Source organism: Prenolepis imparis, unplaced genomic scaffold, assembly GCF_030444845.1.
Source record: "Prenolepis imparis isolate NDT839.2.m4 unplaced genomic scaffold, iyPreImpa1.0 SCAF_4, whole genome shotgun sequence".
In the NCBI taxonomy this organism is placed as follows: Eukaryota; Metazoa; Arthropoda; class Insecta; order Hymenoptera; family Formicidae; genus Prenolepis; species Prenolepis imparis.
The window spans coordinates 9,313,546-9,385,634 of record NW_028141162.1 but is presented as its reverse complement, the minus strand read 5'-3'; the positions used below and the strand labels follow the sequence as shown (position 1 = coordinate 9,385,634).

The 72,089-nt window shown below is 32.1% G+C and overlaps 3 protein-coding genes across 8 annotated transcripts in view; 2 read left to right on the top strand and 1 right to left on the bottom strand.

Moving 5' to 3' along the window:
- LOC145934691 (uncharacterized) overlaps window positions 1-20,672 on the top strand; it is a 26,904-nt gene extending 6,232 nt beyond the window's left edge. For all 4 annotated transcript variants that reach the window (XM_083035334.1, XM_083035336.1, XM_083035335.1 and 1 more), the window contains 3 exons: window positions 12,018-12,251; window positions 17,965-18,030; window positions 20,252-20,672. In XM_083035334.1, the coding sequence (XP_082891460.1) occupies window positions 12,018-12,251; window positions 17,965-18,030; window positions 20,252-20,425 (474 nt within the window). In that variant the 3' untranslated portion in view covers window positions 20,426-20,672. The remainder of the gene's footprint in view (window positions 1-12,017; window positions 12,252-17,964; window positions 18,031-20,251) is intronic.
- Window positions 20,673-24,702: 4,030 nt separating this feature from the next.
- On the top strand, window positions 24,703-57,172 carry LOC145934947 (synaptotagmin-10). 3 transcript variants are annotated; one of them, XM_083035868.1, is made up of 11 exons: window positions 24,703-24,812; window positions 25,513-26,397; window positions 51,166-51,428; window positions 51,535-51,681; window positions 51,907-52,038; window positions 52,896-53,050; window positions 53,177-53,345; window positions 53,428-53,548; window positions 53,959-54,130; window positions 54,224-54,421; window positions 54,576-57,172. In XM_083035868.1, exons 2-11 carry the CDS (start codon window positions 26,307-26,309, stop codon window positions 54,577-54,579), a joined length of 1,452 nt encoding a protein of 483 aa, XP_082891994.1. In that variant the 5' UTR covers window positions 24,703-24,812; window positions 25,513-26,306; the 3' UTR covers window positions 54,580-57,172. The 3 variants fall into 3 exon arrangements, with proteins under 3 accessions (XP_082891994.1, XP_082891992.1, XP_082891993.1); XM_083035866.1 differs by having other exon boundaries at window positions 25,444-26,397; XM_083035867.1 differs by lacking the exon at window positions 24,703-24,812 and having other exon boundaries at window positions 25,436-26,397.
- Window positions 29,291-46,942, bottom strand: LOC145935135 (adenylate kinase 7). Its single transcript, XM_083036243.1, has 13 exons — window positions 46,748-46,942; window positions 45,264-45,443; window positions 44,807-45,042; window positions 43,580-44,077; window positions 43,146-43,236; window positions 42,639-42,701; window positions 41,933-42,284; window positions 41,613-41,802; window positions 40,427-40,741; window positions 39,701-39,852; window positions 38,850-38,989; window positions 35,799-35,957; window positions 29,291-30,637 (listed from the first exon to the last, which is right to left on the bottom strand). Exons 1-13 carry the CDS (start codon window positions 46,940-46,942, stop codon window positions 30,308-30,310), a joined length of 2,901 nt encoding a protein of 966 aa, XP_082892369.1. The 3' UTR covers window positions 29,291-30,307.
- Window positions 57,173-72,089: the final 14,917 nt, after the last annotated feature.

Below are 72,089 nucleotides of genomic sequence, written 5' to 3'. Positions count from 1 at the left end.
AGAAAGAAAAAGATGCACAAACATGTTTTATTTTCCGTTACAATTTTGACTCTCACATGTAGACATTTTAATTAAAATAACGGAAAAAATAATTACAATATCGCGATTAATAGAGAGAAAATAATTCAATAGAGATCATTAAAGATAATTGATGATTTTAATAATTGTATCTCTAATTATACAATATTAGATTGTTTAATTATTATTTATATCATATTGGTACAGACATTGCAATATTACTTAAAACTGACTTTTGTGTGGCTTCATTATTTCCATAAGACATGTCGCACAAAAATATTTTATGTGACGCAATTATCGCTCTCGCAGAGATATTGTGCAAATTTGACTTGCAAGAGACATGTTTATAGTAGATTCACTCTTTGTGCGACAGTTTTCTCCTATTGCTTAACATTCTGTACATAATAACAGTTCTTGCGGTTTGGGCAAATATTTGAAATTGCAATTGTCAGAATGTAATGCAAAATTATTTCCCAGTCTGAGAATAATTTCATCGTTGTTTGAACTTTAATGATCTTGACATCTCGTGAATATTATAGTTTCTATATCCTGATCATATTTCCACGATAAATACGAAATTATTATTATGAGATTTAGCTAGTTTCAAAGCGAAACGTGCAATAGGATATGACGCATCTACTTCCGTATAATTAATACGTAGCGAGGTACAGCTTTTATCTGCCTCTCTCTCTCTCTCTCCCTCTCTCTGAAAAAAGTATACCAAAGTGACTGACATAACGAAACTCGTGCCTGAAACCGCCGTGGTAACTTCTGAGAACGAAACTTTTATAGAGAGAGAGTAGCTATATCTTATAGCATGTTGGTTGAATCTCGTATGCTGAATTAAATTTAAGAAAAAAAAAATATGTTGCTACACATTTTACATAATAATGCATATATTTACATAGCGATAAATATTTTATTTAAGCCAAATAAATAAAAATCGTTGAATATATTCTGATTAATAATAAAAACTTATATATTTATATACTAAAATTAGATATTTTTACGCTAATTCTTGCAATGCAACGTTAAATATCTTTTTCTTATTAAATGACATTTTATTTTATCACGACAATGTAAATAATTAATATCTAATATATCAAAAATAAACTTTGCATGCCAAATTGTGTACATATAATTTATATATAGAAACTTGCGCAGAAGCGCTCATATTTCTCACATATCGTTTCGACGAGTGATTATATACTTATACTATATGCGAAGTAGCATACGCAATTAAAATGTTACACATTTAATGGCCAGATAATTTGTTTAGTAGAGGTGTATACTCCGAATAGGGTTCCGTAATACGGCGAGCAGCTGGTTTTAATGCCGCTGTATTTCATTAAAGTATTTTCATAGAGAAAGAGCCTTAAGAGAGAGATTTGTTGCTTACGGCGCTGTGCAATAATTATGTTCAAATCTGAGGATATTATTTATTTTCGCAGAAAACGCAAGAAAATCGTGATGATAACTCTAATTGGCAATTTCTCAAGTGCGAGAGTAAAAACGGATTAAAGTTAAGATTTCGACAAGCGTGACTGCGTGTATCGAAATCAGTTGAATTATTCATACCGCGATCAACTAACGTTAATAAGAAAAAAATAAAACTTTCTTTCTTTTATGAGAAACCTAGTCATTATTCTTTTCTATTTTGCTCGTGTCTATTTTATTAATAGATTACGTAATTGTATACGTTTTGTTACGCATAAAGAAAGGCGCACATTGGACGCATTCAACCACAATATAATATAGAAGGCTCGATTTTCTCAAAAATATATACTTTCTCATCAATGAAAGTGGAACAGTAGATGTAATATAAATTAACGGTGATTCGTAAGAGATAAAAAGAATAATTACGAAACGTTCTAATCTACTGATTTATTTCTTTTTCTACGATCCAGCTCGTATCAAACTCTGTGTTGGCCGAGATGTTACACATCGTCATATATTCAACTTATCGACTATATCTTGTTCCGGCCGACCACGTAATTTCATCGTGCTACGTGTTTCATGCGCGAGGTGCCCAAGTCCACGGATGCAAATTACAAATTAAGTACCATTACTCTTGTTCGTAGTATAAATTTTCATGAAGCTGATTCACACGTGCATACGCGCAACCCAGTTTGTGTATTCCGGCGACCGATTGAATGAAGAAGGTGAAATGACCGATTATAAACGTGTCGCGTACACAGATATACGACCTACTTTATATCGTCTCTCCTTTTTTCGCGAGCCAACTTTCTTTCTTTACGAAAATTATGTAGAGAATGTCATATCGCCGATTTGGGGCGCTTCAGCTATATATTTCTCGGTATACAACTAATATCGATCCAATTACTCGATATATAACGTTATTCGAACTGTGTTGCACAGGAGTTGAGAGATTTCTACGGCACGATTCGTCGATTAAATTGATAGATCTCACGACATTACATTGATAGATTTCATTTCACATGCCGTATAGAGATTGAAATGCCGTAGGTCGCATCTTGCCGATAATAGCCTTTCGACATCCGTCATATCTGTAATCATTTTCCTTTATGTAAATATACTTTCGCAGCATTCTCTGCCATTCGAAAAATTTCCAATGGACGCGTAAATGACTTATGTAAGTACGCCTGAATTACTAATATCTCGCATTAGCTTTGCTAACGAAGCGACACCGATGACATCGACGTATCAACGGCCTACTTGGTCTGCCGACTTCCGTTTTTACGGATGCGTTCGTCTGCTATTCCGCGTATTCTAGAGAGAGATTCGTCGAGGAGGTATCTAACCGCCGTGGCAGGTAGCGAGAGGTCGGCTTCATGAATTTCCCGGTTGAAGAAAACGCGGTAGGCATGTCCACGAGACAAATCGGGTGGGAAAAGAGAAAGCGGGTCAAAGAGGCCACCACGGCGACAGCAGCAACGGCAATGAGAAGTTTTAGCTTCCTCTTGGATTCGATGAAGCATCTTTTTTTGTTTTTTTCTCCTCTCTCGCTCTTTTCCCGCTCGAGTTTTGTAAGTTTCCTCCTTTATGTCTGTCATACTCTCGTGTATTCGTTTTCTCGTACATAATTTAAGATATTCATCAAAGTTGTCCTCGATCAATACCTTTACCGAAAAACTTGAAATCGTAAGACAGCGTGTCTCGTTCTTTTCTAATCTTGTTTTTCAATTAACTAATGATAGGACATGTGATATTGGCGTATAATAAAACATTTCGTGTCAACGAAGCAATGCGGATATTGAATTTACGAATGAGTAATTAAGTAAAGTACATATTTCACACGTAATAATTTTATTTTGACGTATTATGTAACATAATATTTGCTAAAATTATTAATCGTTATTTGAAGATTTTATATTTCACGAGACAGATATTATTGATATAATTGGCTATCATATTATTAAATATGAAAAATACTTCATAAATACGTATATTACAGTTAATGAACTGTTTCAGAAAGCTGAAAGATTAAATGACTTTACTGTAAGGAAAAAAATATGTGATATAAATGTCTATTATTAATATAACTATGTTTGTGTAGTACTTGAGTTCTGATTCTGAAGTGAAATGATGAAGACACATAGGTATACGCTTACAAATCTCGTTCAGCCTATCGACAGTAACAATAACCGTAATCATATCCGGCAATAACGACTAACAGTTTCTATCATAGTCTCTATAAAAATAACAACAATTTCTATCCCCCGAGAGTAATTCAGAACAGAGGGATTCTAATCTCATCAACCATCTGACTTAAACTACTTTGGCTAATTTACTTCGTGCAGTTTGTCTGAGAAACAGTAACGATAACGTTTTTTAGCCGCAGATCAATGCATCGAAATTTGAAATTGATGCACCGTTATTAAATGATGGAAAAATACAGGTGTGCATTTAAATACATATAGTGTGGCCATACTCGTGACACGAGTAACCCAAAATTTGGGGAATTTCCATCCGTACACAAAACCGGTTCATCAGATTTATATATAACGGAAACATTCGTATTATTCCAAAAGCTGTAACGGGAAAGCATATTATCATTATATGTTATTTCAATTTAGGTGAACGTCATACATCTTATTTTCTTGCAATGTAAAACGTCATCACAACAATGTATATTAATTAATTTATATTATATGCAAATTATATTTAATGTGCGTATACACATATGTACACACACGCATACATATACATGTGTGAGTAAATGGTGTATAAATATTACCACGCGAAAGAATGCATCCTTTTTCTCTGGCTTTAAGGAAATTTCTAAAGTCGCACAAAACGCGCGATCTATTTCCCATTTGCCTCCCGTGATACCACAACTTTCGAATACCACGCGAATACAGATTCCACGTTTAATTAATTAAAAGTCTCTCTCGCGAGCGCAATCCGTGCGTAACTTTTGCTGGCAACATCTACATATACTATATAATTAGTTGGGCTCTTATAAAGAAGAAGACCGGTAAAGTATGTTTAACCATTCCTGTACCAGGATCGTCATAACTTAGTATAGGGAAAAATTCTACGGGAATTTTGTCTTTGATTACTTTAATTAACACTTATTTTTGCAATGTTGACACTGTTTTGCGGTATTCATGGTGAGAACGTCGACGCGATAATGATGCTCCTTTCTAGCCATGAGATCATTGACATTTCTGCGGCAAACGCGCGGTCGCAATCAGACATAAATAATGAAATGTATATTTATGAAAGTGCACTTTCTTCTCTTCAGATTCGCACTTCGTTCCAACGGACATGCGGTACCCAATGTTTGCGAAATGATTATTGCCTTTCGATACGTGTGTTTTATTATCGGAGATGAGCAAGAGCTGGTTTTCTCATCGTTGATTTCATAATGACGCGCGTTGTTTAATGTTGCATAATTAAGCTTTGCTATATGTATTCTGAAATAAAAGCGTAGTAACTGAGAAATCCCGTTTCCATAATGGGTAGCTGGAAAACAGGAAGTGTACATCATATGTATGAGATGTAGAATTTCTGATTACAAATATTATTATAAATATATTGTCATTGTATACTGTACTTTAAAAGATTGTAGTTTCTGCATAATAAAAAAAACTGGTTTTACGATAACATGTTATTTTGTCGTACCACATGTTTTTAATTTTATCGATTCAAAAATTATTAAAGAGAGCGTTGATTACTATAAAACTCGTTCCACAATTGATCAGACTTAATTTCTCTGAGATATATATAATCAATTGAGAAATAATGAATAAACATTATATTACACATACATTAAATTAAACGTTATCACATTCGATAAAGTTGATAATAAGATTTATAATAATATAAAATTAAGTAAGGAGTAAATGGAAGTCGAGTTGGAAATCGATCCGGAAATTAATGCGGAGATTTCTATATTGAACACATAATGATCAGAGAGTGAAAGCTTTCAGTTTCAATTTCAACAAAATTAAATTGATGTCAGGTTGATACAATCATCGTGTTCAGATTCGTAAACGTGAATGTCGATTAAGGGGAACGGAAAAGGAATCATATAGATAATTCTATTCTCTCTCTATATGTAGTTTGATGAATTAAAACAAGAATGATGAACGTGGAATAAAAATCAATGTGAACCAATTTTTAATCATAAAATAACTGCTAATTGTATGAATTTAAATTTAATCTTTGTAAATCATAACTTCCTTTGGAGAAAGATGCAGCAAGTTAAACGTAAATTAAAATTGTCAAGAGAGAAAACATTCGTTGTGCGAAAGGATACGGCGATAACAAATATATGTATAGCGCATTTAAGAGGAAAGAAATTCTTTTCAAGGCACAGGAAAAGTAGATTCTCACAATATTTCGTATTCAGATAAAAGAGAGATAAAGCGCGCGTTCGCTCTGAATAAAATTCTTACGCGATTGTCTACCAGCGTGTTTACTTTCTGTTTGTATAATTGCTCAACTTTTTAATTATAAATGAGACGAGAAATGTACGAGTATATAGCGATGAATCATACTTCGGGCCGATATACCAAAATGTGACATTTCGCATATAATTTCGCAATAGTTCGGGGATTTGAAGATGCATTTCGTACCTCCGTTTGGTCAATCCGTGACCACAGTCGATTTAATGATCGATAGGAACATGTGACGGTACTCCCATGCAAACCGCACGTAACCTTGCATATAGATTCGCGGTCGACATTTCGCCCAATGACGTAGATCCGAACCCCGAAGAGCGCAAGACGAGACAAATTGCGTGCCGACGATACCGAATCTGCGTTTGCGGCTTCGAAAGAGCTTGACCGGATGTGATTCTCGAGCGAAAGACTCATCGATCACGTGTTGCGACTTCGTGGTGGGAAATGCACGTGAAATTACGCCACGCTCGCGCGCTCGTAGACCTTAAAGAAGGGAATCCAGCGGAGAATGCATTCATCGGACGGCGACGCATTTGCATCGATTATCCCGACAAAGGTCAGATCTCGCCTGACATCATGCGCGATGCCATCATGGCAACGTAAATACACATGTGTTTATGCGGCGAGGAAATCGTTCTTTCTTCGGCGCTTGTGTCATGCATCGCGAAGCGGGAAACGCGCTGAATCGCGGGTGGTGACGTCTTATATCTCCCGGTCGCAAGGAGAACGACGGATTTCTTTCTTCATCTACACCGGTCACATGCGCCATACGTTCTGCCGTCCCGTGCTGCGTGACTTTTATTATTATATATCCATGCCATCCGCTCGCGAAACTCACCATTACGTAATCGAAGGCGCTCTTATACGTACGTGAGATAAAAACGAAATGGGAAAGATAGAAGGCTGTCTAAAGTTATATGGGTACGTTTAAACTCGGATCTTTAGATGCGTGTGCCAATCCATGCGTAAAAGTGTTTATCCTTTGCCGACGAAATCGCCGGCTCTAGGAGACCCCCGCGGCGATTCGCTTAGGCCTAGGCGAATAGTTGCAGGTGTATATACGCTTTCACCTTTTCACACATTTGCCTCGATTGTCTGGTCAATATGCTACGCGCCGTCAATATGTCTCCGCGTCTTGCTGATGCCAATTGTCTTGTGCAATCGCGATACCGTACGTGAGAACCTGAAGAGATCTGCCGCAATCGCACCGTCGTCGATTTACATCGCGTTTACTTTATTCCTTACATCCCTTTCCCTTCTTTTTCTTATATCCTTTTCTCTTCGATTCTAATTATGCGCAAGTTTGAACCTCGTCAGGAACTCACTGTGAAAGTATGGTACATGACATTGTCATTACCGAAATAACGAAATAATGTACTGCGACTTCCATTACGCCTCCCACTCTTTAGAAACTGAATCGTACTAACCGGCTACCGTCGATTGTGCCGCAATCGTTTGCCATTCACTCGTCATTATGCCATTAAGTGCTAGGTCGCCAAGACTGATATGCCAACATGTAGATTAGAATGATCGACGATTCAATTTACCGATACGAGAGATTTCTGAAAATTATCTGATACTTGATTGAAGTTGAGAATAAATAGACGAGGAGAAAATAAACATTCTACACATCATGGATTTGACGTTGCTGGAAACTTAGTTAACTTAATTTTACGCTTCTTCAATCACCCTTCATAGTGGATATTTCTTGCCCTCATGATGCAAGTTGCTATGCGTCAACGAGCGAAGTTCATTCTTCGAGTAAATGTGCATCTATAATATTGTCGGGAATCTTAACGCACTAAATTCCGGTCAGTGGGCGACCTGACTATCTCTCGTAACATTATCCCAGTTACGGAGAAATCGTCTTTGGCGTTTCGATTTGTCTGTATTACCAGTTAGAGCTCATTCACAATTAATCTCCGATTCAAAGCATGCCGTCGTTTCGTATGTAACACGTACGGTTAGGTGCAGCTTTCATTAAGCGCTCGTAAAATGATCATGTCTTTGAGAACGTATACCACTATAGCTGTGTTGTGTATCATAGTGCTGTGAAATTGAAACTCATTAAACTGTCTGAGTTGTGTACAATATTATGAACATTTGCATTTAATTAGTCGCATGATAAGCATATGTATATAATTTCGAAATTTAATCATTCTCTAAGAACTAAATTACAAATGAAGATTATTCCTTTCTACATATAGACATTAAAACTTTACAAAGTAAAACGATAAATTACGAAAAGAAAAGTATATAGAATTTTTTATAAGAAAACTAAAAAAAAATAGTTTCTTACATAAGAATTTGAATTTGAATTTTTATTATGAATTAATATAATTTTGAAGAAATACAAAAGAGCGACACGTTTAAATATATAGGTACTATCTAAGGTAAATATCTATTTAATTATATACGTGCTTTGTTACACGATCTTTCACTATCTCTATAACATTTAAATATGGTCTTTTAAGACTTCTTAGATCTAGTATTAATAATTTTTTAGAATATAAATTTCTTTTCTTTTATACTTTTTTCGCGTTCTAATATATCTATACAATGCGGTTTCGTACAAGCTCTTATACTTTTTATCATAGCTCTATTGTTTGAAGAGATTTCTATTGGATCGTATAAGATCTACGGAGCATAGATATAATGTTGTCGGTGTAGAATCGCGTCGCGACGCACAAAAAATTATTCATCTCGAATGACCCGCATCGGTTTCACACACATCCCATTAAGAGAAGACTACATAGGTGTATATGATGGCTAAATTACTTTCTTGCAAGTTTCCCTCCTTCTCATCGATCATACTAAAAAAACCATGCTTTTTTGATTATCATGTTTAAGATGAAAAATGTTAAATTGTTCTTGTTATAAATGGCGACTAAGCATTTATAACAAGATTATAATTTTTGATGTAGATAAGTAATTAACAATCATTTTATATTAATCAGCATTTTGTGTATATTTTACGTATAAAGGCAAGAAAAAAAAATAATACAGACTCGATCTTGGAATCGGTATTAATATCAACGTAATGTGGCTCGCGAAGTCATAAAGAAAAGAATTTTTTAACATTAATGTAACAATATATAAAAACAGTAGTTAGTTAAATTTTTATTAGGCAGCGATAAATGCTAATTAGAGTTTTAATTTATAACATTCAGGAAACATGGGACGCAAAAAGTTCGTTCTTCATCAGCTTTATATCTTATATCTCATGATGCGAAGCTCTCTGTTAGGCCATCTGGTTCGCGTGTACGTGGTTCTGTCGTATTGGCTTTGCCTTCCTCAAGACGGCGCCGTAATTATGATCGAAGGCAATTACTATACGTGTCATTTGCGTAGGGTAACGGGTAGGAGCAAGTAGGTTAGCAAAAAGTTAGTAATAGCTAGCCGAGATCTTACCACGCATACCTTCACAATGATAGCATGCTTTTATAGTGCAGATCATGCACCTGGTACAACAAGTCTGGTTTCCCCGTTAAAGTGCCCACGTTCATTAGCAGTCGAACGAGTACGTGGTGATCCATAATGCTAATCGGACGTGCGATTATTGTGCGAAATGACCATATCGAGGGAGCAGAAATTTCATCCAACTCAGCGAATGTAACGAATATTAGAACGTTATTGAATTTCGCGATTACGTTTTAATATTTTTCATGCAAGATAGAATTTCATCCCGTCAACGTGGAAAATTCAATTCTAATGAAACTTTTCTCGCATATATCTACGAAGAATATTCTGTAAGTAAATGTAAAAAAAGTTTCAATTGCGTACCAAAGGACGTTTTTAATGAATATTCTTCACAAAACATGTGACATTTATCACACGTTATCCATTAAGCTCAATAAATGGCAGTCTGGAGTTTTTACGAGAGCGCTGACACTAATAAAGAGACGGTTTTTATACAATAGAGTGTTTTTCCCCGTTTGATATATTCACACGAATTACGGAAAATAAAAGCATAAATAGCTTACATTGAAATTTTTCAAATTTATGCGCAGTATTCACGCGATTTTTACTCACATATTTTTTATACACATAATATAAATTCGTAGAATAATAATTATGTAAAGTTCTTTATAGATTAAAAATGGTATTGAAATTATGCGAATTTTTTTTATCTTGCGCGTGGTGAAAGCTAATTTAACATAATCAGTTCCCCTTCCTTTTTCTGACTCGTCTGCCACTTATCGCCGTCTTCTCTTTATTTTTCTCCGTCTTTCTTGAGAGAACTGCCTAAACGACATTACGTAATTCAGCTGGAAAGTATATTAGGCATTACGAGAAGTAGGCAATTTAGAAGGCAGCTAGATTACTATGGAGATATCTGAGAGAAAGAAATATGTCTTTCACAAATTTACAGATTGCATCCATTTCTAGTATGCGATCTATTAAAACTTATGACGCTGTATTATAATAAATTGTGACGTTTTCAAGACTTACGATTCAATTTTACGAAATTTAAAAAATTGCAGCTTTTGTGAATAAAAAGCCATTCTCTCTCTCTCTGTATTACAATGTATTACAATGATAGTACAAATATTTAATTTCAAAAAGGTATAATTAATATAATAAATATTATACTTTGCTGTTAAAAATAATAGACAACAATGTAAAATAATTGCTTTTTTCATAAGCTATCAGATATGTGTAATATCTTGATGCATATAGTGCAATAGTTATACACACGTGCCAATGAAATCGATTGTATTAAAGGAACAAGTGCCCAATGCACGCATTGTTAAGCGAAAACCGAAGTTCAAACGGCGATTGCGATGGAATCGTCGAACCATAAAGAGCTATTCTCTTCCGTGAGAATTGTTGTCCATGTCTATCCAAGAATCGATCGCCAATAAAGGAGAGAGAATACACATCGTGTTTTTAGTTTTTAGAGTTAGTTTCAGAATTTTATAAATTTATCAATACATTATTATTTTCTCGCTTATGATATTTTGCCGTATTAGTCATTAATTTATATTAATAACCATATTAATCTATAAAAAACTATTAATCTATTATATATATTCTATCATATTTTGTGCCTAGTATATAGCAAGCTTCGAAAAAGAGAAAAAGAGAAAGTATATATTGTATATATATAAAACTTTCACTCTTTTTTTTCTAAACTTGTTATTAGCCACAAAATATGATAGTATTATAGAAATGTTATTTTTTAAGAAAAAGCAATTATAGACAAGTAAATTTAAAATTCCGTGCAATTTTCTCTTTAAAATTGTCAATATCGGGATTTCAATAGCACTTCTTGTATGCAAAATATAATGTGATATCAAGAGTGTCGAGGCACATTCGGTCGGCCTCTTCGATTCTACATATCGCGCATTATGACTGTTGATTATCCGGCAATGCTGTCTCAAAATTACAGGGAATGTTCAATATTTAATAGTGTGACATATGTCAAAAGGAGTGGTCACAAATGATACATCAAATTAAATGATATATCAAAGTGTGTGTAATTAATGTGGAACTGATCGATATATTAATTAAATGATATACTTTTATATACATATTTGATTAGCAATATTTATAATAATTAAAATGATTCTTATTTCTTTATTTTGACATATCATATGATATGTCAATGTATAACTATTTTTGACATACGTCAAACTATTCATAATCAATAGTCATGATGTGCGAATATGTAAAGTCGGAGCACGTGAGCCGAATGTGTGTGTTTCGACACTTTATGAGAGTTCATGCGTTAAGGCATTTCTATTGTCGAAATATGTATACAAAAAATATCAACATAACAAAGATTCTGCGATACAGTTAGAGCAAGCAATACTATGTATTTATAACAGACTATCAGTTGCCTCTAAGGAACCGATTGGATAACATCAGTGCTCGGTTGTCTCGCAACATACAATTAATAACTGCGTTGTGTATCAATAAAATATATTATATATTGATAATATATATAATGAAATACGTACGTATGCCACTGTGCAAGATCGTGAGAATAAATGATCATTTCAATATTTAACTATCTCAATGCAATTTGTATTCTGTTAAAACTTGAAATTTACACAGGGTGTTTTGTTCCTTGATCCTCAGTGACATATTATATTCTGTTTTCAGGCTTATGTAGAAAGAGAAAAAGGCAGAGTGGTGCTCTACATGACATCGTTAGGCATAGTTAGAGAAACCTTTACCAATTGTATGAAGATGAAACAAATTTTATGGACGAACATGGTCAAGTATGACGAAGCAGATTTATTCCGCGACACGGAATTACAGACCGAACTCAGGGAACGGATCGATTCGGAAGTCTTAACATTGCCACAACTTTTCGTCGATGGTCAGCATATCGGGGTATGTATGCATTTTTATTATAATATGTTAAGATTGCGAAAAATAGGAAGAGGAAAAATATATCAATGAAATAAATTTCAAAGAAATAGCAAATAAAATAGTACATTTTAGTAAAAATATTTGTTTTAAAATAATTAACGGCGCTACTTTTTTAATCACAATACTAGAAAACTGGAACTTACCTATATAGTTTTCAGTTATATTTACTAGTTAAATATGTTAACGCGTTGTGTGTAAAGTAGGAATTAAATATTAGAAAATATTATGCCAAGACCTTACTAAATAACATAATAAAGCTAATAAAACTCTGCATAAAGTTAAAAGTATGCAGATTTGTATCCTTGGAGAAACATATTTTCTACAGCTCTCTTAAAAATATTTTTCTTAAAAATATTTCTATTTTTATAAGCCCTCCCATTATTGTAGTATATTAATGCGTAATAGTGTACATATATTTAATTTATTATTCCTAAAAGATATAATTTAGATATAAAAAATTATATATATGTGATGTATTTTAGGTTTGTCACTTTAAAATATCTATTCTTGATATTAACGCTTTATATAACGGAGATTAGATAATAAAACGTGAATAGCTGGCGTTGAACGTTCTGTCTTCTGCGTTTGACGTTTGTCAACTTAGTTATTTAGTTCCAAGTGGCGGTATCAATTTTTCTCTCTCTTTTCTCTCTCTCCCCTTCACAGATAGAATAACTTCTAATAAGAAAACTTAGAGGATGTGCGTACTAGCATTCGAGTACTTCATGATCCTTTCGAATTCATCCTCTTACGCCTTGCGAAGAATTTATACATACAAGGCCGATGACGCATTATGCAATCGGCGATACTCGACATCGAGAAAGTCGAGAGATGGATAACGTGAAATGTCAAATATAACTGTCGACTGATGAGCGAAAATTGAATGAACTTACGAATGAAAATTTGAGATTGGAGTGTGTTTGATTTATATAGACAATATGAACAGATATGAGTCACAATAAAAGAAAAATATATTATTAAATATTTTAAATAATAGAATTTTTGCACTTAATTAAATCAAATGCACCAATTAACTATCATACGAATAATATACAATAAATAAAAATAAATAATTGTGGAATTTTTAATTTAAAGAAACTATCGTATCTTTGAGACATGTACGTTACAATATGTTTGTACATGGTAACAGAATATCATGGCAAAGATGGCAAAGTATTGTGTTTCAGCATGCAATGCTCAGGTGTGAAGAGTCGTCTTTCACAGATTTTCTTACGTTGTATCTGCCGTGAGATTGAAAGATTATATTAAATCAGAAATAACAATAAGAAAAAATTATTTAACATCTAAAGTAATTTAGAAAATACATTGTTGAAAATTAAATTCTTGATGATGTTTATATATTAGTTATTTATATATTATAAATTGATGAAGAAATATCTTCTTAATTTCAAGTCATTTTAAAGAAAAACTCGTATAATCAGATCACGATTTGCGCGCTGTCAATTTGTCCAATTAAGTACTGAGTCGTAATAAAGATTACTTAATCGATAGAATGAGATAGTAGAAATTAGTGGTAAGGAACGATTATTATCGCAGTGAGATCACTTAAACGTTACGGTACTTGGGAATGACCGTAATAAACCTACGTATGTTCTCATTGTGTATAGTTCGTAATTGCTCTCATTCACGACGGAAGTAATACAAGTTCGTATCATCATATACGACGAGATATCTTATGAGATATATGTCTTCGTAAAATAGCGTGTCGCTTTTATTGCAATGTAATAAAGATCTTCGTAATCATAAGCTTCAGTTATGTTTACGCACTTTTTCCAAGTGATGAAGTGAGCGATATACTTCGATCATATTTGAGAATTATATAGCATACGTATACATGTGATTAAGTTATTAATTACACATATTTCCAATAATATCAGGATATTTTGTATAATCCCTTTCTAAAAAAGACTCGTTAAGTCCATTCTCGCAAGTATTGTTGCATCTTTTCCGCGATGCTTATTGAGTGTCTCGATTTGCATTGATCGTTATATTTGTAGCATCGAGATACTGTCATCGCGAGGGTTAGCAGTTTGACAGTTTGTTCAAAATAAAATTAAATAAAATAATAATGTTTTAAATAATATGTTATAATACTTTAAACTCGATTAATATTTTTGACAGTTATCAGCTGATTTCTGTCAAAAAATATTAATCGCGGATAAGGTATTATGATATATTATTTACAAACATATTACTATTTTAATATTTTTTATTTTTAATATTATTATTTTAAAATTTAATTAACAAACTAACGCTTTAATCAGTTGATGTAGCTTTTGTAAAAAATATTAACAAAGTGTTATTTTCTTAATTAAATTTTAAAATAATAATACGTTTTAAAAATATTAAAATAGTATAATAATAAGTTGTAAATAATGTTATAATACTTTAAATTCGATTAATATACTTGCTGACAGAAATCAGCTGATAACTGTCAAAAATATTAATCAAGTTTAAAGTATTATAACATATTATTTAAAACATTATTATTTTATTTTATTTTATTTTGAACAAACTGTCAAACTGCTAACCCTCGCGATGACAGCCTTTCGATGCTACAAATATAATGCACAATGCAAATCGAGACAGTCAATAAGCATCGCGGAAAAGATGCAATAATACTTGTAAAAATTGACTTAACATGCCTTTTTTAAAAAGGAATGTTATAATATTTTCAATTCGATCAAAATAAACAATTTTTCACTCACCGATACGTGCAATAGCGAAGTTGTAGTACACAGCACATTGATCTGAAAACAAAATATTCAAATTATGTATGTATACATGTGTGTGTACGTGTGGGGGGGGGGGGGTGTATGTGTGCGTACAGGGTGTTTTGAAAGTCTGGAAACGGTCGAATATCTCAATGCAGAGAAGAAAAACATTTAGAAAAAAATGTTTTTAGGTATTTTACATACCTCACAGTTGCCCAGCTGTCGCCCGATGCCTCCCCGGGCCTCCTCCTCCTCTCTTGGTCCATGGTAGCATTCACGACACTCGCGAAAACACGAATAATTACGATCGCCCGACACTTTACACGACACTCCCGACACGCGAAACTTTACACGGCATTCCTGACACGAAGCGTGAATCGCAGTGTGTATCGCAATGCTATCTGTAACAAATAAAAAAAAATATATATATATATATATATATATATAGATACTTAAACAAAAATTATATTTCTTTAGAAAAATATTATTATATAATTATTTTGCTTACCTCACAGTTGCCCCAGTGTCGCTCGATGCCACCCCGGGCCTCCTCCTCGTAGAAGCTTCGAAACACTTGCACTCGCGTTACTTTTTTTCGTTCGCGACGAGAACGGCGACGCCCGGATTTTAGATATCACATTTTCGACGCGTTTCGGTAAAACGCGAGAATCGCGAGAGCTTATTCGCGCGCGAATAGAACCGATGCTCTGTTTTCGCGTCGCCGCTTTTTTCGAGGCCCACTTGTCGGAGGTGGACCTAACCTCATCGAACGACGATGATGCGGCGACTCCCCCGCGACGCACTGAGGTTAGGTCAGAAGTCAGAAGTCGCCGATATTCCAAGAAATAGATTTACATTTCACTATGTTTTATATTTCACGATTCAACGACGTAGAAATCGCGGATCGACAACGCCGAAAAACTCGAGAAATTCGCGTCGAAAGCGCAACGGCAATTCGATCCGCCCGTGCGATCGCGATCACGATGTCGGTTGTCGGTTTTGCGACGCGATCGGATTTATATGATAATTAAGCACGTAAAAACATTAAACTCACGCTCGTACTTTCGTGGACCGGCGATGAGCGCACAAACATCGATCACGAACAACCGAAAATGCACCTAACAATAACAGTACTGCTGCCAGCGCTGCCGGACTTGCACTGCCAGTTCCGGGAGGCGCAACACGTCACGTGACGTCTGACGTCACACGTTGCGACAAGATGGCCAGATGGCCAAGTCGTAGTGGTGGGGGTTGCAGCGTATGTACTAGAGAGCCTCATAGGAAGAGAGTGGCAAACTCGATCACGTGACCTTTCTTCTGATTGGATAGAGGCGTTAGAACAGAGGTGTTCTCTATCCAATCAGAAGAAAGGTCACATGATCGAGTTTACCACTCTCTTCCTACTTGCACTGCCAGTTCTGGGAGGCGCAACACGTCACGTGACGTCTGACGTCACACGTTGCGACAAGATGGCCAGATGGCCAAGTCGTAGTGGTGGGGGTCGCAGCGTATGTACATATGTACTAGAGAGCCTCATAGGAACTTTAGACAATTTTTTTTTATCCCTTAATTATTTTGCGGAGTGTATATAGCATATATGATTTTTTAAGTTTAATTATGATATTATTATCATCTTTTCTAAAATTTTTTACATTAATCAGAGATATATTTATATATATTTTTTAAGTACATATACATATATATAAATTCTTAATAAATTCACAATATAACTTTTCTCAGAAATTTTTCTCGGAATAGCAATGAGATATCTTTCTAATAAAAGAAATGCAATGGATAAACAACATTTAGCTTTAACTCTAAGAGTCAATCATTGCAATTTGATTTTTTCGTCTACGTCGCAGTGTCCGTTTCTCAAGACTTACTTCCAGCAAACCGATAGTTGGATAGAACAGATATATGCGTGAGTGAAATGTCAAGCTGATTTGATCCAAGGCCGTTGGAGAGAACGCGAGGTGAGATTGCCTGCGTTACACCGCCTTAAGGTGGCTGATGTCTAACATACAAGTGTACACATAAAGCTAGCCCAACTGCATTCCAATCTGCCAGCGTCATGCAATTATCTTGTACGAAATAGTCGAGATCCATACCGAAACTCATCGAAAAATGTCTCCGTTACTATTTTTTTTTTTTTAATTGATTTGTACAATTTTATTGCTTTTGCTCTTACTCATCTTCGCACATTTGACAGCTCACGTCGTCTTTGGTGAAAGGAATACACCGTCGTAACTATGTACGATCGCAATAAAGTCTGTATTACGTTACATCAGATACGAGATTACAAGACGTGCTCGGACGAACCTTCGGAATGTCGCATTATTATTTTACTCGTTTGCGTTCGCGAACGCGTAACGTTTACCACAATCTTGAAAATTTTGCAACAGATATTACGGTATAGTACGTAAATTATTTCTAGGCAATTATCTATTATAATTTGAAAGATTTTTTGGAATATAAATTGGAGCGAAATTTTTCTCCTTGAATAAATCAGAGGCGCGTTAAACCTGCAAAATATACATATCGCGTGCCTTATTAAGAGGCATCTCATTAACATTAGCATGAAAATGCATGATACAACCATTATGATGGATATGCATAGCTGTGCTATGTACGGTATACGCGAAGAAAAAAGCGGAAAATATATGATAAAATTCTTTCATGCAGCCGTACTTTCCTCGTCAAGAATATTACGTCGTCGTCTTGCGAGACGCGTTTTGCGATTTTTTTTATGCAACAGAACCTTTTTTTAACGCGTGCGACATATCGGGAAAGTTCTGTTTACAGCATAATCGCATATACACAGCAACAGATGACATGAACTACTAGGCGGAAAGAAAAAGCGTTTGAATAACTCGAACGATTTAAATACCATGCTATTAAATGTCTGCGTTTCACAAATTTTTATTTTTTGCTTGTTACAGGGTGTCGACACCGTCGAGCGGCTTAACGAGTCGGGAGAGCTACGCCGCATACTGGAACCTTACCAGGTGAATTGATTTTACTAGGCGTTGTAGAGCCTCGATATATGTATATCCTTTTCGCTCCGGGCTGTATCTGAACACGGATGCGCCATTCACCAGAGCGTGGAATTAATAATTTATCACTGGAATTTTTCGATTAATGTTATATTTAATATATTAAACTCATTATTATATTAAACAATACGCGAATGCGCGAGATACGAATAACACGGCCGGACAACTAATTTTAATAATTATTAGTCGTGACATATTAATTAATAAACTCATGTAAGATTACGTAAGTTGGCATAACCGATTAAACCTTTCGACGTTGAAAAGCTACACGTAATTTCCGCCTCTATTTTAAATTCAAATCATGTTTAACTTTTAATTTTAAACACTAAGACAGACGATATTATCGCAATTTTTAATTATATACATTCGTAACAATTTTATCCAGATACAAATTAATTGTCATCAGTTTTGCGATAAAAATATATAACATTTTACAATTTTCTATAAAAGAATTTATGTAACAAAAAGCTTCGATGTCTACGCTTATTGTTATCGTTCTTTCATAAACTTCTTACGAGTGAATAATAAACGTGTAGCTGGTATTTAGAACAGGAATAAAAGAAATCGATATTTTATCTAAATTTACGCGCGTTGTCATTAAGAATATCGTTACGATTCAAATAATTCGCATAATTACGCATTGTACGGTCGCATTTATTATACACAGAATCAGCCTATCTCTAAAGTAGACAGAACAGTAGACCGTGATGAAACGTCTACACACAACACAAGCAATTGTGAACGCAAGGTTGCACGGTCCTTTCACTTTTATCTGTAACCCTCTCTCTTCAACTACCGTCTCCTTTTCCATCGAGATCATAAATTTCGATGTCGTGCAATTCAGGTTTACCTTGCTGCAACTAAAGGTCGTTTACATATATACTGCCATTGTTATTTTTGTCGCATGCCAACGGTGTTGTTATACATATGAATTCTTCCAACTGATCTCCACGAGATATATGTGGCGATTCTATTCCATTTTCCACATAAATTAACTAGTTTCTTCGTAAATATAATGATAAAATCATTTATAATTAATATACATAGATATATACAGAAGATTAAAGTGATGTTAATATATCTAACTAATGCACAAAGTATTAACAATCTAATATAGTTTTCTAATTTCTACTGAAATCACCGAACAAGTGAAAGGGTTTATGATACATTTGATTAACTTATAGAGCTTATTTATACTTTTCTTTTTATTTATTTCCATATATGACAGTTGTGATATATGTGGTATTATTTAAATTTAAACAAAATCCACGATATTCATTTGATATTCTTCGAATACTCAGAGAGTAATCGTTATTACACTCAAACTTGTTATATACTCTGCAAAATCGATTTACATTTTCAGTACATTAAACTCACGATCAGTAGCAAGTCAAAGTGAAAGTAAAAACTACAGTTTCGTAACGTCAAATAAGACTTGATAGAAGGTTGTTGGAACATCGTTGTCACGCAAAATTTATCTAGTCATTCATTTTTAAGAACCATTCTGCACGTTAAGCATGTTATTGTATGTACATATATTAACAAGTTATCAATAAATTTGAAAATTTTAAAGGAAAAGATGACACACAAATCAATATAGTATCGAATGGAGAAAAATAATCTTTTACATTTGCTTTATTCATTTATATCATTTATTATAATTATGTGTCTAAAGTTACAATTTAAGACAAAAGTAATTAAAAACATTTAAAAACAATTATTATGATTATTCTCGATGGCCTTGAAAGTTAGATCTTTTTAATGCAGCCATGAACAAAATTCAGATTAATTGAGAGCAGTTTTAATTAAGCCATTTTGCACACAATCTAACAATAAGTAACTTTCAATTTATGTGGCAGATCATTAAAAGTCAATGCAATTTGCAATTATGAGAAAATATGATTAAATTTATTTTTAATTGAATCAGATTACGGTCGCCATTTGCATGGATATATTTTATAGGAGATAGACAGATATAAATATGCAGATAATAATTCTCTCTCTATTATGCTTACTTTGCAGCATATGAAAAATTTTCTGCAAATGAGAGAGACCACTATGCGTTGATTTAGTGGAAATTACTACGTTGGTTTAATTGTCACAAGAAACGATTAATTATTGTTAATTTTGTGATGCACTTAATTAAACAGTACAAAACATTTATGCGTTTCAGTGTAAGGATGCATGCGCTGTTTGTACCTATTGTGGCGGATTCCAGAGACTACTATGTCCCATCTGTCACGGTAGCAAGAGATCAGTACATCGCAACGAATTCACGGTGGAATTCGTCGCCCTAAAGTGCGCCAAATGCGACGTCTTTGGTATGATACGGTGCCCGCATTGTTGAGGAAATTCCACGATGGAGTCCACATACACCTGCTCAAATCACACATTTCTCTCTTTCTCTTAATCTATGATCATCTATTAACTTACATCTCTGTTATTTAAGGTGCTACGAGAGTATATTTTATTGCTATGCCTTAAGCTTAAGCAAAGACATTCACGAAATGCCTACAGACACTAACTAATTGCGTAGCTACGCTGTCGCATGTTGTAAAATATCGGTTAATAAAACTTTGTGTAAAGTTTTGTAATTTTGTGCATCCCATTTAGACTTTCCTCCTAAAACCCAAAAGCTACCTTTAAATTTTTGGTCATTCAACGGTCATCCAAGTTTATTGTTCTTTCGCCGACAAACGTGGAAATATGGAATATAGAATATCAAATAAAGATAACTTAAACCAAAAAATATTAAAAATAGCGTTTATAAAAAATTAAGATGCCATTTGAAAGAATTATGATTGATAACAAGCTTAAAAATGAAATCTATTAGGAGATTTTTACACAAAAATTTGATGAAGTAGTAGAAAAAAATGAGAAATGGTTTTAAAAGTTTTTTGTACATTTAATGAAATAAAAATTATTATAAAATTTGTTATAATAAATTTTTTAAGATTTATATATGCAATATAACTAATAATAAATAATAATAATTAATAACTAAAATAATAAAACAGCTGAAATAAATGAGTAATGCGCGTTGTGTGTTAATCTAATCAAAGAAAGGCACAGAACAATGACATGTCATGCTAGTCACTCCCGTTCGTGATAATTAAATGAAACACGAAGAAGGACGTCTTTTTATAATAAAAAAAAAAGCGTAAGTATATGATTCTTTCCTAATATGCTTATTTTTTCACGCCAAAACCAATAATGATGAAAAGAATCGATAGTGATTGACTAAACTTGGCTTCAATACTGCCGCAGACATTGTCATCTCTCATGCACAGATCTTAATCTTTATAATTTTATTTACGAAAAAGTACATATGTGATACAATCTTTCGTATAATGACATACATAAAACATTGAGAATTGCTGATATTTGGGAGCCGAATAAAATGAAACAAAATAACGCTTAAAACAATATTGTTTTACTTATTTGAGAAAATGAATATATACATAAGAAAACATATAGATAATGCATATAATATGCATAAGAAAAATAGATCTGAGAAGATACACTTGAATGATAATATGCAGCATTGCGCTTCGTCAAATTAGGCATGCAGGAAAAAATACTTTCACATTTTTGTATAAAAATTTATAAATGATAAGTTTTTAATCAAAATCAGATGCTTTATTCTATGTTTACATTTTACATGTGCAACAAGTTAAATCAATAATGTCAGTAACCATTACAGAAGACATGATCCTTTAAACGGAAGACTGATTTGATTTGACTCTTATATTTGTCAATTGGAGAAAAATTCATTTGTTCTAAGGAAATATATAACATGGAATTTTAATATAAATTTCAATGTAAGATATATTTTTTTAAGTTTGTTCTTTAGTAATTTATTAGCAATAAGTTTCTTCTTAATTTCTTTCGTTTATCGTATTCGAAATTATTTTTTATTCTGTTACACGACCCTATATCTTTTTTAATGTTATTTCAAATTTTACATCACCATAAAAGATCAACTTATTTTTTATTAGGTACTTGATAATTAATACAGACATAAGAAATTAAAGTCACGGAAGCCAGATTCATGTCTATTGAGCGCTATTCCAGATATTCCATATATTCCGAAGAGATGCTGCTGAAACCATATACCTATACAGCAAATTCGAATCGATCGCTAGTTAGCCACTCGGGACACGCGTACAATTAAGCATTCAAAAATCAATGTACGTAGATATAATCGCATTTTATGGTAAATACGTATATGTATATAGAAATTAAAATAAAAGAGATTCAAAATTTATACATTTGCGAAATTAAAAAAGCTATGTCATTAGAATTTGAATAGTTTTACGCATCACAATTGAAATTTTATTTGAATACTTCAGTACAAACGACCGCAAATTTAAAATTTAAAGAATTTCAGTACATTTGTATGGAAAATAAGACATATTATATAATCTTTGAGGCTGGGACTTTGAAAGTTTACTTACAGCCACATGTGTGCGCAGTTTCGCAGTTTATTACATTTTATATAAAATGTTCCTCTCTTATTTCGAATTTATTTCTATATGTTAACGATTATGACCAAGTAAATAATGACATTATATAATATATGACATTTTATTGTGCATTTTATTGTAGTGTACATAGTTACGTCAATTCCAATATTATTATATCTGTTTAATAATATTACTCATCCTTTATAATGTGATATCTTAATATTACTGTATAAGCTTTTTTAGAGAAGAACTAATATGTTACAAATATATATTATTATAAACAATGTTTGCTGTTATCTAAATAAAATTATATAAATGATCATCTAGATGAAATTTTGGCATCATCTTATCTTTATATAGATAATAAAAATATGTATTATCTATATCTGCATCTAGTAAGATGAAAAATGTGTTATCTTTACTAAATTATCTAGACGAATGTTCAGATAATTTGGTTTAGAGTCATAGCACATAAAAATACTTAAGTAGTAGAACTTAAGCAGTAAGCGATACAAATTTATAAATAAAAGTACCTATATGAATATATCCCTTTTATAATTTACATTTTTTTAATAACTGTGTTTACATAAGCGGTCTTAAAAATAATATTATCTGGAAGTTATCTAGATGAATTACCATATAATTTTATCTTATATCTAGATATATTTAAAACAAATCTTCATCTTCATCTTATCTAAGATGAATTTACATATTTTCATCTCATCTTTATCTAGCTAATTTTAAAATCATCTAAGAACAACACTGATTATAAAAAAAATCTTTAAAAGAAGATTATAAAAGCAATAATCTTATAAAAGAAATATCCTAATAGCATCGAAAAAAACTTAAGCTGTTTTAGTTTCAGACAAATGGGATGGAAGATAATCAGAAAAAGTTTTGAATAGTGCATTTTGCTAAGTCTTTGAAAAATTTATGTACACGTTTATTCCGTGTAGAATAATCGAGAATCGGCTTAAGCTAGAATCCGCAATAGAAGTGAGATTTCGTGCGAAGATATATATACAATGAAGTGAAAATAGCATCGCAGAATAGTGCAACAAGTTTCATAGAGTGACTATATCCTGCACACATACGACTTTGGGGTGGAAAAGTCAATATATTTATCTTGTTTCATTACTGGTAGAAAAAAATTGACAACGAACAAATGAACGCGGAAATGTAATCGACTTAAAAGCATGGGATAGTTCTTTCTCTTTTTTTTATAAGTAGAATAGAAAGTCAACAAGGTCTTAACAAATCGATATAACGCGCAAAGGCACAATTTCTAACACAACTAAATTTTATTAATTTTACAGAATATTTAATATCTTTTATTGTATATATAAAATTATATACATATATATATATGTATATATATATATATATATATTTACAAATTAATTTAGTATTTATACGAGATATACTTATTATTATAATTATGTTATAATATACCAATTAATAATAATATAATATTTATATTAATTATACATTAACGTAATTTGAAAATGTGTTGTTTTGATGTAATATCCAAACGGAATTACATATGAGAATATACATCATTCGTGTATTATTACATATTTATGAATCAATTTATCAATTTTCTTTTTTGTTTTACTATCATAAATATATTTACATATAATAAATATGATCTCATTTACATTATATATCAATAAAATTAATATTATACAATTTTTTAAGTATATAAATGAAAGTGTTTACAAATTTTAATATGTGAAATGCAACGTGCGATGCGTTATTCTCAAGATTCCGATCTTTCTTTATATATATATATATGTAGATTCTATCGCAAGTCGACACTATATTCATTCAGATATATCTTGAAGAGCTCAACAGAGACTTTCATGCAAGTCTCTCGCAACGTGAGATATCTGCGTGAATCCGATTCCCCGTCTGTCTGCGACACTTATAAGGATGATCTGGAGGGGGCGAAAAGCCTTTAGCCGAGATCTCACAGGCGGTGCACTCAATAAAGCGGAAGGGAGCCCGATGACGCAGGTGTCGCACACTTGCGAACAAACCGAGTCGTACAAGGAGACGCTGAGGATTAAGGTAGATGCTGGGATTATTCGAGACATTGTGGCGTAGTTAAACGGGCGAGTCGGGATTCCGAGATTTCTAACGCGAGTGCATGATAAAGGTGATTTAACGATCGCCCCTTGCGTTCAACAAGACACCCCGCGCTGGTTGTGGGAGATTTCAAGGGCAAACACGTGTTGCGAACGTTTCGACGGAAAGCTCCGGTTTTCGGTGCGTATACATATATACAGATATATAGAGATATATAGAGATATATCCAAGCTTTTCCTTTCCCTCCTTTCTCTTTCTTTCTCTCTCTCTCTCTTTCTCTCTATGCACATTTTTCCTAAGTTTATGACAAATATTCATGGTTAAAAGATATAACATTTGTTTACTCGCTGAGTATCAAAATGCGAATAAATTAAAACGTTGAAAATGATGAAATTTTTTTCAGCAGCAAAGAGACTATTTTGCATAGCAAAAAATGAATTATATACATATGTATATATATAATATATAATATATATTGCATTCTAGTAATTTCGGTGTTTCATATATTTGTGTATGACGACTTTATCCATTATATCTACAGTTTAATCAGCATTTACAGCATTTATGCAATAAAAAATGAAAACGTTTGTGTAAGACATACATAATAAATTTATTTAGATTCCTCGCTTTATTTTATTGTCGCAAAGTCGTCATGTTGAAAAAAGAAAGATAAAACTCGAAATAAAGGAAGAAGGATCTATAAAAAGATAAAGTTAATAATAAAACATTGCACTTGACAAAGTTTTTCTACTTAAAAAATTTTGTTATTATTATAAAAATCAAACTTAGAATATATAATATCGTGCTGTAGCAGATGAAGCTTCAACGCAGTCTAATGACAATAGCAGGATACGAATTAACAAGCTTAAATAAAACGTAGACCGTAAAGCGCCGGGGAAATCGAAAGGGAGAGGAAATCGAAGGCAAGAAACACAAGGGAGCGAAAAAGAGAGAGCGAGAGATAGAGAGAGAGAGATAGAGAGAAAGGGTGCGCCGGGAAAAGCGCGATGAAAGCGGAACGCGCGCAAGAGGGAAGTATTATCCAGCACGAGTAACGAACAGAGACCTTCACCGAGACCGAGATAGGTCGACATTGCCCCTGTGCGCGCTGTATGCTCGTCGCACCCCGCCCTACAAAAGCAGCGGAGAGGCAGGCAGGAGAACCAGCCGTCACAAGCAAAAGCAGCGGCAGCGGCAGCGAAAACAGCAACCCCTGCCGTCCTATCACGGTATAAAGAGGACACCGTCACTACCACTACCACCACTGTCCTCATCATCACCACTACTACCGCTACGCCACAATCCCTCCTGCCTACTGCGCGCACCCTCTGGCCTAGAGGGATAGCCTTGCTCCTGTATATGACGATTCGACGGGGGTGAGGTGCCGACCGTGGCAACGGGGGATGCACGAAGGTCAAGAAGGGCAAGGGAACGAGAGGACGGACGGGAGATACGGCGAGGGGGATGAACGCAGGCGCGAACGCAGACGCAATAAGCGAACGAAACGGCGCCGAGCATTCCGGCAACGCCAGACAACGCGGCACAATCGAGACGTGATAATCGCCGTGGGATCGGAGAGAAACTGAGAGAGAAAGAGAGGACCTTAGACTATACCCCGTCGTGTCTGACCGTTCGACTTAGTCAGTCCGCAGCATCCACCGGCGTGCACCGAGGATGGGAATCGTGAAGACGGCGTCGGAGAGCATCCTCGAGGAGACGGTTGTGCCGAGCGAGGAGGCGAATTATTCGCTCCAGGGTTACGCCGGTAAGTGATGTGATTTTTGTTTAGTTTTACGCGTGAAAAAAAAAATTAGCCGCATCTGATCCCAGCGATGGTAGGGTCAGGATGCCCAGGGTGATCGAAATCACCCACCCTTTGCTCGCTCGCTCGCTCATCTTGAGGGCGACGTAGGAATTCGGATTGCTCGCGATGCCGCCGCTTTAAAGGCGATGTGGCGAGCCACCCACTCAAGAGCAACTGCTAACAGGTGTTTGGAGATACAGATATACCCGCCGCGGTGTTTTCCCGTGCACCAGTAGCATCGAGGAAATTCGATCTTGGGTGCTATTGTAACATCAAGCTATATACTTGCGATAACCAGCTTGAATTCGCGGTTGACAGTTTACGTGACGTTAAGGAATGCTAACTATGTAGATCACTTGTGTGATCGCGGGTTGCTCAGAGGATCAGTTATACCAATCGATTGGCATTAATTTTCAGGAACAGTTTCGAATTTTGATCCAAGCTGTAACGTGATAAATCGTTAAGTACATTTGTTTTTATTTGATATCAAAGAGAGATGAAATATATATATTAGTCAAACGTTAAAATAATTGATTTATCAGAGAAGAGAATTAAAAAAATATATACATATATTTTTTAAACATTATAAACAAAACCAAAGAATTTTTGAAATTTGATGTTGAGTCGTATATAGCAGCTAATTACTGATTGCACCGAGTTTTATTAAATTGCAAAGCATATAAATTGAGCCGTACAACGTGTATATTTAATTAAATACATACTGATTGAATGAGTTTTCAGCAACTGCAACATATCTCAAAGTTAAAGCTATATGTTATGTTGTTAATATTGTGTGTCGTGATGCATGTATGCTGATTTCAGTATATATGCATACTAAAGCAACGCTTTAACATTATTTATATTTGTAAGAATCGATAAGTGCCGCGAAAGTATTATAAAGAATATGGCGACATCGCCCCCGTGTCCACTCTCTGTAACAGAGTCGGAAATTAGCAGGTGGAATGAGAGTGAGACATTGTCTGTCGATCATTTCGATAGGAAACGTCTCCGATCCAGATCTACTTTCAATACGGATATTACATTGTATTGATCAAAACCAGGTTACTGACCCAATTTCTGCTGATAGGCATAAGTTTCAAATCGATTATATAGGCCATGAATTAAAGCTTTTACGTAAAACATTTGCCAATCAGCCGCATACATTTCCTTACATTTTTGAGTTTACTCTCAACATCTGGCACACATTTGCGTCCATAATTTATTTCCACCTCATCATTTTTTTTATTTATTCTGACCTGAATTATTTATAAATTTGGTTTCGACAAGAGAAAAGCTTATAATTCCCCACGTGTTGCAAAATTGTAATAATTATGATTAAAGCAAGATATAACTTTATATTGAATTACATTATGTCCTTGCGCGCGCGCACATAAAAATAATCCTATCACTTTCAAGGTGAATCATATGGCGAATCACGTTGTTGCAGGTATAATTCACATATTGTTTATACAGAAATAGTACGGGAAATGTCATCATTGTAAGAATATATATATGTAGAAATGTGGAGCGCAATATATAATCTTTGCCCTTGGCCCTATAAGTACTACACGATTCGAGTGAAAGCTCGCTATCTTTCCTGGAAGATACTAAAACTTAAATAACATGCGCTTTCACGATTAGTTGTAAAATGAAATTGATAGCGAGATATCAAAAGATTGAACAGTTTTGTGTGATATACATAATCTGTTGTTATTATTATACGATATTGATATATTATCTACGTAATTAAGCTGCAACGCGTGGAAAGCACACGCGTATAATTTAATCCATAATGACATCAATTAATTAATTGATGTAACTCTCTGCAATTCGCACACCGCTTGTGCAATTACGGCGATTGTGTGTATTTTTATAACAAAGAATTATTATTCCGCTTTTATCGGGATAACAACACGTTATCGTTATGACGACCATTACGAGAATTTATGTGATTAAAAGCCGTAATGTGCTGGTTAGACATATTAAATCAAGTCTTCGTCGTCTTTATAGTTTTATAGTGCAGTCGGCTACGATCTGGAAAGACACATATATTAGTAATGAAGGATGAAACTAGGCGAGCTAATATTTATATATCAACTGGCCCTAAGGATAACAAACTGAAAATTAGATTGACTCGAAGTCAGAAAACGACTTCTGTCAGTCGCGAGGCATTATATGATTGTTTATTAAAGTTTAAAAAAAAAATTTTTTTTTCTCATCGTAATATTATTATATTAATACCATTACTCAAATTTTATAAAAATATAATAATTAGACAATGTCGTAAAAAATGGTCATACATTTTTTTTATCAGACTGTACTCATTCAGCTTCAAAGGATCGCAGCCTTGATTTCTATAATAATACTCATACATTGCGTCGTCTGACATATTTCCATAAAATAAACAATAACTGTGTTGCGTTTATTCTTGATATTTATAACAACTTTTAAGGCTCCTGGGTGCTCACCGCGGCTATATTGGATTGTGACGTCAGAGGCGAGAAAGCACACGCTAAAAATTCTTAGATGCCATTTTTTAATGAAAAGATATTTCGATTAAACAGCACTTCAGATGGCTTTAGCACACTCTTAAAAAACCCCGAAAACTATCCTTTTCCCTTTATAATCAATCAACATCTGTAAAATGATCGAGATATCAGACTTTGACATGCGGAATGACTGCGCATGTGCAAAGACCAGACGGACTGGGCTTCATAATATTACATTTTACAGCTGTTGATTGATTATAAAGGGGAAAAGATAGTTTTCAGGGTTTTCTAAGAGTGTGCTAAAGCCATCTGAAGTGTTGTTTCATCGAAATATTTTTTTATTTCGAAATGGCATCTAAGAAATTTTTGCGTGTGTTTTCTCGCCTCTGACGTCACGATTTCGACATGGTCGGCAAGGAGTCAGGAGCCTTAAAATGGCTAAAGTTATGTTTTTTACACATATATACGTACAGAAATACACACACATACACACATGTATATACATTACTTAATCATGGACTATAAACTTTGCTCTCCGGAGGTCTTTTGGGGAAGTCGCACGTGTATAAATTATAAACTCTTGTAAACAAAGATTTCTCTTAATCAAACTTTTCCTACGCATTTAATTTTCGATGAAAGGTATCTTATAATAATACTAAAATATCCAAGAGAGAGGAAGGATTATTAAATTTCTGTCGTTCCCCTATCTGGTGATAATGTAATTGCATGCGTGTGTAAGTCTACCAAGATCATGGAGATCCAAGAGATAAATCCCTTGTGGGCATCACTTTGAACGTTCAGCTTGAAAGCTTGCTTGTTGCATACTAGAATAATCTAAGTGCTTATAGGTACAAAATCAAACATTCGTATTAAAAGTAGAACGAATGTTATATATTCCGTATAATGAATAACGAGGATATATGATAATAATGTATTATATATCTTGCGAGAGAGTATCAAAAATATGAGATTTAATTTAAAAAGTATATAATAAGAGATTGTTTATATACATCACGTTATATTTAGTTTACATTGCACGTGCAAAGACAAAGTTACGTCTGGATGAGCATCGGCATTATTGGGTTAAAAAACGTTCGCATAGAAAAAATCGTCACAGTTAAGTTAACAAAGCAATTATGCACGAAGTTGATATTGAAGAATTTACATTGAGTATCCCTTATTTAAATATTCGTAATCTTAGAAATGCATTATAAAGTAAAATAAATGTAATGGAATAAGCGCGGAAAATTAATAACTTGTGAAATATATCGTGAACGATGAGATATTTATGTTTTTCAACTTACATTAATAAGTGAGAAATTACAAAGTCTCTAGATATATTAAGATTGATTTGACGAATGTATTATGCTTCGCTTCCGAATTCACCGTTCGCTTCCGATTATTCGTTCAGCAAAATTCAACTCCCCTTTTTCAAAACCATCAGTCTCTTCGTACTCGGAAGTCTGCTCAGAAGAGATTGATATCGTTTTTATCTCTCCGCACACGTCCTGCACTTCGCTTTTTTCTATTTCATCCGCGATAGATAATTCATCTTGCTTCTTTAGAAATTGCTCTACATCAGCCTTCAATCCTTCGCTCGGAAGGACATCGTTTTGTTGCCGTCCGATAGCATCTAAGAGCATACTCATTGTTTCCGTATAATCCGGCTTGAACATTTTTCCCTCGGGATTTTTCTTGAATAAATATTCGGCCTAGAACAAGAATACATCGGTCGAACAATACAATATTTATGTACGCCGTAAATTTCAATATCGAAAAATAACAAAATATTTTGGTGCATCAGAACTTTTGCAAATAAAAATAATGTATTTAGATCAGTGCAACTCGCAAATATAGAGATGCAATATAGTATTGTTTGGCTATAATTAAAAATAAAAATAATTGTAAGAAAAAATTATTATAAATATATATTCTAAAATTGTGATTATGTAGAAATTTCTTCGACTGTTGTAATTCTTGTATGAGAGTATGTGGCATCAATCTCATAATCTATTTAGAAACAGGTCATGGTATGTACCATCTAGAATCTAGAGTCTATTACGACCCACTTTCACTTTTAATGTTGTTTGTCCTATTTTACTCTTATTTTTGCAACATTTTTTTTGCGACGTAATATCGAACAACCCACGCTTATTGCATTACCTTTGAATGATTTCAATCCTCCGGATATCACGTAAAAGCATGCTGTTGTGTTATTTGTACCAACCAGCATGGCTGCAACAATGATTGGCACAACAATGCAGCTATTATCAATACAGCCATATATATAGTTATACTACTTAATGTGCGATCGAAAACAGCAGAAATGGCGAGTTTTAATCAACGTTTTACAGTATCTAAAAGTTATAGGAATTTACGCAAAAGAAATTATTATATATACAATATATATATATATATAGTTTTATTTATATATTATTTTATAATTCTGCATTGTGAAAGAGCTAAATGCTGTATTCAATTTCAATATTTTCCATTACCATCTGGTTGCCAAGTTTGATATAATTAGTAATTACTAATGATAGGAATTTAATGATGTTCTTGTATTGTTTTAGCCTACTCTATTGAATTATTATACACATAAATATCAACACCGGTGTTGCATGAGGTTCGATGTCGATAAATTAGTTACCATTATGGTAAGCATCGTCTCTATATTTTACACGTGTATGAATATCTATGCGGTACCAGTATAATAGAACCAATATAGTTTCAATGCCACAAAATGCCTACTTTGGCGAATGGAAATATGACAATATCATTAATAGTATTACATATTATATCTGATAATCTAAACATCATCTGAAAAATTTCAAGCAACACAAATAATGCGAAAAAAATGATTAATAGAAAAAAGTGGCTATGTGTGATGTTAATTAAGAATAATCAAACGTGTCAAATAAACTAAGTTTGTTTTGACATACATGCACATTTTTCTCACAATCAGATAACATCTACGTGCTATTTTATATGTTTTATCCAATTTTCTTTGATATTTCGAGAATGAGGAATAACTTTTTAATGAACGTATCGATTATTACTCTGTTATAATTACGAGTTCGAACTCTTAAATTTCAGAGCGGCTTTGTTACGTAAGCGAAAAGCTAAAATCTCACACAATGTAAAAATGCCCTTAGCATTTCTTTTTTTAAGATCCCTTATTTTACATAGAAGTATCTGAAATATAAATAACCAAAGTTAATACAAAAAGTATTATAAAATGATTCGCGCTACACATAATATACACTTCCCGTTAAAATTATATTATCGAGATGGACGAGATGTGATGCAATCACCGTAAATTGTCTATTACGTCGCTCATCGTGTTTATGTCGTACTTATGACAATTATATGATTGTTACGTTGCACTCGTAATTTTAGCATAATTTTAGTCGTGACGTCACGCGTATCGCGCATTCAACCTCGTTATTAATTTTCCTTTGTGACTTGGTTTACGCGACCGGCACGCTCTTATGCAAGAGCATCTAAAGATACTGGTTTATTGTTGCGTTATCGCGTTCTATTACCTCACAATCTGGTACTCGCTTGTATCTCGATATATTTCCCGAACAACGTTAGAATCTTGATTTGTTTGCACGCAGCTCGCATAGAAATCATCAACATTATCTATGTCCAAGAGACACTATACATATAGAGTGCTTTTATCACAGTGCGCGCACACTTGGTAATATGTAATAGAAAGTATATAATTCACAGAAAATATTATTTATTCGAAATATGATTGCGTATATCTAAATTCAATGCAACATTCGAAAAGTAATCAATAAGTACATGTGCTCACGTTTCTTTACATGGAATTTAATTACAATTGAAATAGTATACAGAAACAGTTATTCATAGATCGACCTCGATTGAACGATATGAGTAAATCTTTGTAAGTCGAGTTTGCGATAAGTCTCTAAAGTCTAAGGAATATGAAAAAAAAAAAACAATCAGACCGTCAAAAAAACTTTGTATGATGAATTGGATATAAATTGGATATATTACTAAGTACACAATGTGTCTTTTGACGAAAATATAATGATATCGTAATATATTTTGATACAAGACAGAAGATAATTTTTTCGACTGATGTATATGACTGGTATCTGAATGATCGATGGGACTGACGCGACGATGACATTTTTATCAGACAGCCAACATTTTCATCCAGACCAGGGTTCATCGACCTGAATTTTCAATGAAAAATGTGGAATTCTTGAATAGTTTAGTACGTAGATGAGTTTCATCGTATCACGAATTTATAGTCGATGATTATGTAAAAAAGTAGAAAAACCATTTGAATATTGAAAGCTCATTGTCGAGTCATCGAATAGAGAAAAAAATTCAATTTATTATTGTAAAAGAGAAGATGGCGATCGAACATAGTTGTCAATGTCTTTCAAAAGGAAGCAATTTCTAAAAGCATTTTAAAGTATCTGCATATTGTTTTTTCGACTCTCTCTATAATGTATCTCGAGATTGAATTTATCTGAATTCGTTGCCTTTTAAATAATGAGTGCTGAAGGTCAAATACACACACTTACACATTGCTCTATAGTAGTAGTAAGACGAAATACCAATTTCATCAAACCCGTTGGGAGACGTCGAAGGTAACGCGAATTTATTTTATCGATGTTGTATCTCTCGTTTCTATCCCTCTTTTACTTTTTTCTTCTTATGTCCTTTTCTTAGCTTTTCTATCCTCTCTATAACGTTCCATCTACTCTTTTATGACACTATATATATGTTATGTATATGTGAAAACTATTATCGAATAAAAACTATTATCGATTTTTAAAAAATTTGTTTGAAAAATATAGCACTGTATCGTATTAAATATAAATGTGTTTGTAAAAGATTATTATAAAGATCTTTGTTATAGCTATTAAATTAAAACTACGAGAACTTTTACATAGGCGATTTTAAAGTCACGATAAATCAGAAAATAGAAACACAAATGATGGAATCCTTTATTATCTTCCGCAAAGAGACTGCAAAGCGGATTGTGCATTATTTCGAGATTGCGTCGGCAAACTACTTTATAATGCAACATCAAAAGTTAAAATTATCATAATGTAAAATTTTCTATAACATATATATATATATAAAAATTCTTTAATAATAACAAACATATATATAAAATATTTTCCTCCTAAAAAGTATATACTTAGATCTATGACTAACAATAAGTTAATATAAAATTTACAGTAATAGCACAGATTATAAATAATATAGGATTGTACTGGCGATCTTCAAGAGATCGGTCGTGAATAACAGAACAAATTAAAACGATTACTGAAGCTGATAGTGAAAAAAATTGCCTCTGCCCTTTGCGTTTCTCCGTAATAGCGGACCGATCAAAATCGGCGAAGCTCGAAATTATAGATAGACAGTACCGATATAATCGACAGAGAGCCAAGAGAACGGTCATGCTCTTATTCCTCTCGTGGCTCGATGCTACGGAGTGGAACAGCGTCTAATCGTGAGCAGCAGTAACCTATCGATTTCCACGGGAATGAGATTCGAAGTGTGAAAGTTGTTCTCGCATTCGCACATGTTCCTTTCGCGGCGAAATAGTCGAACTGTGGTGGTGAAAATCTAATGAAATTACCCAATTTGGCGATACCTGGACAGTTACGTGCTAGACAGAGATCCCGACGGAATTCTATTTATTTATCATTCGGATCTATCGCTTTCGCTCTCGTTAATTGCAGTTATTCCATGTATGCACGCGAGTCATTATTTTTCGACATCACTTGCAGACAAGTGGCACACATGCACGAGATTTTTACGTGCAAACTCTACAAATATTATTTCGATCAAATTGAGTTACTATTATTCTAGTCAAACAATAAAATATAAATTGTTTGAAATTGTTGTTTAAAATTTCATTTACACTTATCAATTATTTAATTAAAATTTGTCAAATTTTGAGTAATAAATGCTGAAACGTTTGAAATCTCAAAATACGTTTATACTTGTTTAAATAAATTATTATATTATAATTTGTGGTTATATGATCTCAAACAAATTAATTTAATACTTATCAAATATACTCTGAAATATTTCTCGGATATTCACCTGATTTAATAAAAATTAAATTAAGATATAATACTTTCGTTTTCTGATATCTGTTTCATCAATAACATTTTTCTTACATATAATTAATTAAATATGAATATAAATGTATATTACTAATAAATAATATATCTCAATAAACATTTTAGATGCAAATTATTTTTTTTTTAATTATTATTCTGATAGATATTGATCATGCAATGCGACCATGAAACTCGATATGCAAGCGTGCATTATGAAATGGCCAGCATCGCCTCAGTTTACAAAGCGATCGATATGTTTGTGTTCAGAAAAAACCTTATCGCTTCTTTTAATTTGTCCTGCATATTCGGGCATTAATTTTATCCCATCTGGCGGGGTATAATTATCAAACATCGCGCCGTATAGGACCGAGCTTGCCAAACGAACTGTGAATTTAATCGAATTAAAAGCCGGTCGCTTGACGTAATTACCTCGAGGCTGCTTTAGTACAATGAGTTAAACCCGTTTAGTCTGACGGAATTATCGGAACGCAGAGACCATAATCCATTTGTTGCAGTACATTTTGTGCGAGTTTCTCCTGCTTTTGTCTTACACAAGTTACGTTTCATTATGAGCTACTATTGATAAAATTGTAACTGGTAACACCTGTGTATGGTTGTGTATGTGTGTGAGATGGAAATGAATATTTTATCTCATCATTTTTTTCCGGATTGTGTGCGTAATAATAGAGAATAATAAGTGAAAATAATACAAATGCGATCTATAAAAGGTAACAAACGATGATATACTAACGAGAAAATCTATTGGATCCTCCGGTCGTAGTTTCGCAACTTCTATCAAAGCCTCTGTCAATGTTGGAAATACGTACTTTGTGAGATATTGTCGCAATGGTTCCGCCAAAATACAAAGTCTTTCCTCCTCCTCTTGCTTTAACTTTTCCAACAAGTTTGTCTGTAAAAGACAATATTTTCACCATTGAACGATTTATGATATCGTGCTATTGCTAATAATCTGAATTCGAATCTAATATCAATTTTAATTTGGCATCAATTTTAACTTAAATAAGTGTCATATTCGTTCTGCATAAACCTATATCAAGGATAAAAGAGATATCTGACAGAATAAATTATGATCTCGTTGAAATAATTCACAAGATAGATATTTTATGATAATCGACACGAACTGAAACTTTCGGTGGCATGTTATATTTATGATATACATATATACAGGATGTACCTAAAAAAAACAGATATGGAGCATACCATCAGATTCTCTGGCCAATTTGGAGATAATTTTTCTTCAGTCGAGGGAGATCATCATTTTTTGCATATTGCCAATTTTTGTCATCATGTATCTTTGTATCTTTGTAACTAAGCCTTTGTAACTTAAATTATAAAATGCTATTAAAGTAAACTCTATCTGAAATTAACTGAAGAATGTAGTTTTGTTAATATTTTAACTCCATAAAGTTTAGTTTGCGAGAAGCCGTTCTTTTTTATAACTTGAAAATTATTAGTGTTTCGACATTTTCACAGAGAAAAATCATCTCCAAATTACACCTTGTATGTATATACATTATATATATATATATATATATATATATATATATTAGGGTGGTCGTTATATGGGTTTTTTCAGAATTTTAATGTTGGATAGTCGTAAATCGGCTTTAAATGTGAAAAAAAAAATCTCTAATTTTTTCAGATTTTTATTTTGAGTCCTGAGTCTCCCTGTTGGCACGTAATTTTCTTTTTCATTTAAAAAATATTTATTTAAGTTAGTTCTAGTCTAAAATAGCGACATTTTATGAAATACGTTTCATTGCCGTGAAAATAGTAAAACATCGTATATGAGGTATTTCACTCGAGTTGTGTGTGTTATACTACACACAAATCGAGTGAAAAAATTTAAATTATTATTTTACGGAGTAATCAATATATCGATTAATTTATTATTTTCCATTGATTTTTTTTTGTTGAAGATATAATTTTTTTTTTGTATTCTTTTTTAATATAACTTATTTTCTTGTATTGGTAGTCCTGATGATACATTGGGCTTTTGTTTTAGGTATTTCACATGAGAGGTTAATATCTTAACACCACAGTTCTGCAGCTGCTTCTGTCATCAATTTTTTTTTCTGTTATTAATTTTTTTCTAAAAAAAAAAAAAAATTATCGAAAATTTGCGCTTAATCATTGAGTACTGGAATGGAATTCCCTACACATCTTTTTCCTATATAATCGAAAATAACGACGATTTAAAGTTCAAGGAAGATTCAAAAAAATATAAGATACGTCGTTATATTGCTTGTAAAATGGATAAAAAATAATTAACTGAATTAAAAACACCCACGACTCGTGTGGAATAGCCCATATACGATTTTTGATTATCTTTTATGAAAAATTGAATAATTTTGTTCACTACTTTTGCAGCTGACTCCATCTAGAACTGAAGTAAATTAGTATTTTTTTCAAATTATTAAAAAATATCATATAAATAATATTTAAATAACATATAAATGAATAAATAAATGAATTGATATAAGAATATAACATAACACACAACTCGAGTGAAATACCCCGTATACAATTTCATGCTATACCTCACGGCAGCGAAACTTATTTAAATCAGGTTTGTTGATTCTATTTTTAATCTAAAAATTACTTAAATTGGTATTTTTTTAAATGGAAAAAATCCACGTGCAAACAGGGAGACTCAGAGCTGAAAATAAAAATCTGAAAAAATTAGAGAATTATTTTTTCTACATTTGGAGCTGATTTATGACCATCCAACATGATCTTCCATTTAACGACCACCCTAATATATATGTGTGTAAAATGTGCGCGCTCTTTTCAGAAATTTATGCTTGATTCTTAATGCGCTCCGCTTAACTTCGCTTAAGCGCTGGTCTAGCTGAGTGCTTGTCGAGTTGTCTATGATTTAGCACGTACAAAAGCATGTCGTCGTAGTATGAGCGGCCAACCGTGCATGATGTGCATTTGCATTTGTTGGTGGTTTAAGCTGTTAATGCATAGACTATAGTTACAAGTTTTGTATGCAAAAAAGTTCCGTGAACTTCAAACGCGATTAATCCCGGTCAGTCGTTTAACTTTGCCAGACGTGTGCAAAAAAAACAGATTAATATTGCAAACGAGCACGTCAGCTAATCTAGCTCGTTTAATCCTCAGATCCGTTTACGAGTTACTAATTCGTTTTCAAAAATAATTTTTGTATCTGAAAACTTTACAGAGATTTACATGGTATGCATATTGCAAATGTAATAACGGAAATATATTGACGATAGTAATATCGATATACAAATTTAAATTTCGCTGGAATCAAAATATGGCGTTCAAATCAAAGCGATGGTTTGGTTTGCCACTAAAAAAAAAAAAAATATATATATATATTCCAGAATCATATCCAATTAAGCAAAAATTTGATATCTGCTCTTGTGATTGCATCAAACGAATTAAAGCAGGAGATAGACATGTATCGTATATTACAACCCAAATCTATTTGAAATCAAAGAAACGAGAAAGCAGCTAATAACGTGAATTATTCCCTCACAATTAAATCGAAAAGTTATTGCAAAAATAGACTTATTTTATATTTTCAATGATCTGAATATATTAAATTAATTTATTATTTATTTCAATCAATCAAAAGAATAGTTTAGTAATTTGAATAATTATTATGATTCCCTCAACATGTAAATTAACAATTTACATCAGCAAATCCATATAAAAGCGATGATGAAACATTAATGCAAACAACAATTTTGACAGTTACCTAAACTATTAGTTTAATTGATTTCTAAATACTGATAGAGAATTTACGAACCCATTCCTTCATTTTCTCTTCACGTTGCCTCTTGCGTTCCAAAATTTCTCGTTCCCTTCGTAATTTTTCTGCAGCTTCAGCGGCTCGTGTTTCCGCTTCAGCGCGTTTTCGTGCCGCTTCCATTTCTTCGGCTGTTAGTCCTGGTCGGGAAAATAAAATATATTTTTACATTTACACGATTTCGAAAAATAATTTTATTAAATATTTTTTGCCAACATTATACAATATAATAAATTCTAAAAAAGCTTTTTAATTAACAATGTGTCTCTTCTTATTAACCTCATTATTATATATATATAAAATTTGTGTAAATTGCTTTAATATTATTTTATTATACGGCATAGCTGAAGTTGTACATAAGAATCAATTTCTTTGTCGGTTAACGCTAATTAAACGTAACTGAATATCCTTTCTTTTTGCAGATTACAGATATAATTATGATATGAACAAAGAAAAAACAAACCAAGATTGCAGTTCACTAACAGCAAAGGGATTAACCTTTAGTTAACGAGAAATACTATATTAAAAATTGAGGCCACTGTGTTTCAGAGGAATTACACACTACTTGAGAGAATAAAGAAAATTTATATCTTTATCAGAAAAATAATCTTTATCAAAAATTTTTATTAGAGGCAGTAAAAGAAATCTGTGTTATGATATTTATTCTTCTTTTTGTCGATTTATAAGTGACTATGTTACAGGAATAAAATGAGCATACGATACCATGATATGCGTAGGTAATAATATTGGAAACCGATCAAAGACATTGACATGTATATCGTGAAAAAGTCGTGGAAAAAGTCGGGATGATATATAAAATTGCAGGAGAGTATGAATTATCGCGTACACACCGTAATTCCTTGGTTCTCCGAGTTTTTCCAAGCATTGATAAATCGTGGGAAACATATCCGGACAAGTGTCAGCTTCCACAGATATGACTAGTGGGTGGATTTCCATTTCGTCGAATAATTGTAACGGCGTATTGTCATCTGTATTTCTCTCCCTAGAATAGCATACATGATTCAATGCATTGCATAGTTTTCGCATAAATTTAAGTCTTTGTGTTTTAGGAAATTAGCTTATTTATGTTTGCACAATTTTGCTTGTTATAAAAGTGTAAGGAGGATCTAAAAGTGTCTCTTGTATCGATGATTACTTATTTCATCTAAATGCAGTTAACGAAGATAGGAGTCTAATCTCGTTTATTAATATGTATGATTCAACATAGTAAGCTTCCTCTTAGCCGAAAATCCTTCTGAATCCTTAATCGACTTAAAATCACTCGAATAAGTTTTGTTTAAGAGCTCTGACGTAAAATATATTTATTAATTTATTAATTAGCTGTCATCCAATTGTTTCAACTATCGCGATATATTTTATTTTAAAAATGTTGCACTTTATTGGGAATGTGATCGATCTTCAGCGCACGTTTTCGAATCCCATTTGCGTGCGCTGGCTTCAATATCGGTTCGTTTGTTAAAATTATTACGGTATGAATAAGCCACAATGCTTTTCGTGAGTCACGTGAAAAAGGATGAGGATTCTTTTTGTTGCGAATTTTTTTGTTTCGTTAATACCTATATTCTCTCAAACGTCGCAGCGTATGTTCCTCCGTATAATGCGTGTTCTGTATTTCTTTCTCGGATAAGTTCATGACACGTTCCTTTAAAAATTCGTCGCTTGCTTCCAAAGCTACGACTAATTCCGGCAAGATTGCTACGTTAGCGTTTCTCATCTCGATAGTATCGTCCTCGAATTGCTCTTCCTCTTCCTCTAAATTCTCTTCGCTGATCAGAAATAGCTTTCTAGCTTGTTCGATGGTTTTCGGATGTCCATCCATCACGTATCCTTGATTTAAACAATCTTTCGACTTCAATCGATTCAGGAACAACCTTTGATATTAATTGATATATTATCTCTAATATTATATCAATGTTTTTTGATATCACGTTTATTAAATAAAAAAAAATAATTAATTTAAAAAAGTGCGAAAAAATCAATATTTCAAATTTTTAATATAGAATTTTCATAATAATTTAAAATTTGTAATTTTGAATTTAGCATTTTTAAAGAAAGCGATTCAATTATTGCTTTCGGTATGAAATTATTATTTTTTTTATAAAGTGTTACGTTCGACTAAAAGAATTTACGTTTTAACTAATAAAGCAGCTTGCAGCATATAATGCAATTTATTTAATAGCGTTGCGTATTTGCGTCGGAGCTTTTTGATGTATAAGAATACGCATAATTTATCTAGCAAAAAAGTAGCTTAGGGATGCATATGTATTATGAAAATTCTTTATAAAGATTATACATCTTTATGAGACTTATAAAAAATGTCTCGCTGTGTTCTGCTAATTGAATGAAAAAATGTCGAGAACATATATGAAGATGCGCACGATCATCTAATACAGGTTTATTCTATGCAGGTTTATTTCGATCCGAATTGAATACGAATCCGTGTAACAGAGCGCGTAAATGTGTTCGATTTTGATGCAATTAGCGTGCCGGGTAAAGCAAGCCCTATTTGAGCTTTTAGCATTAACTGCGCTATTACACCGTTAGCAGAAGAGCTCCTGGCCAATCAGAGCACGTTTCGGTGTCGATGTGATTACAACACCGACCGCAATGTAGGAAATGAAGCAGCTAACGATGTCAACAGTGCTTCCCAAACACGCTGACATTCTGCCTGAACATACATTGTTACGGAAAGATATAATAAAATTTTCGCTTGTAAAACTTGACGTATAAGTGTTTAATAACTTATTCAAAACGACATCGTCGAGACGGCCATTATTCGTTGCCATGTTGGTCCGGATCTCGTCAAGCTGTTCTTGCAACTTTTCTGCGCTTATAATGACCTTTTTTTCATCTTGTTCTTCTATCTTCTCTTCTTCTTGATCCTCTTTATTATCTTCGTCACCGTATTCTATCATGTCTCTCAGGTCATCATTTTGTCGTCCTCCGCTTAATTTCGCAGCATCGATATCGTTCATCTTATAATCGCCCGATTATTTGTTATATATGCTTATATACAAATTAAAGTATAACAAGATTTTTTTATGAATAGATGTATATGCTTACCAATTTCTGGATTGTATCAGAAATCAATGTTTTCACATGAATATAATGTATCTTATAATGATCCGCGAGATATCGAGCGACCCGAGTCTTTCCAGATGCCGGCGGACCAAAAACGATTATTTTCACTGGACGTAGGTTTCGCGCCGCTTTATATTCCTTTATAACTATGTCTATGACATTTTGAAATGGCATGTCAAGGTGCCAACGTATCCGGTCGATGATGTACACGGGATCGATGTTTAAGTCCATGGTCATTTGATCGTACACCTGCTGTGACACCTCTGGTAGCTGAAGAGCTTCTTCCTTTGATACGTTTTTTATCTTACCGGTAGTTAGGCCCTGACTGATTTTCTGTTTAAAGATATTAATCAAGGGATTAAAAATATTTTACGTATGATATATCTATTTTTAATTCTTCTAATCTATTTTGCAATATATTTTTTGAAAATATATTTTATTTTTGCAATATATTTTTTATTTATAAATATGTGTCAAAGTGTGGACATGAAAGAATAGCGCAGTAAAAAGAAAGAGAGATATTATTAATAATATATTTATATTATAATTTTGTTTAAAATGATTTTAAAGCAGATTTGCAACATGCAATGCAAATCTTCGCAGTATACAAACTAGATTTGTACGTTATGAGTTATGAGGAAGAATTAACATCCGTGATCTTTCGATGTTAAGACGAATTCAAAGTACTTGATTTTTCGCATTACTTGCATAAACCAGTTTATGCAAGTAGGACGAAGACTGTTTCAAAAACTGGTTTTCGTCAATAAAACGGAATATAAAACAGATTACTGAAGTCAACGTTTATTACGAATAATTAAGGTCAAGATATATTTTATGCAAAAAAATAATTAAATAATAAAACTCGTAATAATAATAACTTCACAATTATTTTTTATTACATGTTTTGTTTCAAATTTTCGACTGATCTCGTTTTATTATATTATTTTAAATTAATTATTATTTTATTATATTAAATTATTTTGTATTATATTATTTTATTTTATTAAATTATTTATTATTTTATTATCTCTCCAAGTTTTTTATTTTGGCGGAAAAATATAATTGAAAAGTATTAAATCATGAAATCAAATTCAGAGCGCAGTGTGTTTAGTCAATAAATAAATCTACTAAAATTTGTATGTGAAAATGAATGTCAATAAACTCTATATATGCGTAAACGGTTTACAGTAGTACCTTAGCGATCGTATTTTGAGAGATTAGTTCCTGCTCCATTGCCACGATATATCGCATTGGAGGCCAATTTTGTAATATCGAAACCACAATTCTGAAAATCAAATTACCTGTAACGATAAGCGAATCTCTGGTCAACCGAACAATTAGAATTTCAGCACGCTCCAAGAGACTTGCATTAATATGAGCGCGGATATCTTGATATAATATTAAACTTTATTCGCGAGTCATGGAATATTAAAACACGACGCATACCGTGAAAACTTACTTTACTATTACTTTCGTATTGTTATTTCCATATAGTTTCAATCCTAACAATATCAAGAGATACGATTTACAACTGTGAATACTAAATATACACAAATGCCAAATATATATCGCAACTTCTCGAACAAGATCAAAGTCCATATATCCTCTTTTTTTTATTTATTACTTACGCGGCCAAATCACGAACATGTAAGAGAGGAATTTTGTTCTGTCCTTTGCCAAATATTGGTAAAAAGGACGCGTTTTGCCAAGCCATTTTGAAAAGATAATGAAGCGGACCTTCTTCTTCCCCGTACGTGATACCGCAGCAAACGACCAAGGTTTTTAATCGGCTTTTTAAATTAGTAATCTTCTTTACAGCCACGATCTCCCGTTCGCACCGAATGTGTTCCTTGTAATTCGGATGAGGCTTTCGCTTTCGATAATCGGCTTCCGTTAATGGTAAATTTGGATCTGCCGGATCTAACGGTTTCGTGAGAGTCCATGTCATTATGGTAGAGATCAAAATGATGTGTCGTATTGGCTCATCTTGTTTGAAAGCTTTTGGCGATTTTTTCTCCGTATTTTCCAGCGCGCGGATGATCTCTAGAAATCGGAAGAGACTATTCTTCGTTGATATTGATAAGAGCTCTACGTGACCGTAAGTTTTAAAGTTTTCGAATTTTTTACTTTTTAATAACGGTCACACAACTGCATCGCGCGCAACTTTTTTTTAATTAAACAATACGATAACCGCGTAGCTAGAATATATAGATATTTTATGATTTATTTTTTAAGGGAGTAGGAAATGAAAATTTAAAGGCATTTGTAATTCTTACTAATGGCGCGACTAAATTTGAATATACATTGCTTTCGCTAATGCTCTTCTAATGAGATTACACGAGATTATCTTTCTATTACGATATATGTATTTTTAATTAAAATATGTTTAAATATGTTTTACGAAATATATGCATATATATAATCTCTAATATAATCAATATACTCCAACTTTTTTCCCTTCTCTTTGTTAATATATGTACATGTAGAGGAAGATAATAAAATTACATCGTCTTTGCCTGATTAATTAAAAAGTTTAACTTTCAAACTCTGTGTCTTGTGACATAATTTATAAGAAACAGAACTCCAAATTAAAGATTGCGAACTTGATTCCATCCGTGTGTGCGAGGAAATAACATTGATATAAAATTTACAAACTTTTTTATTATACATGGTGGGCAACTAGTTAGTTTTAGTTGGATTTAGTTATTTCAAAACTTAATAAGACAAACAATAATACAAAACTATTAAATTTAAATTTTGTCCTATTAAGCGTTTTTGAAATATTGGCTGTATAAAACATTGTGGCCTACCTTGTATAAAAGACGAATTATTGGAAGTATTATTTCTATTCCTACGATTTTAGGATTAACGGAATAAATTGTATTTGTATTAATGAACCTTTCAAGACCCAACATATCTCCTTGATTTGGCCTGGCTCTTGTGTAATGTCGTAGATAATGGTACCACAGGTCATTAACTCGGATAAAAAAAGGTCTTTGTCAAGCGAGCTAATTACCGTCACGTTCTCTGGGCACGTGTACTGTCGAATATTGACGAAAATCAAATGATAATACGCGCAAACAAACTGATTCTTTTTTCGTAGACTCCTTTATTTTTTGCATTTCTGTCTCATTTTATTACTGATATTCGTTAATCTCGAAAAAAAAGAAAGTTAATAAAATTCAGATTTTATGGTAAAATACAGAAAAAAAGAGACAATGTGTTCAATAAAGACAAATTCGTTAATCTTGAAATATATAGAGAAACTAAATTTGAAGATGTTTAAATTGTAAAGGAACTTGAAGATGTTACTTTGTTGTCCAAAATTGTACCGATCACTTCATATTTTCTCGAAATTTTAGCGTCCTTGTCCGGCTGGTTTTCTCTTCTCTTCTCTTCTTCTTTAATATATTCATCTTCGAATTCTTCATCTTCTTCATTCGGCAAAGCATTTGTAGTTAGTGGATCGATATGTATAGTATCCAATAATACCTGAAAGTTTTATACACTTCCTAAAATAGTCAAGTTTTTTAATACAAAAAAATTAATGTTATTTACGAAAAGAAAACGCTTATAATTAAGGTCTAAAAACTATATTTTTGAAAACCATTCGCATATTTACAATAATATTTAAATATATATGTATACATATGCAATATAAATACAACATATTTGTATTGTTTCTGTTAGATAAAACTAAATTAGAATATCTCGTTATAAAACAAAACGCTGAACAAAAGAAAAAATTTCATGTCAATCAAATCCTATGACCAAGCTTTGAAGAGTCTGTAATGGAATAAAGGAAATGTTATTGTTATATATTTAATGTAAAAAATCCAAATAAAAGAACACCTGGCAATCATATGGCAGCTAATTTAAAATCAGTTTTATACATCACGTTTTTGAAAACCTGTGTTATTTGTAACATCATAACATACATCAACGTGCATATATATTTTATTTATATTTCTCTGTCTTCTGACGATGCAATCGAAGTAATTTTAATTTTATCTTAATTATATATATATATATTGAACCACAAATATAAATATTTGCTTCACAAGATAAATTATACTATTATGATTTAGAAATAACAAGCTTCCAGCCAAATATTATAAAAAATTTCTTCCGATAAATCGTAAGAATAATAATGATCAGTTTTCATATAATTTTTATGCGTTATGAAAAGTGATATAAAGTAGCTTCATGCAACGATAACCATTATCTTAATCGGCATAATTAAAAGAAAAACGCGGAAAAATTCTCTAATTATTTTTTTCCTCTCGAATGTTGCATGCCAACTTGAATAAAATCATATATACTTATGTAATGTATTTTAATCAAAGGTATTATATTCACATTCTTTTGATTGAGTTATAACTTTTAGCATCAAAGATTTATTTTTTATGAAGATTTTTAGCATCAAAGATATATTTATATGTGTCTTTGAAGGTAATTTTATCAAATAGTTTCAAGTAAAGTACTCTCTTGCGCATATTTTAGTGAGTACGCTTGATTCGAAGCAAAATGATAAAATGCATTATTCAACAAATTGTGTCATCAAACCTCTTTCTAAATTACAAAATCGTTTCGATGCTTTATTCGTTATATATTTTTGTACTTTTTCGAATAATACATTTAGTATCAATTCTATTAATTAAATATGTTTTTAGGATAATATATACGATTGTTATAATAATGTTCTATAAATAATTTTAAACAAAAAAATGTATATTAGACTTCTTAATATTTTTAAATAATTTCTTATTATTTTTATTATTGAAAACAGTACATACGTCAATTAATATCTTTCCATGATAGCTGTCAACATGATTGATAAAAACACGCCAGGGTTTAAAATGCGGTTTCATATTTTCAGTTGTCAAATCACGATCCTTTTGTCGTTTCTGAGCAGCTTTGAAGCCAAATAGATCGTCGAAAGTATCCACGGCAATTGGTTTAGTTATTGATATATTTTCTTTATTATCCATGCTTGTTTTAGATATAACAAGCATGTAATTCTATTAGACTATATAAATATTTTATGATTTGATGTCTTATGACTTTTATGTTATATAAGATATAAGATATATTTTATAATCGATATTTGTTGGTTGCAACTTCAATCCGATAGAAAATACATTGCATTCATATATACATATAATAATATATAAAGTGCTCTGAATTTCACAGAGTACTATTATATGAATTGTACATTACAAGATAACATGGAGACTTTAATTTGCATTTATTAATGACTACTGAGAAAACGCAAGAGAAAATGTAAGATATCTTATATATCGATGAGAACGGATTTAATTGATGCTAATAAATACTCAATTAGTAATTTCAAAAGATACACACATATATAAATAAAACTTAATTATTTTTTAATGAATAGCATAACAGCTACATTGCAAGCTTATATAGCGAAGATATACTACATACACAAAAAAATATAAGGATTGTCAATCCCCTTAGTACAAGTCTGAGACAATTGTACGTTTACAATTCTGGGACAATTTCTCTTGAGAAAAGCTATTTACGAGACGAAAACTGAAATTACAAACAACAGATATAAAAAGTATCTACTGTATTTACGTATGAAAATTTAAGTTAGCATATAACTGGAGCCTATTTTAGGTAATCTATCATTTACGCAATATTTTGCGAATTTAATTTTAATATTAATTTTATTATACATACGGAATTTAATTTTAATTTTATTATATATATATATATATATATATATATATATATATATAATATATGTGTCTTAATATTTGTTCTTTATATTTGTATATTCTTTTTTAAATATTTTTTTATATTGTACAGCAAAAATATGACTAAAATACTGTCTCGAATATACCATGAATTAATCGTTTGCGTAAATAATAATAATGAACGAACAGCTTTGACAAATAGATTAAATAAATTCTCGTTGTACGTGGAGCATAAAGTAGAAACAGTAATAAAAAAAAAATATATATTAAGCAGTGCAAAACTTCAGAAATAATACATTCCAATAGCGAATTTTTTACAAAGAAATACGATAAAAGAGAAAGCTAAAGAAGGTTGGATGTAAAGAGACTCTGGAACAAATTGCAGACCAAAGATAAAGGTCAAGGTTATTGACATTCGTCAAAATATCTTTGAAGGAATGTTTTCCATGATTGTATAAATTTATTTATATTATACGTATATTCTTATCTACATATCGAACGGAATTTTACATATGTTGCTATTAATAAATTTATAATTCTTAATCACTGAATTTTCACGTGAAAAACAGAAATCCTTAGAATCACCTAACGCCGTTCATTTTATCTCGGGATCACAGTGAAGTCACGTAGGCAAAGGATGTAAATTCCATGTTAGCCTTGTAAAGCCTATATCCTATATACCTATAATCCTATAATACCATGCAAATCATTATTCGAGCTTTCCATATCACTCTTGCAATGTAGGAAAAGGGTCAGGGGTATCATACAGAAGATGAAAAAACACGATAAATGTAAAAAAATATTGACATATTTTGACGAGATGGTAAGTGTGTTTATATATTTGCTATATGAAAATTTGATTAAAAGAGAAGTTATTAGGGAAGAATGGAGAACTATGATAGCCTGCTTTTTTAGTTATTGCTAATTTAAATGCCTATGCTTTAGAATTCATACTTTAGAGATTATATTGATAATAAATAGATTATATAAAGGATAAAATCGTAATAATTTTTAATTTTTTCGTCTCAATAATTTTTAATTATATAACAATGTATGAATGCAATGAATCCAATGATTATATTTGAAACAATTTAAGGCAAATCCTCCAAATTCAATTTGAATATAATTAATTAAAACAATTATACGATTAATTATAATTTTTTATATAAGTAGATATTTTGATTTATTAATGATTGTTATAAATTTTTTAAAAAATTTCACAATGTGTATTTAAAAAACGAGAGATTAACATTTATATATATTTCAAAATTTAAGTTTTAAATAAATTTCCTTTTTTATAAAATAAAATTATATATAAGAAAAAAAATATCACAAAATGTATAAGTGTAATTTATTTATCATGTATACCGGGAAAAGTATTATGGCATCAGGAAAAATCTCTCGAGACATCAAGATAACATAACTTAGTTATTACTTGACCATCGCGAGAGAAAAGCATTAGGAATTGTATATGATGGCGTTAACCCTGTAATTCACTAAAGCTCATCAATCACTTTATGGTATACATCGTTGCGTCTCGGCACGGCGCAGACAAAGAAGTATCTCATAAATCGCACGGCGCACTGCAAACTTCGGGTTCATCACACGAGTATGGGCTATTACAACGTAAATACACAGCGTGAAAACACTGGACAACGTAGTAACTTACGATGACATTCGTTTTCAACGCTGTTAAAAGCTGCTGTTAATCTTCCTGACAATATAATAACAGCCATAACACGGCTTTTAAAAATAAAAAAAGAAAAAGAATTGATGAAAAGATGCATCACATATTTTTCGGATACAGTTTGTTGAAATATAATAAAATATAAAAGAATAAAAAAATAGATTATATAAATTAAAAATATTAAAAATATTAAAATTAAAAAATTTAAATAGATTTTCTCCTAATACTGTAATTAGTTATCAATTTGGATCTAAGATTGGAAGAACATATTTTATTCTTTCCTCTCTCCCCTAATACATTCTTATGAAAAACATTCTTATAAAAAAATTGCTATATTGAATCGCGCGATTTTACTCGGAATATAATTGAAAATGACGCGATGCAACGCATGCAAAAGTTAACTCGATACGAGACATCTGTTATCGTAATAACAAGTGAAAACTTTACAACGTAACAATAAACCGACGCGCGCGCGAACGTCCTTGTATTACGTATTCGTCGCATATTTCGCTTCATACGTATGCGTTGCAAATGGCAACAAGCGAAAAATCTATATACATAGTTTTGTTTGTTGGTTTTATTTTGTTTTCAAAGATAAAAGACACACTGCGTATCATCCCCCTTTTTTTAAACAATCACGATACGTAAAAAGGACAAAGGGGAAAAAATGTAATATGCACTCCTACATGCGCCAATCAAAAGCACTGTGTGATCAATTGCGCATCGATTTCCTATCACTTTCCATGTTTGACATATGTAGTAATATTTTCAACAATCCTTGACGCCTGCTGACTCACTTCTGCTAAATAACCTTCTGTGGTAAATCTGTCACAAAATAGAAAATTGAAAAATACGGCAATAGAAATACGCTCAATATTTTCAGAATAAAATATTTAGAAAAAGCCATCCTTTAAAAAAAAGAAAAGCAATAAACAAAAAAATAAGATAATTATAATAATTATTAGCGGACAACCTTAACATGATCTTAAAGCGAAGCGTAAAATATTTCAAAAGAGGAAATACATCATCATATATGGTCTACATATAACTCGTAACTCGTTTCACATTAAAGTAAAAGCAAAGATATTCTTGCCATTAGCAGGACACTCATTGTTCTCGACATAAACGAGAACGGAAAGCTCGTTCAACCACGAAGTGTTGTATGCCTCTCTTCATTTGCTCCAGCCAAACCAAGAATACCTTTCTCTTTGTCATAGGATGCGCACAATAGTGTATTTCCCATCAAACACACACGCGCAATTTACTTAAAGCATACTTTCTCATTTGCATTTTCTTTTTCTTATTGCGCAAGCCTGATAAAAATTATACGGAATATTTCTATATTCTCTTCAGCAACCATCTACCAACAAATAGTGATTGTAAATATGATATAATTAATAACAATTATATAATATAATTTTTGATCTCAAATTTAAATCACGTGTTATGTCTCCTTAACGTTTCATGGCGCTATGAATGCACGAGTGAATATTTTATTTAACCCCTTTCACTGCGTTACGGTCTGCCTACGCAAACGTAGCATTGTGCAGAACGCTTAAATGGTTTTCCGTTTCAAGTAGCACAGCTAGATAATATATTATACATTGATTTTATATATCGTGTAACTATATCACTGATTATATGATATATACAAAATAACATGTGTTTACAAAAATATATAATATACAAAAAAACAAAATTATATGTATATGTTTATGTGCAAATATTTTACTTTACGATTTTACTATAATATTTTTATCTAATTTTAATGCGAAGTATCAATAAAAAATACTCCATTTTACAGAGGAATGGAGCGAGAATTTTCCCTATCAGCTACTGATAGCGGCTGGGGTGGCTTTAATTGCTCTGGTTCTTCTGGCAGCGGTGAGTTTTCAATGCTCTTCCACTTGGCGATGGTTGATGAACATGACTCGACATGAAAATATCGAGGATACCGAGACTGATCACATTCAACAGAATGCGATTCGAATTAGCCATTCTCTTCCGGACCTACAATCGGAACCGATCACTCACGAATATGTTCAAGAGCAGAAAGAGAATAAAAAGGTATTGTCGGCAAAGTCGAATCAGTATTATATCTTGCGTTTCTAATATCCCACAGTTTTTCTCAATATTATTACACAGCTGTCTCAATATTAATATAATTCTCCAGGTGTTGCGTCAAACCACTCTGCCCATCGTACCAATGAGACATCAAAGTTTCCAACGTCAACTATCGCACCGTCTTGATTTGCCTAACATTAAATTCAGCATTTGTAGCTTCGAAAATCGCAGCGACTCTAGTCTTGGTCTTATCAAGGTATTTAGATATTTCGCATTCTTGTTATGATAGATATCGAAATGCAAATTAGTCGCATTATCATTTAATTTCTTAAATTTTGAAAGCTTATTCATATAATATACAGAGTTTTGTTTTTTATCGCCTTGTTCACTGTTGACAGTTAAATAATAGTGTGTAAATATTTGATTTACAATTTTTTTTACTTATCAAATTTAATATTAATGTAAATTATTAATATCGCAGCCGGAATTATATAAAAAAGAGCTTGTGAGACAAGAAAGCGCTGAAAGTTCCAGTACAACAGAAATGGAATATTCCGGAAAACTACATTTTGCTCTGCGCTATGACAAGGAAATCGAAGGACTTGTGGTTAAAGTAAGTCAAATTAATATCTCTTTAAAGGGGAGCTATTACGTATAGTTAAATTAAAATAAATGCTAAATAGTATTTTATGAATAATACGACTGACCTTTACTCGAATTGGCAATAAGAAAAATCACAATAAACATGTATATTTAATATAAAGATATAACAAATATTGCACAAAGTAAATTTAATTTTTAATAAAATTAAATTTTGATTAATTAATAAAAGAAATAATAATAATTAGAAATTCTGCGTATACGAATTAATTAGTTTACATTTAAACTGGGTTTGCGAATTGAAAATATGTATCTGGGTTATATTCAGCACAAATGAGAGATATTGGATAACGATAATGAAGTATCAGAATATTGCATTTGTGATGGACACATAGCCTGCTGTACTGCTATTAACGTGAATTGGGTAATGTCAGTTACATTAAGCTATTCCTGTACATAGCAAATTCAAATGCGTTAAGATCAATTATATATATATACAGGCTATTCTTCTAGTAGATAAATTTAAATATACGGTGTTATTATTGGTCTCTTTGTTACATTTCCCGCGCATTCTTTACATATTACATAAGTTACATAAGTTATAAAAACAACAATAATTTTAAAATTGTTGGGTAATATATTTATTTATAAGAATCAGAACGTATTTCGATTAGATAATACTTACGATGACGTAACAGGTTTCATTAATCAATCTTTTTATTTAGCTGTAAATTTAGATGTGCAAAATAAAGATAGCATTTAATATTATTTTTATCTGTATCTTTCTCTGAAAGCGTAATATTATCATCGTGTTATTTTATTCAATGTAGAATTAATCAAGTTTAATGTTGTTTGATTCTTTGATGTCAGGTTCTGGAAGCGCGTGAATTGCCAATAAAAGATGTAACAGGCAGCAGTGATCCGTACATCAAAGTATATCTGTTACCAGATAGAAAGAAAAAATTCCAGACGAAAGTACATCGAAAGAATTTGAACCCGATATTCAATGAAACATTTATCTTTAGGTAAGACAAATCACAACGCATCTTAAAAGATTTATCGTTAACATTTAGTTATCTATGCTAACATGATTACGCAAAATAAATTATAAAACTCGAGCTGAAAAATTGATGTATAATTTATCTTGACAGCGTGTCATATGAAGAATTGCGGGAACGTTATTTACAATTTTCGGTCTACGACTTTGATCGTTTTTCACGTCACGATCTCATTGGACAAGTAGTTCTTAAAGGACTCTTAGATTGCACCGACCTTGAACAAGAAATTGAATATACGATGGATATTCTCTGCGCCTTGCAGGTAGCCTTATCTTTAGTGAGATAAACGCTTAATTATTCGGTCGCGCAGCTTCATAACTTTAATTTCTCAATATTGTTCACAGGAAAAAGTAGATATAGGAGAATTGATGTTGTCCTTGTGCTATCTACCAACGGCTGGTCGGTTGACATTAACCGTAGTCAAAGCCAGGAATCTTAAAGCGATGGATATAACGGGCAAATCAGGTGCGTACAAAATAGAATCGGATCAGATATTCCTTCGCAATATTGAAACAAAATATAATTTTTTATTAGAAATTTAATCCCTTATGAAAAAAGTGATGTAAACGCGTTTGGAGTCGATAATGTATCGCGGAAATTGTTGACTCTTTCCGCTTTTATGCGATTGGTCGATACCAGCAAAACGAATCTATGGACATGATAATGACAGTTCGTATCGTGTCGACTTCATTTTTTCCCCCATAATTTAAAATTTAATAGCGGCGATAATTAATTATTTCATAAATTTAAAGTCGAGTATATCGTTGTTCTAGTATTATTATCTAGAAGACTATTAAATCAGTTATTTCTCCTTTGTAATTAAGGAAAATATGATTTATGTATTGATTAAAATTGTTTTATTTCTGTTTTATTAGATCCTTACGTGAAAGTCTATCTGCTATGCCAAGGTAAAAGGATAAAGAAAAAAAAGACAACAGTGAAGAAGAATACTCTTTATCCCATCTACAATGAGGCACTTGTTTTCGACGTTCCCGCGGACAACATCGAGGACGTCAGTCTTATAGTGAAAGTGATTGATTACGACAGGTGAGAAAAAATTTTCACATTGTGCAAGATATATGAATAAAAAAATTAATTCTCTTTTTGTGCAAATGTAATAATAATTTAAACGCACATTAGGATTGGTGCGAATGAATTGATGGGATGTACGGCAATTGGATCGAGCTTCATTGGGATCGGTCGAAATCACTGGCTAGAGATGTTGGATAATCCGAGAAAACCGGTAGCACAATGGTATCCGTTGATGGAAACCGTGTCCGGTTATATTCCAAATGTGGATTCGAATTCACTTCCAGTAAGCTTGAGCTGCTTAAACAGGTAGGCGAATTAATTAAATCCCATTATTTATAGTTAATTAAATTATCTTAACATCTCTTTTCTTAGTGGAAAGAGAAATTTTCAATTCTTGTTCGATAAGACCATGAAAATCCTGTTGTGATATTCAATGATTCTAATGAAGCTTGCATTGCAGATGAAGACAAGAGGCGAAAAGTAAACACTGCGGAAGCTTGCAAATATTGTCAGACGTCGGTTTGGACATTGTCTCCTTCTGTCGTCATTTAATGCACATCGCTTGACTGACTTAAGTACAATCTCTGTCTCAAAGAGCCGGAAGGCGAATTCTGTGCTTTGCAACCTTACCTCGTGCAGCAGGCATAAAATAATAAACGATCCAATGTAGTAGAAAGCTCGATCACTCGCGAAACATACGTTGCTCAATTCCAACGATCTGATGGTGATCGTGACGGAAACGAGATCGATTTACATGGCTTTGTCTTTCTATCGAGATAATATATACGCTCACGATAGGGTGCAGGCTGGTCCCTCACCATTTCAAACACAGATTGTTGTATTCACAATATATCCCCGTAGAATTTTCCTGTCATACATACGTGATGTTGAGCATGACGATTAAATGTTTTTAGATTAATGCACGAGAGATCAGATATATATAAGTTTTATAGAAGACAAATATAAAAGCGAGGAATATAAGGCCTTACTCTCGATAAAGGCGAGAATGAAGGAGTAAAGAGCAAGATTTAGATGACAGATCAACACATTAGCAGCAGAGTACAATTGAATACTGATAGTATTTCTAAGATAGTACACAGATAATTCACAGATATCGAACGCGCGCGTTGGATCTCTACTTGAATCGTTTATTATTTTACGCTCTTGTTACAATTTCTGCGCAAATGTTCTATTAACGTGATACATGTTTAGATATAATGCCCGAACACGGGCACTATTTGTGATAATGTATCTGAACTGGCGTATACACATATACAAGTATACACGTACAAGCAACATATATAACGTGATTTTGGCATTATGTATATCAATAGTCGCTTCGTGCACGCATGTATGTTTGTAACTGATGCGACTATTCGATTGTGAACCTGATAATAAATAATAATATACATTTAGATCATATAAGGAATTATATATATTGCAGAAGAAAAAAAAGAACGGAAACGCGCGCGCGATGCACAAAAAACACAGTTTCCTCTTATAATTAAATATATTATAAATTATAATTATTTATGTGTATGCGTATGTTTAAAAATATAGTCGAAATAATTCTAGAAAGATTTAATGTAAATGAATTCCAACGAAAAATCTATTTAATTTCTTTGAAAAAATTGCATTTATGGCCAGACATACAAATGTCTTTAAAACGAGAATAAATCTGTGAAAGAATTGTATTTAATATATTTTTAAGTACATTTATTTGATTAATCATTTTACATAGGATGTATGAAGAGAATCTGAATATCTAAGAAATATGGGCGTTTCTGGAAAATGGCTGAGTATAGACAAATTGAAAATTGAAAAAAGTTAATTTTTTTATAAGAGACAAAATAAGGACTTGATCTGTGTACAATGTATTTACATTTATTTTTATTAATTGAAATATTGAATTGTGTCTGAATTTAAATTTAATCATGCTCTTGTCAATCGAAAAACAGAAATTGAGATGTAACAGTTATACCACGGAAAAAATATACGTAATTTACACACATAGAATTATATATTATACAAACTGTTAGAGATAAAAATAATATAAAAACTAGTGATATATTTCGAGTGACATATTGATTAATGAAAAATGTGCCAACAAAAAATAACGATGTAGCAGCAGTAGTATGATTAAAGATAATAGGTTCTCCAATCACACATGCTTAAAATATAGAAACTTTAGTCTGCTCGCTATAGTATATCTAGTATAGTATCCTAGAATATTCCACTATAACTATATTTCAAGTCAATATATTTCGACTGTGTTCCTGCCTGTAAGCCGTAAGGAACATCTTTCTAAATCCTCGAAAATTTTTCATCTACTCCATTTCCAGCAATGCCCATCGAAACAAAAAAAAAGATAATAGAAAAAAAGAATGCGCTGTATTTTTCGTACAAGTGGGTCACTCTATACCACAGGACTGAGCTTTCTCAAGTAAACTTCATATAATAAGTGAATTCAGTCGCTCCATATTGAGAGTAGCGCTTAAACGAGTCCGAGAAATCTGTATACAAGAACGCGACGTAAAATGTGAACTTCCAATGCTAATGCTGTTATAAATTATGTAAATCTCTCTTGAATACGATGCTAAAGTTATAAATTTTCGTTCAGTTTTTATTACGTATGCTTCAGTGAAAAATGTGCTTTTTATTTGCCTCAAATACGAACGATTTATAATTTATAAAATGAAATGTACGCGAACTCTCTTTCTGCTGACTTATAAAATAATAAATATATACCTCTCATGCATCTAGAATTATGAATAAATTAAATTATATATGTATATTACAAACGAATGCATGCACATTGATAATTATGTTGATCACTCGTCATATATAATTGTTTGAATTGACAAATACTTTGTTTAAAACCTACTCTAATTATGAACGCGATCGTATTTGCACACACGTAGTTAATTTATCGGCAAATAACAATAATGCTGATATGGACGATGTGTATACTTTTCTAACGAGTACATATCTACATTGTATATTTGAGCACGCAGTGCTCCCTGTTATGTTCGTGAATGACACAAATAAATTGTAACAAGGCAAATGGCAACGTTTCAATCTTACCTCCTCCATTATATATATACGTTTAATTTTTTCAGTAATACTAAAACAACACAAGCGCGCGCCATTCATCGGTTTTAAGTTAAAAAAAATATTTTTTAAAAATAATATAAAATTTGTTTAAACTCGATTAATATTTTTTCATAGAAATCAGCTGAATAAAGCGTTAATTTGCTAATTAAAATATATTTTAAAATAATATGTTAAAAAATTAAAATAGTAATATGTTGTAAATAATAAGTTATAATATCTTATTCTCGATTAATATTTTTTGATAAAAATCAGCTAACAAATTTCAAAAATATTAATCAAGTTTATAGAATTACAACATATTACTTAAAACTAATATTATTATTTTATTTAATTTTATTTTTAACAAACTGTCAAACTGCTAATCCTCGCGATGACAGCTTCTCGATGCAACGAATATAATAAACAAAACGAATCTTGACAGCCAATGAGCATCGCCGAAAAGCGACAACAAAAAACTTTGATATATGCGAGAATCGATTTTACATATCTTTGTTAGAAAAGAAAAGGATTCAGCCTTTTTGTCGCGAAATTACTCTGCCATGAGCATAAAATAATAAATACAAGTCAAAAATAATAAAAAAATAACACGCACTTTATATATCGTAATTTTATTATGCGCAAAGTAAAATAGAGAGATCTATAAGAATATAGATAGATTAAGTAGTATGAGTCAACAATTTCGCACTACGTTTAGCCTTTTCGTCGCGCAATCACATAATCATTAACATAAATGCGAGTCAAAAACAATAAAAAATTATATGCACTTTATATAACATAATTTTATTATGCGCAAAGTAAAAATATAGATAGATTAAGTAATACCAGTCAACAATTTCTCACTACGATTAGCCTTTTCGTCGCGGAAACACTTAATCATTAACATAAAATCATAAATGCGAGTCAAAAACAATAAAAAATAACACGCCCTAGATATATTATAATTTTAATATGTGCAAATTAAGAATGTAGATAGATTAAGTAGTACGAGCCGACAATTACGCACTACGATTAGCCTTTTCGTCGCGCAGTCACTTAATCATTAAAATAAAATCATAAATGCGAGTCAAAAACAATACAAAATAACACGCACATTATATATCATAATTTTATTTTGCGCAAATAAAAAATGTAGATTGAAAGATTAATTTTTCTCGCATTGTAAAATATTGAAAATTAAAATTTTTAAGCCGCGAATCCCATACGGCGCACAATTATATTACGTATATTATATCAAAAAGTTTGTAGGCTAGTATGCTGATAGTACCATCATAATATGTGCAGAAAATGTACTGTTAAAATATATATAAGATTAATTTTTGGCTCGCTTTAAAATATTGAAAATTTAAATTTTTAAGCCGCGGATCCCAAACGACGCGCAATAATTTTACGTATATTAGATCAAAAAGTATGTAGGCTGGTATGATGATGGTACCATCATAAAGTGCAGGCAATGTACTATTGGAATATGTAAAAGAATAATTTTTGGCGCGTTTTAAAATACTGAAAATAATAATTTTTAAGCCGCGGATCCCATACGGCGCACAATTATATAACGTATATTATACCAAAAAGTTTGTAGCCTGGTATGGTGATGGTACCATCATAATGTGCAGGCATTGTACTGTTGAAATATGAAAACGAATAATTTTTGGCGCGTTTGTAAATACTGAAAATTAAAATTTTCTGTTTGTTTGTCTGTCTGTTTGTAAATACTGAAAAATAAAATAAGGATGCGTCGCACAGGGTCCGCGTCAAAAAAGTATCAATTTCTAATATTTTAAGACGAGCCAAAAATTCATCGATTATACATTTTAATAGTACATTGATTACATAATCATTTGGTACCAAACAGACACCAGCGTACAAATTTTTTAATATGATAAACATAAAATAAGGCTGCGTCGCACAGGGTCCGCGTCAAAAAAGTATTAATTTCTAATATTTTAAGACGAGCCAAAAATTCATCGATAATACATTTTAATAGTACATTGATTACAGAATCTTTTGGTACCAAGCAGACAACAGCGTACAAACTTTTTCATTTGCTATACATAAATTAAGGATGCGTCGCATAGGGTCAGCGGTAAAAAAGTATCGATTTCTAATATTTTAAGACGAGCCAAAAATTCATCGATTATGCATTTTTATTGTACATTGATTACAGAATCATTTGGTATCAAACAGACACCAGCGTACAAATTTTTTAACTTGATATACATAAAATAAGGTTGCGTCGCATAGGGTCAGCGGTAAAAAGTATCGATTTCCAATATTTTAAGACGAGCCAAAAATTCATCGATTATACATTTTAATAGTACATTGATTACAGAATCTTTTCGTACCATGCAGACACCAGCGTACAAATTTTTTAATATGATAAACATAAAATAAAGATGCGTCGCACAGGGTCCGGGTCAAAAAAGTATCGATTTCTAATATTTTAAGACGAGCCAAAAATTCATCGATTATACATTATAATAGTACATTTATAACAGAATCTTTTGGTACCATGCAGACACCAGCGTACAAATTTTTTAATACGATAAACATAAAATAAGGATGCGTCGCACAGGGTCCCCGTCAAAAAAGTATTAATTTCTAATATTTTAAGACGAGCCAAAAATTCATCGATTATACATTTTAATAGTACATTGATTACAGAATCTTTTGGTACCAAGCAGACAACAGCGTACAAACTTTTTCATTTGCTATACATAAATTAAGGATGCGTCGCATAGGGTCAGCGGTAAAAAAGTATCGATTTCTAATATTTTAAGACGAGCCAAAAATTCATCGATTATACATTTTAATAGTACATTGATTACAGAATCTTTTCGTACCATGCAGACACCAGCGTACAAATTTTTTAATATGATAAACATAAAATAAAGATGCGTCGCACAGGGTCCGGGTCAAAAAAGTATCGATTTCTAATATTTTAAGACGAGCCAAAAATTCATCGATTATACATTTTAATAGTACATTGATTACAGAATCTTTTGGTACCAAGCAGACAACAGCGTACAAACTTTTTCATTTGCTATACATAAATTAAGGATGCGTCGCATAGGGTCAGCGTCAAAAAAGTATGAATTTCTAATATTTTAAGACGAGCCAAAAATTCATCGATTATACATTCTAATAGTACATTGATAACAGAATCTTTTGGTACCAAACAGACACCAGCGTACAAATTTTTTAATACGATAAACATAAATTAAGGATGCGTCGCATAGGGTCAGCGGTAAAAAAGTATCGATTTCCAATATCTTAAGACGAGCCAAAAATTCATAGATTATACATTTTAATAGTACATTGATTACAGAATCTTTTGGTACCAAGCAGACAACAGCGTACAAACTTTTTCATTTGCTATACATAAATTAAAGATGCGTCGCATAGGGTCAGCGGTAAAAAAGTATCGATTTCTAATATTTTAAGACGAGCCAAAAATTCATCGATTATACATTTTAATTGTACATTGATTACAGAATCTTTTGGTACCAAGCAGACAACAGCGTACAAACTTTTTCATTTGCTATACATAAATTAAGGATGCGTCGCATAGGGTCAGCGGTAAAAAAGTATCGATTTCTAATATTATAAGACGAGCCAAAAATTCATCGATTATACATTTTAATTGTACATTGATTACAGAATCATTTGGTACCAAACAGACACCAGCGTACAAATTTGTTAATTTGATATACATAAAATAAGGTTGCGTCGCATAGGGTCAGCGGTAAAAAGTATCGATTTCCAATATTTTAAGACGAGCCAAAAATTCATCGATTATACATTTTAATAGTACATTGTTAACAGAATCTTTTCGTACCATGCAGACACCAGCGTACAAATTTTTTAATATGATAAACATAAAATAAAGATGCGTCGCACAGGGTCCGGGTCAAAAAAGTATCGATTTCTAATATTTTAAGACGAGCCAAAAATTCATCGATTATACATTTTAATTGTACATTGATTACAGAATCTTTTGGTACCAAGCAGACAACAGCGTACAAACTTTTTCATTTGCTATACATAAATTAAGGATGCGTCGCATAGGGTCAGCGGTAAAAAAGGATCGATTTCTAATATTTTAAGACGAGCCAAAAATTCATCGATTATACATTTTAATTGTACATTGATTACAGAATCATTTGGTACCATGCAGACACCAGCGTACAAATTTTTTAATACGATAAACATAAAATAAGGATGCGTCGCACAAGGTCCCCGTCAAAAAAGTATTAATTTCTAATATTTTAAGACGAGCCAAAAATTCATCGAATATACATTTTAATAGTACATTGATTACAGAATCTTTTGGTACCAAGCAGACAACAGCGTACAAACTTTTTCATTTGCTATACATAAATTAAGGATGCGTCGCATAGGGTCAGCGGTAAAAAAGTATCGATTTCTAATATTTTAAGACGAGCCAAAAATTCATCGATTAAACATTTTAATTGTACATTGATTACAGAATCATTTGGTACCAAACAGACAACAGCGTACAAACTTTTTCATTTGCTATACATAAATTAAGGATGCGTCGCACAGGGTCCCCGTCAAAAAAGTATTAATTTCTAATATTTTAAGACGAGCCAAAAATTCATCGATTATACATTTTAATAGTACATTGATTACAGAATCTTTTGGTACCAAGCAGACAACAGCGTACAAACTTTTTCATTTGCTATACATAAATTAAGGATGCGTCGCATAGGGTCAGCGGTAAAAAAGTATCGATTTCTAATATTTTAAGACGAGCCAAAAATTCATCGATTATACATTTTAATAGTACATTGATTACATAATCATTTGGTACCAAACAGACACCAGCGTACAAATTTTTTAATATGATAAACATAAAATAAGGCTGCGTCGCACAGGGTCCGCGTCAAAAAAGTATTAATTTCTAATATTTTAAGACGAGCCAAAAATTCATCGATTATACATTTTAATAGTACATTGATTACAGAATCTTTTGGTACCAAGCAGACAACAGCGTACAAACTTTTTCATTTGCTATACATAAATTAAGGATGCGTCGCATAGGGTCAGCGGTAAAAAAGTATCGATTTCTAATATTTTAAGACGAGCCAAAAATTCATCGATTATACATTTTAATTGTACATTGATTACAGAATCATTTGGTATCAAACAGACACCAGCGTACAAATTTTTTAACTTGATATACATAAAATAAGGTTGCGTCGCATAGGGTCAGCGGTAAAAAGTATCGATTTCCAATATTTTAAGACGAGCCAAAAATTCATCGATTATACATTTTAATAGTACATTGATTACAGAATCTTTTCGTACCATGCAGACACCAGCGTACAAATTTTTTAATATGATAAACATAAAATAAAGATGCGTCGCACAGGGTCCGGGTCAAAAAAGTATCGATTTCTAATATTTTAAGACGAGCCAAAAATTCATCGATTATACATTATAATAGTACATTTATAACAGAATCTTTTGGTACCATGCAGACACCAGCGTACAAATTTTTTAATACGATAAACATAAAATAAGGATGCGTCGCACAGGGTCCCCGTCAAAAAAGTATTAATTTCTAATATTTTAAGACGAGCCAAAAATTCATCGATTATACATTTTAATAGTACATTGATTACAGAAACTTTTGGTACCAAGCAGACAACAGCGTACAAACTTTTTCATTTGCTATACATAAATTAAGGATGCGTCGCATAGGGTCAGCGGTAAAAAAGTATCGATTTCTAATATTTTAAGACGAGCCAAAAATTCATCGATTATACATTTTAATTGTACATTGATTACAGAATCTTTTGGTACCAAGCAGACAACAGCGTACAAACTTTTTCATTTGCTATACATAAATTAAGGATGCGTCGCATAGGGTCAGCGGTAAAAAAGGATCGATTTCTAATATTTTAAGACGAGCCAAAAATTCATCGATTATACATTTTAATTGTACATTGATTACAGAATCATTTGGTACCATGCAGACACCAGCGTACAAATTTTTTAATACGATAAACATAAAATAAGGATGCGTCGCACAAGGTCCCCGTCAAAAAAGTATTAATTTCTAATATTTTAAGACGAGCCAAAAATTCATCGAATATACATTTTAATAGTACATTGATTACAGAATCTTTTGGTACCAAGCAGACAACAGCGTACAAACTTTTTCATTTGCTATACATAAATTAAGGATGCGTCGCATAGGGTCAGCGGTAAAAAAGTATCGATTTCTAATATTTTAAGACGAGCCAAAAATTCTACGATTAAACATTTTAATTGTACATTGATTACAGAATCATTTGGTACCAAACAGACAACAGCGTACAAACTTTTTCATTTGCTATACATAAATTAAGGATGCGTCGCATAGGGTCAGCGTCAAAAAAGTATGAATTTCTAATATTTTAAGACAAGCCAAAAATTCATCGAATATACATTTTAATAGTACATTGATTACAGAATCTTTTGGTACCAAGCAGACAACAGCGTACAAACTTTTTCATTTGCTATACATAAATTAAGGATGCGTCGCATAGGGTCAGCGGTAAAAAAGTATCGATTTCTAATATTTTAAGACGAGCCAAAAATTCATCGATTAAACATTTTAATTGTACATTGATTACAGAATCATTTGGTACCAAACAGACAACAGCGTACAAACTTTTTCATTTGCTATACATAAATTAAGGATGCGTCGCACAGGGTCCCCGTCAAAAAAGTATTAATTTCTAATATTTTAAGACGAGCCAAAAATTCATCGATTATACATTTTAATAGTACATTGATTACAGAATCTTTTGGTACCAAGCAGACAACAGCGTACAAACTTTTTCATTTGCTATACATAAATTAAGGATGCGTCGCATAGGGTCAGCGGTAAAAAAGTATCGATTTCTAATATTTTAAGACGAGCCAAAAATTCATCGATTATACATTATAATAGTACATTTATAACAGAATCTTTTGGTACCATGCAGACACCAGCGTACAAATTTTTTAATACGATAAACATAAAATAAGGATGCGTCGCACAGGGTCCCCGTCAAAAAAGTATTAATTTCTAATATTTTAAGACGAGCCAAAAATTCATCGAATATACATTTTAATAGTACATTGATTACAGAATCTTTTGGTACCAAGCAGACAACAGCGTACAAACTTTTTCTTTTGCTATACATAAATTAAGGATGCGTCGCATAGGGTCAGCGGTAAAAAAGTATCGATTTCTAATATTTTAAGACGAGCCAAAAATTTATCGATTATACATTTTAATTGTACATTGATTACAGAATCATTTGGTATCAAACAGACACCAGCGTACAAATTTTTTAACTTGATATACATAAAATAAGGCTGCGTCGCACAAAGTCCGCGTCAAAAAAGTATTAATTTCTAATATTTTAAGACGAGCCAAAAATTCATCGATTATACATTTTAATAGTACATTGATTACAGAATCTTTTGGTACCAAGCAGACAACAGCGTACAAACTTTTTCATTTGCTATACATAAATTAAGGATGCGTCGCATAGGGTCAGCGGTAAAAAAGTATCGATTTCTAATATTTTAAGACGAGCCAAAAATTCATCGATTATACATTTTAATTGTACATTGATTACAGAATCATTTGGTATCAAACAGACACCAGCGTACAAATTTTTTAACTTGATATACATAAAATAAGGTTGCGTCGCATAGGGTCAGCGGTAAAAAGTATCGATTTCCAATATTTTAAGACGAGCAAAAAATTCATCGATTATACATTTTAATAGTACATTGATTACAGAATCTTTTCGTACCATGCAGACACCAGCGTACAAATTTTTTAATATGATAAACATAAAATAAAGATGCGTCGCACAGGGTCCGGGTCAAAAAAGTATCGATTTCTAATATTTTAAGACGAGCCAAAAATTCATCGATTATACATTTTAATAGTACATTGATTACAGAATCTTTTAGTACCAAGCAGACAACAGCGTACAAACTTTTTCATTTGCTATACATAAATTAAGGATGCGTCGCATAGGGTCAGCGGTAAAAAAGTATCGATTTCTAATATTTTAAGACGAGCCAAAAATTCATCGATTATACATTTTAATTGTACATTGATTACAGAATCATTTGGTATCAAACAGACACCAGCGTACAAATTTTTTAACTTGATATACATAAAATAAGGTTGCGTCGCATAGGGTCAGCGGTAAAAAGTATCGATTTCCAATATTTTAAGACGAGCCAAAAATTCATCGATTATACATTTTAATAGTACATTGATTACAGAATCTTTTCGTACCATGCAGACACCAGCGTACAAATTTTTTAATATGATAAACATAAAATAAAGATGCGTCGCACAGGGTCCGGGTCAAAAAAGTATCGATTTCTAATATTTTAAGACGAGCCAAAAATTCATCGATTATACATTATAATAGTACATTTATAACAGAATCTTTTGGTACCATGCAGACACCAGCGTACAAATTTTTTAATACGATAAACATAAAATAAGGATGCGTCGCACAGGGTCCCCGTCAAAAAAGTATTAATTTCTAATATTTTAAGACGAGCCAAAAATTCATCGATTATACATTTTAATAGTACATTGATTACAGAAACTTTTGGTACCAAGCAGACAACAGCGTACAAACTTTTTCATTTGCTATACATAAATTAAGGATGCGTCGCATAGGGTCAGCGGTAAAAAAGTATCGATTTCTAATATTTTAAGACGAGCCAAAAATTCATCGATTATACATTTTAATTGTACATTGATTACAGAATCTTTTGGTACCAAGCAGACAACAGCGTACAAACTTTTTCATTTGCTATACATAAATTAAGGATGCGTCGCATAGGGTCAGCGGTAAAAAAGGATCGATTTCTAATATTTTAAGACGAGCCAAAAATTCATCGATTATACATTTTAATTGTACATTGATTACAGAATCATTTGGTACCATGCAGACACCAGCGTACAAATTTTTTAATACGATAAACATAAAATAAGGATGCGTCGCACAAGGTCCCCGTCAAAAAAGTATTAATTTCTAATATTTTAAGACGAGCCAAAAATTCATCGAATATACATTTTAATAGTACATTGATTACAGAATCTTTTGGTACCAAGCAGACAACAGCGTACAAACTTTTTCATTTGCTATACATAAATTAAGGATGCGTCGCATAGGGTCAGCGGTAAAAAAGTATCGATTTCTAATATTTTAAGACGAGCCAAAAATTCTACGATTAAACATTTTAATTGTACATTGATTACAGAATCATTTGGTACCAAACAGACAACAGCGTACAAACTTTTTCATTTGCTATACATAAATTAAGGATGCGTCGCATAGGGTCAGCGTCAAAAAAGTATGAATTTCTAATATTTTAAGACAAGCCAAAAATTCATCGAATATACATTTTAATAGTACATTGATTACAGAATCTTTTGGTACCAAGCAGACAACAGCGTACAAACTTTTTCATTTGCTATACATAAATTAAGGATGCGTCGCATAGGGTCAGCGGTAAAAAAGTATCGATTTCTAATATTTTAAGACGAGCCAAAAATTCATCGATTAAACATTTTAATTGTACATTGATTACAGAATCATTTGGTACCAAACAGACAACAGCGTACAAACTTTTTCATTTGCTAAACATAAATTAAGGATGCGTCGCACAGGGTCCCCGTCAAAAAAGTATTAATTTCTAATATTTTAAGACGAGCCAAAAATTCATCGATTATACATTTTAATAGTACATTGATTACAGAATCTTTTGGTACCAAGCAGACAACAGCGTACAAACTTTTTCATTTGCTATACATAAATTAAGGATGCGTCGCATAGGGTCAGCGGTAAAAAAGTATCGATTTCTAATATTTTAAGACGAGCCAAAAATTCATCGATTATACATTATAATAGTACATTTATAACAGAATCTTTTGGTACCATGCAGACACCAGCGTACAAATTTTTTAATACGATAAACATAAAATAAGGATGCGTCGCACAGGGTCCCCGTCAAAAAAGTATTAATTTCTAATATTTTAAGACGAGCCAAAAATTCATCGAATATACATTTTAATAGTACATTGATTACAGAATCTTTTGGTACCAAGCAGACAACAGCGTACAAACTTTTTCTTTTGCTATACATAAATTAAGGATGCGTCGCATAGGGTCAGCGGTAAAAAAGTATCGATTTCTAATATTTTAAGACGAGCCAAAAATTTATCGATTATACATTTTAATTGTACATTGATTACAGAATCATTTGGTATCAAGCAGACACCAGCGTACAAATTTTTTAACTTGATATACATAAAATAAGGCTGCGTCGCACAAAGTCCGCGTCAAAAAAGTATTAATTTCTAATATTTTAAGACGAGCCAAAAATTCATCGATTATACATTTTAATAGTACATTGATTACAGAATCTTTTGGTACCAAGCAGACAACAGCGTACAAACTTTTTCATTTGCTATACATAAATTAAGGATGCGTCGCATAGGGTCAGCGGTAAAAAAGTATCGATTTCTAATATTTTAAGACGAGCCAAAAATTCATCGATTATACATTTTAATTGTACATTGATTACAGAATCATTTGGTATCAAACAGACACCAGCGTACAAATTTTTTAACTTGATATACATAAAATAAGGTTGCGTCGCATAGGGTCAGCGGTAAAAAGTATCGATTTCCAATATTTTAAGACGAGCAAAAAATTCATCGATTATACATTTTAATAGTACATTGATTACAGAATCTTTTCGTACCATGCAGACACCAGCGTACAAATTTTTTAATATGATAAACATAAAATAAAGATGCGTCGCACAGGGTCCGGGTCAAAAAAGTATCGATTTCTAATATTTTAAGACGAGCCAAAAATTCATCGATTATACATTTTAATAGTACATTGATTACAGAATCTTTTAGTACCAAGCAGACAACAGCGTACAAACTTTTTCATTTGCTATACATAAATTAAGGATGCGTCGCATAGGGTCAGCGGTAAAAAAGTATCGATTTCTAATATTTTAAGACGAGCCAAAAATTCATCGATTATACATTTTAATTGTACATTGATTACAGAATCATTTGGTATCAAACAGACACCAGCGTACAAATTTTTTAACTTGATATACATAAAATAAGGTTGCGTCGCATAGGGTCAGCGGTAAAAAGTATCGATTTCCAATATTTTAAGACGAGCCAAAAATTCATCGATTATACATTTTAATAGTACATTGATTACAGAATCTTTTCGTACCATGCAGACACCAGCGTACAAATTTTTTAATATGATAAACATAAAATAAAGATGCGTCGCACAGGGTCCGGGTCAAAAAAGTATCGATTTCTAATATTTTAAGACGAGCCAAAAATTCATCGATTATACATTATAATAGTACATTTATAACAGAATCTTTTGGTACCATGCAGACACCAGCGTACAAATTTTTTAATACGATAAACATAAAATAAGGATGCGTCGCACAGGGTCCCCGTCAAAAAAGTATTAATTTCTAATATTTTAAGACGAGCCAAAAATTCATCGATTATACATTTTAATAGTACATTGATTACAGAAACTTTTGGTACCAAGCAGACAACAGCGTACAAACTTTTTCATTTGCTATACATAAATTAAGGATGCGTCGCATAGGGTCAGCGGTAAAAAAGTATCGATTTCTAATATTTTAAGACGAGCCAAAAATTCATCGATTATACATTTTAATTGTACATTGATTACAGAATCTTTTGGTACCAAGCAGACAACAGCGTACAAACTTTTTCATTTGCTATACATAAATTAAGGATGCGTCGCATAGGGTCAGCGGTAAAAAAGGATCGATTTCTAATATTTTAAGACGAGCCAAAAATTCATCGATTATACATTTTAATTGTACATTGATTACAGAATCATTTGGTACCATGCAGACACCAGCGTACAAATTTTTTAATACGATAAACATAAAATAAGGATGCGTCGCACAAGGTCCCCGTCAAAAAAGTATTAATTTCTAATATTTTAAGACGAGCCAAAAATTCATCGAATATACATTTTAATAGTACATTGATTACAGAATCTTTTGGTACCAAGCAGACAACAGCGTACAAACTTTTTCATTTGCTATACATAAATTAAGGATGCGTCGCATAGGGTCAGCGGTAAAAAAGTATCGATTTCTAATATTTTAAGACGAGCCAAAAATTCTACGATTAAACATTTTAATTGTACATTGATTACAGAATCATTTGGTACCAAACAGACAACAGCGTACAAACTTTTTCATTTGCTATACATAAATTAAGGATGCGTCGCATAGGGTCAGCGTCAAAAAAGTATGAATTTCTAATATTTTAAGACAAGCCAAAAATTCATCGAATATACATTTTAATAGTACATTGATTACAGAATCTTTTGGTACCAAGCAGACAACAGCGTACAAACTTTTTCATTTGCTATACATAAATTAAGGATGCGACGCATAGGGTCAGCGGTAAAAAAGTATCGATTTCTAATATTTTAAGACGAGCCAAAAATTCATCGATTAAACATTTTAATTGTACATTGATTACAGAATCATTTGGTACCAAACAGACAACAGCGTACAAACTTTTTCATTTGCTATACATAAATTAAGGATGCGTCGCACAGGGTCCCCGTCAAAAAAGTATTAATTTCTAATATTTTAAGACGAGCCAAAAATTCATCGATTATACATTTTAATAGTACATTGATTACAGAATCTTTTGGTACCAAGCAGACAACAGCGTACAAACTTTTTCATTTGCTATACATAAATTAAGGATGCGTCGCATAGGGTCAGCGGTAAAAAAGTATCGATTTCTAATATTTTAAGACGAGCCAAAAATTCATCGATTATACATTATAATAGTACATTTATAACAGAATCTTTTGGTACCATGCAGACACCAGCGTACAAATTTTTTAATACGATAAACATAAAATAAGGATGCGTCGCACAGGGTCCCCGTCAAAAAAGTATTAATTTCTAATATTTTAAGACGAGCCAAAAATTCATCGAATATACATTTTAATAGTACATTGATTACAGAATCTTTTGGTACCAAGCAGACAACAGCGTACAAACTTTTTCTTTTGCTATACATAAATTAAGGATGCGTCGCATAGGGTCAGCGGTAAAAAAGTATCGATTTCTAATATTTTAAGACGAGCCAAAAATTTATCGATTATACATTTTAATTGTACATTGATTACAGAATCATTTGGTATCAAACAGACACCAGCGTACAAATTTTTTAACTTGATATACATAAAATAAGGCTGCGTCGCACAAAGTCCGCGTCAAAAAAGTATTAATTTCTAATATTTTAAGACGAGCCAAAAATTCATCGATTATACATTTTAATAGTACATTGATTACAGAATCTTTTGGTACCAAGCAGACAACAGCGTACAAACTTTTTCATTTGCTATACATAAATTAAGGATGCGTCGCATAGGGTCAGCGGTAAAAAAGTATCGATTTCTAATATTTTAAGACGAGCCAAAAATTCATCGATTATACATTTTAATTGTACATTGATTACAGAATCATTTGGTATCAAACAGACACCAGCGTACAAATTTTTTAACTTGATATACATAAAATAAGGTTGCGTCGCATAGGGTCAGCGGTAAAAAGTATCGATTTCCAATATTTTAAGACGAGCAAAAAATTCATCGATTATACATTTTAATAGTACATTGATTACAGAATCTTTTCGTACCATGCAGACACCAGCGTACAAATTTTTTAATATGATAAACATAAAATAAAGATGCGTCGCACAGGGTCCGGGTCAAAAAAGTATCGATTTCTAATATTTTAAGACGAGCCAAAAATTCATCGATTATACATTTTAATAGTACATTGATTACAGAATCTTTTGGTACCAAGCAGACAACAGCGTACAAACTTTTTCATTTGCTATACATAAATTAAGGATGCGTCGCATAGGGTCAGCGGTAAAGAAGTATCGATTTCTAATATTTTAAGACGAGCCAAAAATTCATCGATTAAACATTTTAATTGTACATTGATTACAGAATCATTTGGTACCAAACAGACACCAGCGTACAAATTTTTTAACTTGATATACATAAAATAAGGTTGCGTCGCATAGGGTCAGCGGTAAAAAGTATCGATTTCCAATATTTTAAGACGAGCCAAAAATTCATCGATTATACATTTTATTAGTACATTGATTACAGAATCTTTTCGTACCATGCAGACACCAGCGTACAAATTTTTTAATATGATAAACATAAAATAAAGATGCGTCGCACAGGGTCCGGGTCAAAAAAGTATCGATTTCTAATATTTTAAGACGAGCCAAAAATTCATCGATTATACATTATAATAGTACATTTATAACAGAATCTTTTGGTACCATGCAGACACCAGCGTACAAATTTTTTAATACGATAAACATAAAATAAGGATGCGTCGCACAGGGTCCCCGTCAAAAAAGTATTAATTTCTAATATTTTAAGACGAGCCAAAAATTCATCGATTATACATTTTAATAGTACATTGATTACAGAATGTTTTGGTACCAAGCAGACAACAGCGTACAAACTTTTTCATTTGCTATACATAAATTAAGGATGCGTCGCATAGGGTCAGCGGTAAAGAAGTATTGATTTCTAATATTTTAAGACGAGCCAAAAATTCATCGATTATACATTTTAATAGTACATTGATTACAGAATCTTTGCGTACCATGCAGACACCAGCGTACAAATTTTTTAATATGATAACCATAAAATAAGGCTGCGTCGCACAGGGTCCGCGTCAA

Coding starts and splice junctions, on each gene's coding strand:
- LOC145934947 (XM_083035868.1), top strand. CDS start 26,307: ATGGGAATCGTGAAGACGGCGTCGGAGAGCATCCTCGAGGAGACGGTT. Junction 52,039..52,895: donor TCGAAGGACTTGTGGTTAAA/GTAAGTCAAATT, acceptor CTTTGATGTCAG/GTTCTGGAAGCGCGTGAATT. Junction 53,051..53,176: donor AATGAAACATTTATCTTTAG/GTAAGACAAATC, acceptor TTATCTTGACAG/CGTGTCATATGAAGAATTGC.
- LOC145935135 (XM_083036243.1), bottom strand. CDS start 46,942: ATGGATAATAAAGAAAATATATCAATAACTAAACCAATTGCCGTGGAT. Junction 45,043..45,263: donor GTACAATTTTGGACAACAAA/GTAACATCTTCA, acceptor CTACGAAAAAAG/AATCAGTTTGTTTGCGCGTA. Junction 38,990..39,700: donor CGGAGAACCAAGGAATTACG/GTGTGTACGCGA, acceptor TTTCCCGACCAG/GACTAACAGCCGAAGAAATG.